The sequence below is a fragment of the Mytilus galloprovincialis genome, chromosome 5 (genome assembly GCF_965363235.1).
Source record: "Mytilus galloprovincialis chromosome 5, xbMytGall1.hap1.1, whole genome shotgun sequence".
In the NCBI taxonomy this organism is placed as follows: Eukaryota; Metazoa; Mollusca; class Bivalvia; order Mytilida; family Mytilidae; genus Mytilus; species Mytilus galloprovincialis.
This window is the reverse complement of record NC_134842.1, coordinates 85234166-85302980: the sequence shown is the minus strand read 5'-3', so window position 1 is coordinate 85302980 and position 68815 is coordinate 85234166. Positions and strand designations below refer to the sequence as shown.

The 68815-nt window shown below is 31.7% G+C and overlaps 1 protein-coding gene and 3 long non-coding RNA genes across 4 annotated transcripts; 3 read left to right on the top strand and 1 right to left on the bottom strand.

Moving 5' to 3' along the window:
• The first annotated feature begins 8158 nt into the window (after positions 1 to 8158).
• LOC143074794 (uncharacterized) lies at positions 8159 to 10480 on the top strand. The gene is made up of 3 exons (XR_012978090.1): positions 8159 to 8267; positions 9437 to 9517; positions 10291 to 10480. It is a non-coding gene; the product is annotated as an uncharacterized LOC143074794 (long non-coding RNA).
• Positions 10481 to 12170: 1690 nt separating this feature from the next.
• On the bottom strand, positions 12171 to 15269 carry LOC143076585 (uncharacterized). Its single transcript, XM_076252401.1, has 3 exons — positions 14857 to 15269; positions 13217 to 13327; positions 12171 to 12610 (listed from the first exon to the last, which is right to left on the bottom strand). The coding sequence occupies exons 1-3, from the start codon at positions 15215 to 15217 to the stop codon at positions 12201 to 12203; spliced, it is 882 nt and encodes a 293-aa protein (XP_076108516.1). The 5' UTR covers positions 15218 to 15269; the 3' UTR covers positions 12171 to 12200.
• A 1217-nt stretch (positions 15270 to 16486) lies between these two features.
• Positions 16487 to 17921, top strand: LOC143076584 (uncharacterized). Its single transcript, XR_012978709.1, has 2 exons — positions 16487 to 16565; positions 17028 to 17921. It is a non-coding gene; the product is annotated as an uncharacterized LOC143076584 (long non-coding RNA).
• Positions 17922 to 37116: 19195 nt separating this feature from the next.
• Positions 37117 to 40644, top strand: LOC143076583 (uncharacterized). The gene is made up of 2 exons (XR_012978708.1): positions 37117 to 37278; positions 39896 to 40644. It is a non-coding gene; the product is annotated as an uncharacterized LOC143076583 (long non-coding RNA).
• The last annotated feature ends 28171 nt before the right edge of the window (positions 40645 to 68815 follow it).

Sequence of the window (68815 nt, the reverse complement as noted above, 5' to 3'; positions counted from 1 at the left end):
AGGTCACCAGCAGGTCTTATTAAACATATGTATTTCGTCTCTAAATTACGTTTTCGTGTGATATTTTTTACCGGAAGTGACAAAATTCTGAATAAAACACCCTGAGGGTTTCAAAGAAATGATACATTATTTCAAACCATGAATACACAATAATATAGTCTACACAGTAAACTTTGGCTACCAGTTGTGAGAATTAAATAACCATTAATCAGTTATCAAATGCATGTCCGCCATTTTGATGATAAAACCGGAAGTGGATAAAATCAAGCTTGCCTCCATATCTTATTTTGTTTAGAATGGTTCAAACTATGTTTCTACAAAATTTTATGCTTTTAACACAAAGTTCACAATTATTCACCTATCTGCTGGACTAAAATGATTTATGTATAATAAGTAGTTATAGTAACGGTCATTGTACCCTAACAGGGTAACAAAAATATATGTAAATCTTTAATAATAACAATGACAAATACAATTATATAATTTGAATAAATATATTTATATAGACAATAACTGTTTATTGTCTTTAAATATCAGCTGTATTTGTAGGAGGCTAGGAAACAAGGTGTATGCGAGCTTTTAGCGAGATACTACACCAGGTTCAAACATTACTCAGTCCGGCAGTGGGCGGACCTTAAAGCGATATCTGTGTAGTATACAGATACAGCATAGCGATATCTGTAGGGCTGTATCGGTATAGTAGGACACCCAGTTGCAGGATAAATATATATACATATAGTGTTAACAAAGATACATACTTTTCACGCTTTCTCTGTTAGTCCCTTATGTACAAATATTTATCAGGTTTTTACATATACTTATACTGTGAATTCATTATTATTCATGGGATACCAATTTTCGTGGATTTCGTGGGTACAGTTGAACAACGAAATTAAATATCCAACGAATAACAAATTTCGTATAGGCTTGTATGCAGACTTCAGTAAAACCACGAAATACGATATCCACGAACATGTAAATTTTCCTTAATCCATGAAAATTGATACCCACGAAAATAAATGAATCCACAGTACTACAATTATATCAAATTGTTAGTCAAATCTATTTCATTCTACGTAATGCTGAGCTCCAACGTAAATAAAGGTCGGTTGAGACATACTTACACGGACACAACAGAACAAATAAGTTTTCTTAAAGCTGTCTGTTTCTTTCGCCGGTGAATATCAATACGTGACTACTGTAATGTATTTAGTCTTTTTTTTTAAATTCAGGAATAGATTACCTTAGTTAGTGGTAATGGCAAAACTTTTCAGAATTTTTTTTTGGTCCTCGTTACTCTTTCTGTGACTTAATTTGGCGTCTTTTTCTTCAAGCGTCACTGATAAGTCTTTTGTAGAAGAAAGGCGCGTCTTGGGAAAATACAGCATTTGAATTTTAGTATCTATGATGATATATTGTTATCCTAACCTGTCGGATAGACTCAGAACATTTCCATGAAACACCTAGTAATAGTTTGGTATCAATACCTAAAATCAACTTACCAATTCCTATATATTGAACGACTATGATTTCGCTTAAGGATTTCTTACTGACGGCAAACACGTTCAAAGGTTGGTTTGCTTGACTATAAAATCAAACAGTTCTGATAAGGGGGAAAAGTCGTTCTTTGATAGTGGTATTGGTTCAGAAAAAAGAGAGCGTTGTGGTGTTTTCATCTGAGCGTCACTGGAGAGTCTAATGTAGACGAAACGCGCGTCTGGCGTATCAAATTACAAGCCTTGTACCTTTGATATTTCATGTTCAAAGATATTCAATGGTAAAAATCATCAATCATAAATTATAAATTCTCAATTCAAAAACCAACAGTCACATTCCCGGAATCGTGTTTTAATTTTCTTGGAAAAAATGGGAGAAAAAGACGGGGGTAATTTGAAATAACCAAGACCTAATTCATAATAATTCAATGTATACTTTCTACACGTAATACACGATGGTATTGTTTAAAATTTGCAGGTGCTGAAGTGCATCTTTATTTTACTTCACAGTTTTTCCCTTTATTTGTCCTCGTACTATTTTTGTTATCTTGTGTATGAATTTTGACGTGACAGGGTTCCACTATCGTGTTTTTGTTGTTTTTTTTAAAGTGTACTAGTACCTAATGCAGGTGTGGTTTGACGTTCGATTCAGATGCAAGAGGTTTTTACAGTGTTGTTTCTATATGCGCCTTGTATGTTTTTTACGTAAGTTTTCTTTATCAAGAATGGAAGTACTCTATGCTGACTAAATTAAAATTATCGACCATTTTCATAATGGTTTTCAATCTTTATCATGAACAATGGCTATTAATATCGTTTAGTACAAATACCTTTATTGAGCATGCACACTGTCTCGAAACCTGATCAACGCAGTATATCCTTCCAGGAATATCATTTCAGACGTGTTACGTCTGGACTATTATGATATTATCGTATGCATATATAGTTATCAAAGGTACTAGGATTATAATTTTGTACGCCAGACGCGCGTGTCGTCTACATAAGACTCATCAGTGACGCTCTTATCGTCCCTCTCTTTCATATCCAAATATATATAAAGCCAAACAAGTACAAAGTTGAAAAGCATTGAAGATCCAAAATTCCAAAAAGTTGTGCCAAATACGGCTAAAGTAATCTATGCCTGGGATAAGAAAACCTTTAGTTTTTAGAAAAATTCAAAGTTTTGTAAACAGTAAATTTATAAAAATGACCACATTACTGATATTAATGTTAACACCGAAGTGTCGAAGTGTTGACTACTTGGCTGATGATACCCAAGGGGACAAAACGTTCACCAGCAATGGCATCGACCCATCGTCCCCAGCAGTGGCATCGACCCAGTGGTGTAAATAGTTATCAAAGGTACCAGGATTATAATTTAGTACGCCAGACAAGCGTTTCGTATACATAAGACTCATCAGTGACGCTCATATCAAAATATTTATAAAAAAACAAGTACAAAAATGAAGAGCATTGAGGATCCAAAATTCCAAAAAGTTGTGCCAAATACGGCTAAGGTAATCTATGCCTGGGATAAGAAAATCCCTAGTTTTCGAAAAATTCAAAGTTTTGTAAACAGAAAATTTATACAATTGACCACATTATTGATATTCATGTCAACACCGAGGTGTCGAAGTGTTGTCTACTGGGCTGGTGATACCCTCGTGTAAACTGTGTCCTGAATGTTTGTTTTAAATTTTGTTTCATGGTGTTTTCAAGGCTCTGCCAAAGTATGGACACAGAAAACGTGTAACCCTGAAATGTTAAACGTGAAGATAACCGTTATACTATTGTACTCGCTTCTCTCATTTGTATACATCAAAGATTTACGACGTCTTTACTGATGATTGATGTTAATCCATTAAAGGAATTTGACCTGACACAAGAGGACAGATTTTCAATATATTCGTCCTTCAAATGTATTTTGAATTAAACTGCAAAGATCAATTCTAAAAAAAGGGGGTCTACAAAATCTGAGAAACCTTAATTCTTGACTTTATCCAGTAACCGTCATATACCAGATTTATTCACTTTACATATTTCTCTATAAGGTTCTACTATATGAATATTTTGGTGGTATGACGTTTGACGTGATAGGTTATTAAAAATTTAGGCGTACCTGGTGCAGGTGGGTTCTAAAAGACGATTGGACGCAATTTTTTTTTTTTTTTTTTTTTTACAGTTTTCACTCTATTTGACCTCGGACTATCAATTATCTTTTGTTCGTATGACGTTAGACGTGACAGGGTTTATAAACATTTGGTCGTATCTGCAGGTGAAGATGATTCCGAAAGGACGATTCGGACGCAATATATTTTTTACACTCTTATTTCCATATTGTGTATCCTTCGTTTATATTGTACTGAAATTATTCTTTACAGAGAATTTGTATACTGTATATGGCAACTAGCTTGAAATAATTTGAAATTATTTAGAAAACAGGTTATATTCACTTTTATAAACAAAGGCTATCAATATCGTTCAGTGAAAATACCTTTATTGATAAGGCATTTATTACAAGGACATACGTTCTAATATTTTCATAAGAAGAAATGTTTTAGACATTTCAAGACAGAGATTTGCTAAAGAAATCGCATTTTAACATGGCTAAACTATAAAGTAAACAATTTTCGGAAAGAAATTGGACATTTTCGCATGTTCCAGAAAATACAATGATTCTGAATCAAAATTTCTTTAAGTGGACAAGATTGATATATTTTCAACACTATCAGATACTTAATGGACCAAAAACGTCTAATGCAAAATATGTAGTTTTCCTAAGTGAGTTTTATCATAATCATATATTACTAGGAATCAGCTTCCTAAACAAACATAAACAGACTTCAGAAGGTCAACAATAGATAGGTTGTCAACAGTATATAGGAACAATTTTAATATATAACGATAAAAATGGCACCAAGTAAAAACAAATTATGAACTAGAAAAATGACGTGCCTGAAAGGGTCCCACTTATATATTTTCAAGTGTCATACAAAAACAAAAAATCCACACTCATAAACGTACAGTAATTCAAGTTCATAATTTTTCAAAAATTAGATTCTAACTCTAGGAATTACTGTATCATTCTATTCTATTCACTACAAAATGAATTATTCAGGGTTCGATCTCTAACAATATAGAACGGCTTTGGAACCCTTATTTTAGATTTGTTGATATAAAGCACAAAATTCGTTTCTCAAAGATTGTGGATTTGAAAATAAGAGTTTTCACCAAATAATAATGTATTAACACAGGAAAATGAGGAGCCCATAGATTTGTATACTTTAGGTTATTCATCTTTAGCTGTACAATATTTAATCATATTCGACCGAAGACCCTGGTACACTCTGTTGAAGCAAACCTTTATAAATGTATGACGACGTGTTTCAATAATATCATAACCGCCTTTGAATGTATATAGATTTGCATACCTGTTAAAAGTACATCTTGATCAAAATGGCTTATGTACCTTTGAAGTGTACCGAACAAATATTTCTTTATGATATGTAGATCTCATTTATCTATTTACACTGTTATTTCCATATTGTGTATCCTTCGTTTATATTTTACTTACATTATTCTTTACAGAGAATTTGTATACTGTATATGGCAACTAGCTTGAAATAATTTGAAAATATTTTAACAATGGTTTATATTCACTATTATAAACAAAGGCTATCAATATCGTTCAGTGCAAATACCTTTATTGATAAGGCATTTATTACAAGGACATACATAAGAAGAAATGTTCAAAACATTTCCAGACAGATTTGCTAAAGAAATTGGACATTTTCGCATGTTTTAAATAAAACAATGATTCTGAGTCAAAATTTCTTTAAGTGGACACGAATATAACGATACAAAATAGCACCAAGTAAAACCAAATAATGAACTAGAAAAATTACATGTCTGAAAGGGTCACACTAAGTCTTGTACATTTTCCAGTGAAACGCAAAAACAAATAATCCACACTCATGAACGTAGAGTAATTCAAGTTCATGATTTAAAAAAAAATTAAATTCTAACTCTAGGAATTACTGTATCATTCTATTCTATTCACTACAAAATGAATTATTCAGGGTTCGATCTCTAACAATATAGAACGGCTTTGGTACCCTTATTTTAGATTTGTTGATATAAAGCACAAAATTCGTTTCTCAAAGATTGTGATTTAAAAATAAGAGTTTTCACCAAATAATAATGTATTGACACCGGAAAATGGAGCCCATAGAATTGTATTCTTTAAGTAATTCATCTTTAGCTGTAAAATATTTGATCATATACGATCGAAGACCCTGGTGCACTCTGTTGACGCAAACCTTTATAAATGTATGATGACATATTTCAATAATATCATAACCTCCTTTGAATGTATATAGATTTGCATACCTGTTAACAGTACATCTTGATCAAAATGGCTTATGTACCTTTGAAGTGTACCGAACAAATATTTCTTGATGATATGTAGATCTCATTTATCTATAGTGAATATATGTTAAGATACATAGATATAGGAAGATGTGATATGAGTGTCAATTAGACAACTCTCCATCCAAGTCACAATGAATTAAAGTAAACCGTTATAGGTCAAGGTACTTACGGTCTTCAAAACAGAGCATAGTTACGCTCACACCGAACAGCAAGCTGTAAAGGACCCAAACAATTACTTGTGTAAAACCATTCAAACGGTTAAAACCAACGGTCTCATCTAAATAAAAGACGAGAAACGAGAAACACTTATGAATAAAATTGAGAAAGGAAATGGGGAATGTGTCAAAGCGACAACAACCCGACCATAGAGCAGACAACAGCCGAAGGTCAACAATGGGTCTTCAATTTAGCGAGAATTCCCGCACCCGTAGGTGTCCTTCAGCTGGCCCTTAAAAAATATGTATACTAGAACAGTGATAATGGACGTCATACTAACTCCGTATTATACACAAGAAACTAAAATTAAAAAGCATACAAGACTAACAAAGGTCATAGGCTCCTGACCTGGGACAATCGCAAAATTGCGGCGGGGTTAAACATGTTTATGAGATCTCATACCTCCCCTATACCTCTAGTCAATATAGAAAAGTAAAAGCATAACAATACGCACATTAAAAGAGGAGTCCGAGTTCGATGTCAAAAGATGTAACAAAAGAAAATAAATAAAATGACAATAATGCATAAATAACAACACACTACTAGCAGTTAACTGACATGCCAGCTCCAGACCTCAATCAAACTGATTGAAAGATTTTGTCTTCATCATATGACTATCAAGCACAATCCCGCCCGTTAGGGGTTTAGTATCATACCTTCATAAAATATATGAGAAGAACATAACCCGTGTCATATATATGAACCATATAAACAGACGACAACCACTGAACAACAGATTCCTGATTTAGGACATGTGCAAACAAATGCAAAACCTTCTCCCTTTTCTGAAGTAATAGTATAACATCACAACATAGAAAGACACACTATCAAATATCAATTAGAATGGCTTAACTCAATCAAAAAACATATAGTAATCCAAATTAACACACAATAAACGAAAAAAATGATCTGTGATACAATGTAAATACAAATTTAATAAAAATAAGGGATGGATTATTAAAGTAAAAGTATAAAAACCGCTGTGAAATGTTAAACAATTTTAGAAAAACATCAACTTTAACAAAAAAATTACGTCATATTATACGAAAGTAAATGAAAATAATTTTCTTAATATTAAGTTTGACTATATTACTCGTTTTCTCTATCATGCATGTACCGTCCCAGCGGGCACATGACGTTGTTTCAACGTTGAAAAATTGTTGAATTTTGGTTGAGTTCGTCATCGACGTTGATTCAACGTTTATTTAACGTAATTATTTTCAACGTCGTATATTCGACCACAATTCAATGTTGATTCAACGTCTTAATTTCAACGTTGAAATTTCAACAGAAAATTGATGTTGATTCAACGTCTTATTTTCAACGTTGAAATTTCTACAGAAAGTTGATGTTGATTCAACGTCTTATTTTTCAACGTTGAAAGTTTAACAGAAAGTTGATGTTGATTCAACGTCACATTTTCAACGTTGAACCAATTTATATATATGAAATGTATGATATCATGCATTAATCAACTATTTAAATCTGTTTTTCTAATGAATTAAGTTTGGAAATTGAAGCAGGCCGTGTGATTAAGTGGGAGGGGGATTTGATGGGGTGAAATCCCCTCTTTTTTTACGATAAATGTATTTGACAATGGCGGATTCAGAAATTTTCCGGGGGCCGAACTGACTGCCTAAGAGGGGGCCCGCTCCGGTCAAGCTTCAGAGATTCCCTTTATTATCAACCAGATTTTTCCCAGAAAAAGGTCAAACCATCAGAACCGTACCCTCCCCCTCCCCCTCTCGATCCCTTTTTTGATCTGCCAAAGAACCTGGCATGTTTTCTGATAATCACTTTCTACAAAATAAAATATATTTCTTCCATACAAAGGGTTATAACAATATTCAAACCATTGTAACAATTTAAAATAAAATTAATTTACGGAGATATTTATACATATTTATTGAAGTATAATTTTAAACATTTCCCGCTCTTAAAACTTTGCTACTCGGAATATCACGGACATGCTTCCGAAAGTTCGCGCATGTCGATTAGCGCTTTACTCAAAGAAACAACATTGTTTACGGCCCGAGAAAAACAGAAGTAAAAACTATTCTACTATGTACGTTTACAGCGATGGGATAAGGTAGCATGAGACAAGAACACAGAAGTGAACAATCTGTACGTTATTTTATTGTTACAAATTATTAGGTACATAGGCAATTGTGTTTCTATCAACAGATCGTACATGAAATTTTAAACCCATGCAGTGGCAGTGCCCAAACACATCGTGTGAACACGTGGTTTAAACATAAACAAGTATTGATTCTGAGCACATAGAGTACCTATAGGCTATTTATCAATTGACAGGTGCATATAAAACAGTTGAAGGCCTGTCATTCACTTCCAGTGTCGTATCCATTTTTTGTATTTAAAAAAAGGGGGGGGGCTAGATATATAATTAATGAAAGCTGAAAGGCTAAATCCATTTACATTCCTGCCAAATTGGACTATTATCTGTCACTATTTGCAAGTTGGGATTTCCACTATTTGCGGGTCGGGATTTCCCCTACGGAGGCACTTGTGGTCCTTGGACTCAGAAAATTCACTCAAATTATCCGTTTTCTACACTTTTTTTTCGTCATGCTTGTAAATACTGATTTGATATTATATTTGGTATATAGTTTTATCATGACAAGTTTCAGACGAAGTTTGATTTTTTTTTGGTCTGATGATTTTTTGCAGAGCATTTTCAACAATTGTACTTGTATCATCCTGATTATACCCATTTTACATTTTCTTTAAAAAACTGAGTTAAGGAAACTATATGATTTTAAAACAGGTAACAAAAAGAAATTATGAGGGAAAGACTGCTATAGATATAGGAAGATGTGGTATGAGTGCCAATGAGATAACTCTCCATCCAAGTAACAATTTATAAAAGTAAACCATTATAGGTCAAGGTACGGCCTTCAACACGGAGCATTGGCTCACACCGAACAGCAAGCTATAAAGGGCCCCAAAAATTACTAGTGTAAAACCATTCAAACCGGAAAACCAACAGTCTAATCTATATAAAAATGAGAAACACCTATGCACTACATAAACAGACGACAACAACTGTACATCAGATCACAAGCCAAGAAAAGAGTTAACACTTAGTACAAATGCAAGAAAAGAACATGTAGAAATTGAAATTAACGAGCAAATTTTAACAGCAAAATCATCCAAGATGTCTGTTAAATTTTTTTTTTATAAACTTGATGCATTTTCATCTTGTAGACTGTAAAATTAAAAACATCTTAAATCTGAATGTGATTTATTTATTTAGATGCATATATTTTTTTCAGGGTCCTCCATAATTCTTTGATTCAGCGGGAAAAATGGCAAAATTTCATTTGGTGCCTCAAAGTTGTTCACAATAATTCTTGGTAAGTTACATTATTTTAAATTCTATATTAGCAAGTAACTTGAAAAATTCACTGGAAAACAAATTTGAAACCCTGTTCATCCTAACCAACCTCAAGACTACTTTTTACTTATCCACAGTAGCTGTATGAACTTTTTACGTAAAATAAATAATTGTTATACGCCCGTCAAAATTTTGACGGGACGTATTATGGTATACAAATGTCTGGCGTCCGTCTATCCATCTGTCCGGCGTAAACATGAAAATAAGATTAAAACTTTTTGAGTTACAGGACTCCGTAACTAAAACAGGGGTGTTTTTTTTTCACATGTCGCGCTGTATCTCAAAAACCATTTATGATTATTGTTTAAAACTTAACACACTTCTTAGTTATATTTTTCTAAAGATTTTTATACTTTTTGGTGATGATTCAAAATTTTATTTCATAGTTATTGAGTTTTTTTGTAAAATAAAAAGGAGGGGGGAGTTCACATGTCGCACCGTATCTCAAAAACTATTTATGAATATTGCTTCAAACTTTACACACTTCTTAGTTATATTAATCCAAAGATCTGTATACTTTTTGGTGATGATTAAAAATTTTATTTTAGAGATATTGAGTTTTTTTGTAAAAAAGGAAGGGTTTTCACATGTCGTGCCGTATCTCAGAAACTATTTATGATTATCGCATAAAACTTCACACACAAGAGTTAGACGACGGGGGTATCATGCGCTCGTGGCACAGCTGTTTGTTTACTTCTGTGATTTAATTGTTACTGTTTTTTTTACAAACAGCATGTGTCTCAGAGTCCTTTCCTGGGTTGGTTGACGCAACCGAAACCATGATGAAGAGTGAAATGTCCAGGTTCCTTTAAATATGCCCCTGAAAGACGCGAAGGTGGAGGGAGGAACGAAAAAAACAAGAGGCAGGATGAGGACATTTCAAATTCCATTCCAGATACTGAAAATAAATAAATGCTCTTTTCATCTTGTTTTTAATGACTCATATTGACTAAATAATTGTATGGCAGGTTAGTTCGATTCAAACCAAAGATTATAAAATTGGTATTTGCCGCTTTTCCACCAAACATATAGCATTTAAGAGTGGTTAGCCTCGAGTTAGAAAATATTGTCTGGGTAAGGTGACATGTGTGAACTGTTAGTGAGCTAGTACATTTATAACCCTGCTTAGCATGTCTGCTCTCATGTTTGTCCTGCATATGCATTTGACTTGTCACTGGATGTTAAACAACCAACTATCCATTCATCCTAATCAAATATTTTAATAAATGTCTTTCCATCTTCTTTTTCTCTAAAAAAGTGCGTGGAGCATCCAACAAAAATGTGTTGTATTAACATACGAAGAGCTGACCAACTTACACCAGAGGCGTTACAATGAACTGGTTGTTAGTCTACCAAATTGCTTTGAGCTTTTTAGATAATTCATATTTAACTGTTGAGAGTGGAGAAATATCCTATTACTTGAGTTAAAGTGTCCTTATCTGTGCTTTGAGCTCTTTAAATAATTAATATTTAACTGTTGAGAGTGGAGAAATATCATATTACTTGAGTTAGAGTGTCCTAATCTGTTTCTCAAATGATTTTTATACCCCACTTACGATAGAAGAGTGGCAATGTTTTCTGATCTGTGCGTCTGTCCGTTCATTCTTTTGTCCGTCCGTCTGTTCTTCAGGTTAGAGTTTTTGGACAATGTAGTTCTTGATGAAGTTGAAGTCCAATCAACTTGAAACTTAGTACACATATGTTCCCTATATATGATATGATCTTTATAATTTTAATGCAAAATTAGTGTTTAAACCCCGATTTCATGGTCCACTGAACATAGAAAATTATAATGTGAGTGGGGCATCCATGTACTATGGACTTATTTGTGTTATCATTCCTTTTAAGGTCATCAGGCATGGTCACCTTTTTTCATGTCGTCACACTAGGAAAATTCAGAAGAAACCAAGAAATTTTGAGGTATTGATCAATTTCATCCAATCATTTGCAGTGCAGAGAACAGATATTTCACTAAATATTTTTCTCACACTGATCAAGAAATGTGAAAATAGCACAAACATTATAAAGAAACTAATTATCAACATTCTCAACGTTGTATCAACTATGAGTTTTCAACGTTGAATCAACGTTGATATCTAAACGTTGATGCAACGTTGTATTTTCAACGTTGAAATGACCTTTCATTTTCAACCTATATTTCAACGTTGATTCAACGTTTCAGTATGACGTTGTTTCAACGTTGATTCAACGTTTCAGCATGACGTTGTTTCAACGTTGAAGCAACGTTGATGTGCCCGCTGGGGTAGTTATTGACATAAACAACGTCGTCCCAGGTAAAATAGCAAAAAACAGAGTATCATTGGTCATCTCAATTGGATTGCTCTTTTCACTTTCGCCGTCCCGGCTAAACCGAAAAATCTATCTCGTTGAAATGCATGACGATAATTTATAAGTCGTGTTTGAGTTTCCATATAAGTATTTGTATGAGGTTTAATCTCGCTTGATGATGCTTCTGCTTTCAGAATTTTTCTATTGATTGATTGTTTGCCTGACGTCCAGTGTCAAATAAAGGTTTGATATATACAAGGATGTTAATGCAAGGTAACTCTATTATATTATCTCCTTTACAAATAATGACAAAAAACCGTAAATAATTTTAAAGCATATTTATGTCTTTTTTCTCAAGGTGCAACCAGGAACCCAGAGAAGGATGTATACCAGAAGTCGATCACTGATCCATTATGAGAGTGTAAACTACCATGAGATCGGACCAGCACAGTATCGCCACTTTGGAGTGTCATCACAGCCATGTTACTGCCGGAGGAAAAGGCTTCTTTATCGTATGCATACGTAATTGCCATAGTTTGGAGGTTTTTAGATATTACTGTTTCAAGGTGTTTTCCAGGTTCGGCCAAAGTATGAACATAAAAAGCGTATAGTCCTGGAATTTCACAGGTGAAAATTCCCGTTTGACTGTTGTAATCATTCCCTTCGTTTGTATACACTATATCAAATCGGATCACCTGATCATCACCAAGATTAACGACGTCTTTACTTATGACTGACGTGAATCCTATTCTTGGCGTTTGACCTGCAACAAAAAAATAGTCATTTCAAAATGGTCACCTTGTTTCATGACGTCACAATTGAAATTTCAGAGGAAAGCAAGAGAATTTGACTTCCTTATCGAATTTTGATCAATGAAGGAATCAGATCAAACGCTTACAATTAAGATTGATTAATAAACTACGGATTGACACATACATCATTTAGAGGTGTTAAGTATGTTTACTTTTACATAATTTTTCCCTTACAAAGGACACTGGTATTACATATCACCATAAGAGAAAACTAAATAAATCAGATGAAAAGGGCTTAATTTATTTGATAGATACAAAGCATGACACACTCATATCAAACACACTAAAGATACAGTACAGATATGACAGAACACGTTGGTACTGAAAGCTAGTTAAAGTCCATAACAACTTAGCATTTGTCTTCGACTAAAATAGTTAAATAGAATATTGAAACTGTGTTTGAAGAATATGCAATATTTACGTGCATACGTTTGGAGTGAGTCTACGTCAGAACTATCTTTATCTTTAACTTTATAAATTGTTTCCATTCGAAATAGCTGAAGCTATCACTCATTTAGTTGGTTCAAATACGCTATATTATTATGCATAGGACTTACTAGTTTTGACTTGTGACTGGACAATTGCCATATTGGCCTTTAGATTCTGTACGTCTACTTGAACTTGATGCAATACATCTGTAGAATCCAGCAACCGTTTTTGGTTGTTTGCTGAAAGAATCTTTTGTTTTTTTAATAAATCATATACAAGACAACAACATTCTGTCCTCATAACTATACATCCAATAAGGGTATGTAGTAAGATTGCCAATGAGACAATTATCCACCAACGACCAAATGAAGAAGTTGATAGCAATTATATACATCACTATACGGAATTGAACAAAGACCCAAACATATACCGTAAAGTAAGTTATGCAAGTTGCCTTTATGGCAAAATGTTAAAAAAAAAGCAATCGAGGAAAACCATCCTCGTTATTTATGTACGAAACAACAACAAAACAAATATATAATATACAGCAATAATTTAATTTTGGATGTAACGCGTCTTCTGATTGGCTGACGTTATTTTGTTATCAGCTCATAGACATAATTTAGTCATGTGACCGTACGTCATCAACGTGTTTCATGGTTTTCTACGGTTTAAAATGGAATTGATAATTAGATTATAAGAAATGACTATAATATTTTTCTGTCTATTCGAAATAACATAAAAAATATGGTGCACACTGTTAAATGAGCCGCTACGCGCGTTATTCATGTGCACAAAATTGTTTAAGTTATTTGTTCATAGACAGAAAAAAATCTAGCAGTCATTCCTTAAATAAATGACGCCCGCTGAATTACAGCACCCATCAATATGTTTTATATTGATAAACAAGATAAAAATAAACCTACATTATAAGTGTCAAAATTACTCGTTTATAAAGCCCCGACACTTTTTGAACACATGATTTTTTTCTCCGTTTCATTGAAGGGTTTTATGAAGATATTCACATGAACTGTTTAGAGATTTTTGCGGATGTATTGTGATGTATGTAACATGTGTAAGAAACAACAAACAAAATATATAATAAACAGCAACAAATGACACCCGCTGAATTTCAGCTCCTATCAATATGATTTTAAAACTTAAGGAATAATTCGAAAATTGCATGTATAGTAAACATACGGTTATAAGTAAAGCATAGCGATGCAGATACATTGAAATGATAATAAACAATTAAAAAAAAAAACATGCATGATAAGTGTCAAGATTAATTGTTTATAAAGCCCCGACTGTTTTGGAGCACATGCATTAATCTCCGCTTTATGTAAGGGTTTTATGTTTATATCTACATGTTCTGTTCAGAGATTTTTGGTGGAAACTTGCATGTCTGACTGTATGTAGTTGTTCTTTGATTACCCACAAGGAATTTTTTTTAAAATTTGTTCGATCAACTCCAAGTTGTTTGATTGTGTTATATATAATGTTGTCATATAAACACAGGTCAAGTACCAATTTTCAGATTGAAAAAAAAGTTTAAATAACGAGATATTATAACGCTGTAATGCTTGATATTTTGGACCTTATCTAGTGTTCTAAAATCTCCTTCATTTCGAACTTTTATTTAATCCTGTGGCTAATCTGATTTAATTTTGCCATGCTCAATAGTCGTACAGATAATAAAATGAACGATTAAAACCACCCTGTTTAGAACTTCGGTAAAATGTTTTTTTTAGAATGGTTAAAAACTCACTTGTATGTATAACATCAAATAATCCTTTATTCCGTTCTACCAATTTCTTTGTCTCCATTAAATCTCTTTGTGTTCTAAATAGGTCCCGTCTGGTTTCAATCAGAGTTTCTGTCGATTTTTCCTCTTTCTTTTCCATAATTTCAAGGCGTACCCTTGTTTCTGCTAAAACATCCTTGGTACCTTCAAGTTCTTTCCTGGTATTAAATAGATCAAGTCTATTTTCCGTAAGGACAGCCTTCAGTTCATCGAGTTCTTTCCATAATTTCGCTACCTCACCATCAGTCTGACTGATTTCTGCATGTACACCTAGAAAACAAGTACAAAGTAAAGCAATTATTGCAAAATTAAAATTACTGTTCATATTGTCCTAGTTATATTTGACATTCGATTACAACAATAAAGTCTATTGATAGTCTCAGTGTAAAGTTAACTGATACGGCACGTACTTAACGGTCAAATGTCTGAAATCTGACAAAAGAGGTATTCAGAGCACTTTCATGTATTAGTTGTAACCTGTATTTATATTTAAAAAAAAACTTATCCGTTTATTCCACTGTAAAATGATGAATAAGATTGCATTTCAGATGGGTTTTATTCTCTATACTGTTTAAGATTATAGTGAAGATTAAATGAACTTTATTCCCCATTAACCAAAAATAACATAGTTATAAGGAATATGCATTTTCACAAGTAATTTAATTTTGGATGTAACGCGTCTTCTGATTGGCTGACGTTATTTTGTTATCAGACCATAGACTGAATTTAGTCATGTGACCGTGACGTGATCAACGTTTTTTCAAGGTTTTCTACGGCTTAAAATGGAATTTAATATTAAGTTATAAGAAATGTGGTGCACACTGTTAAATAACCGGGTACGCGCGTTATTCAGTGTGCACCAATTTTTTTTTTTGTTATTTCTTCATAGATAGAAAAAACATTTGATTCATTCCTTAATTAAATAAAATATCTAAACAAATATGAACAATATAGACATGAAGTAAGACCCATTGGTGGCCTTCGTCTGTTATCTGGTCTTTGGTCGGGTTGTTGTCTCTTTGACACATTCCCTATTTACATTTTCATTTACAATTTTATGAATTATTAGAGTTTAGACTAAACGAGAAAATGCGATCATCTGAGCCTATTAACGAAAATACCTTGCCTCGATCCTCCTGATTAGTATTCGATCAATGTAGGTCATTAGTTTACTGCAAGATCGAACAATATCTTCACACAGTAAATGCTTCCATACAAACATTTAGTAATTGAAAAAAGATCAAATAATGTATTACGTTTTAAGGAATTGTCAAATTAAAACATCGTTATCAATATTGTACACAAATCATCCCTGTATGTATTAATCATTTACTTTTGCATAATCGATAGCAAAGTTTGATATCATTGTAACGTAAACAAATGACATTCTTAATATTGAGGGATCAAAAGTCAACAACTCGAAATTGGTAATTTCCTGTGTTTAATACTGATTTTGATTTATGAAATCGAAACTTGATTGTATATCTTCCTCTCACTTTCTCTCTGTGTGTTTAGCTACTAAAAAATAAATTTTACACTTCCCTCATACACATAGGCCATTTCGATTCGGAAATAAGATACTACATAACGTAAGCTTCCTCCTAGTAAGAGTTTATAAATACTATTGATTTTATAAATTGGTTATGGTGTGTTAACGAAGGTGTAGGGATACGGTAACTATGATTTTTTTTAAATTTTGTATTTTGATTTAAACTATTAAAAATTAATAATCTAAAAGTTCGTGGACACTTTTGTACAATTCAAAAAATAAATCATTAGGCTTATTTTTGATATGATTAATAAACGTAATCAAAAGTCTACGAAAACCATAGAGCTCAGTTTTATTAATTTTGATCGGATATTTTATGTGATATCATTTTGCCTGCCGTCACCAAAAAATATCAATATATAATTATAAACTTAAAAAAAAGTTAGAACATATTCCAAACATATTGTTAACGAACAGATACTGAGAAAAATAACGCTCGAAAATACAAAGGAATATATCAAATGTAATATGAAATTTTAACATTTAATTAACAAAGATTCTTACACTTTGTATTGAAGAACAAAACAAAATAAAATAAAATAAATATATAAAATTTAATTGTTTTCTTTTAATATATATACAATAGACCAACTGAAGTTCCAGTCATGTCAGGAAGTCAGTGTGCAATATTTAAAAGAAGTACAGAGCACGTGTTTTGTTCTTCACATAAAAAAGAAACTACATTCCTATGCACAGATTGTAGGCAATTTATTTGCGATCGATGCGTGGAATCACTACATGCTAAACACAACTTAAAATCCATTCCAAGAACAAACAACGTTGTACATGTTAATGAAATGCTTAATAATCAAATTCAAGTTTATACGGAAGTATGGCAGGTTGAATTGAAAGAGCAGTTGAACGCGATTGATCATCATGCTGCAAAACTGGTAGAAACTATAAATAAATTGAGAGATTCATACAAAGAAGCGGTTCTCACGAATAATACAAAGAACAAGTCAATTCTAAAGGAGATCGAAGACGAATCTGACAACAATATACCATCTACATTATCGTTGATACAAACTAATTTTACGCCGTCAAAAATAGATATACTGGGAATAAAGCGAGAATTTGGTGAACTTTGTTCAAACGAAATAAACGTTAGTCTTCAGCCAGGATACAGCTGGCCTAGTCTATATAAAGTTAAAGAACAAGGTTATGTCTATCGTGGAATGTCATTTGATTAATTTCGAGGAAGATAAGGATCGTTGTGATTCAATTCTAGCTTTTGATTACTTTGGTAATAAGCAATATCTGAATTCTGAATTATCAAACGGAATATCGTTTTCAATGTATAAGCTGGTAAGACATGTGTTTAACATAGTAGCTTGTGAAGAGTTCTCAATAGATATTACATATTTATAAAGTTTATAGTCAATGCTGTCTCGTATTTGACAATATCTCTAGGTCTATACACTACAGAAAACTGTATCTAAACACAAAATTTCACAACTCATTAAAATTTTGTAAAGACTATGCGTTGGGCTTTGCTCATTGTTTATGGCCGGATGGTGAACTGTTTTTATTTGTTTATTTCTGTGTCATTTGGTCTCTTGTAGAGAGTTGTCTCATTGACTATAACACTACATGTCCTTTTCATACAAACTGTGCAAAAGTCTAGGAATATATTTTCATCATATAAACCAGCATATTACAACAACTGGTAACAAACAGTCCAGACTGCGTTATGTAAGTCACGTGTCTTGTCATGTACCTGTTAATAGGCAAAGAAAAACACGACGTTGCGAAGTCAAGAAGTTGAAGTATTTAAGTATTTTAATTCACTAAAAACCACTACTAGTAAAATTATTATATTTGATTTGCATTTGTCACATCTCATTCCAATGGTAATCATTTGGGAACGCCTCCCCAGCTATTATTTATTTACTTTGACACTTTGGCGGTACTTGTCTATCCCAAATTCATGTATTTGGTTTTGATGTTATATTTGTTATTCTCGTGGGATTTTGTCTGATGCTTGGTCCGTTTCTGTGTGTGTTACATTTTAGTGTTGTGTCGTTGTTCTCCTCTTATATTTAATGCGTTTCCCTCGGTTTTAGTTTGTTACCCCGATTTTGTTTTTTGTCCATGGATTTATGAGTTTTGAACAGCGGTATACTACTGTTGCCTTTATTTGGCGAAGTGTTAATGTATTGTTTTAGGATTAAGTGATTTAAGAGCACACCACCGGTCATATGTCGATGATATTTTTTATGCAGATGTTTTATCATTGACACATCCCAAAATTAAAATCAAAGGTGTGTTTATTTAGAGTTGGTGAAAATGCTTAAAATATACCTTGATGAAAATGAATAGAATTATGAATACATATTGAAAAAAATAATGTATGCAAAATTAACATCTCTACCAACCTTCTGACGATACAACATATGTAACTTTGGATTTTCTTTCTAAGAATATATATTTTTTTCTGAAAAACATGGTCATTCTAAGTTTGGTGTACTTTTATTTATCAAAAATAAGTAAACAGTGGAAAACTGTTAAGTCAATCAATGATCCATGTTGATTATGCGCGCTGCCATTAGATATGATAAACACAGTATCATCATTTGTTTTGAAGTATTTTTATCGCCGTGTTATTTCCGGCGGATTTGTTTTTTTTTATCGTATGCATCCGTGTTTACAATGTGCCAAGATTTTAAGAAGTGTTTTACATGTTTGATCTATGATGAGTTTGAGATTCTTGGTATTTAGGATATATAGTTTCTAACTTTTCTTTGCTTTTGTACATCCAGGGCTTTCAAATATTAACGCCTGTGCTTTCCTGAGGAAGGTTTTTACAAACATGAACATTTGACGATTGATATAAAATGAATAAAACACTTTTTTCAGATATGGTTTCAGTGCCAATTATCCCTCTCTCCGTCCAAGTCATAATCTGTAAACTTTAAGTAATTCATTATATATAGGTCAAAGTATTGTCTTATAATCTATAAAAAAGGAGAATCGAGCTACACTTAGGACAGATGCACAAAATCGTTTCAATAGATAACTTCGAAACATGACGTTTAAAGCCGACAAATGAGGTTATTTAGATAAATTTGTGTGTAGTTAAGTCAATACTAAAAAAGTTTATATATATATTTTATATAAAATGACAAAAAAAATGGAATGCAATATCTAAGCGATTTTTCCTTTTATTTCTGAGAAGAGGAAGAAAGTCCAAAATTCATTTGACCGAAATAGTGGGCGAATGGTAAAAAGTTTATCGTATCCTTAAAAAAATCACAATTCACAATAACCAATACGTCATGATGTTTTAATGAATTTCCAGGAAATTGTGAAATTAACTGATTGTGTAAAAAAAGTATTACTTTTCCTCAAAATTTTCATAGATTTTGTTACGCTGTCAAATTCATGTCCTCCGATTTGTCTCAACTTATTATATTTGATTTATAACCATGCATAAGTCTGAAATAAACAATTTACAGGGCATGGGCTCGATTATATGTAGCTTCGTTTCGTGTGTATTTTAGTCTTAACGCTATCTTATTAACAATCGAGGCGAACTCCGATCACCTCCAATGGTTATATAAGCGGTATAAACATTGATATATATATACAAATAGAAAGTGAAATTGTGCAATTGGATTTTTTTGTAGGTTTGTTTAATTTTAAATTATAGATTAAAAATATAAGTTAATCATCGTTTTTACCTGTAATAGATAGATTTTTTTGTGGATCGAATCAGTCAATCAAATGATTTATCTTTGTTTCACTTTCAATGTTGACATTCTTTTCCTTTAAAATACACGCACAATGCATGCATTATCCATCTCTAGCTAATGCGTTAAATTTGAGTTCAACTGAATTCGAATTCAATGAGGTATAGTTATTCTCATGTAAGTGAATAATTCATCATCAATGTTTCTTAACTGAATTTGTCAAAAATTAAACCAGACTTGTTGCTAAAAGGCAATTTTTTTTTCTCACTATTTCACTTTCATTAATGATTGAATAAAAATATCAAACTATAGATTTTTTGTATATATCTCGTAGCTAGTGCCTCTTTAAACACATCTTCGCTAGCAAAGGGCTACGATCCACTCCCGCTCGCTTTAAACACCGACAGCAAACTTTTTGAACACAAACATTTTGTTTTATGTAAGTTTAGATATGAAGCGTGTGACAGCAGAATAACATATTATATGACAGATTACAAATGTGTCGAGTTTTGTGATTGAATAACAACACAGAGATGGCAGCATATATATTCAGTAAACTACCGGGGTACTAGTATATAGAACGTCCCCCTATTCGAACCTCTAAAATGTCATCATAACACTTGTACTATCTGACGTAGTCAAAAACTATACCGAACTATTAGGAATGTCAGACTCACAGAGGTAAAAATAATGACATGCATTCGCCAATGAAGATTTGTTATACAAAATCCCGAAATTTACATAAGTTTGATGTTTTAAAGTGTTATTATAAATCATTACTTTAACGATAAAATTATTTTTACAGCAACTTACAAAATCCTTTACGTATGCGGAACATATTAAGTTGGGTTTTTCAATATATTTGTCACGTTTGTTGTAAAAAACCAAAACAACACATACACACATACAAACACAGAATATCACATCAAAAACTTTATTGAAAACATTTTCTTAACAAAAAAAAAGTTAAGATAAAAAAGTGCATTTAGATGGATTACTCAAAATATTAGGAAACAATAGACGTGTGAAGAATGTACATGCTGCATGTGAATGTTTAACAAATACCTGCACAGTCAAAAACATTAAGACAGGGGTAGCCCGTAATATATGTGTAATTCAGGTCTCAGAAAAGGTATAGTCCGTTTGATTTCTATACATCTTCAGAAATTATTTCTTAAAAATTTATTTTTACTAATAAATATTTTTTTTCTTCATGTGTGTTAATGAATGATATATACAAACTCTGACTGAATATCATAATTTTGAACCAATAATAAAAAAAAGTTACTCATTAGGTTTCTATGTTACTTCTAATTTAAAAAAAAAATATTTATCTTTAAAAATAAATTTTTAAGAATTAATTTCTGAAGATTTATAGAAGTCAAACGGACTATATATACTGTGAGATTTCCGGCTTATGGGTTATAATACACTTCGCATTTGTCTCAGAGGATTTAAACCCTAAGCTAGAAATATCACAATATATACACTGTCGGAGACCTAAATAACATATATTATTGCATAGCAATATAATTTTCCAACAGAAAGTAACCAAAAGTGTGCGTGAAATAAATTCTATTATTGCATAGCAATATAATATTTCCAACAGAAAGTAACCAAACGTTAGCGTGCAATAAATTCCAATATTGCACGAGTGCAATAAATCTTAAAAATTCATGACGTCATCAACGACAAAATCTTAGTTTAAACCAATTTTTACTTTCAAATATTATATTGCTATACAATAAAAGGGTCATTGCATGAATATTGGGAAATATTGTCTCTCGTAGAACATATATTGCACTCGCAAGTTCGTGCCACAGACCACAGAGCAGACAACAACCGAAGGCCACCAATGGGTTTCAATGCAGCGAGAATCTCGCATCCGGAGTCGTGCTTCAGCTGAACCTTAAACAAAATGTGTACAAGTTCAGAGATAATGGACGTTACACTAAACTCCATTATATACACAAGAAACTGGAATTATAAATTACATGCCAGAGGCTCCTTGCTTGGGACATGCACAAACATGCGACGGGGTTAAAAAACTTTCTCCCTATACCTCTAGCCAATGTAGAAACACACAACACACGCACAGTAAAACTCTGTTCAAAAGAAGTCCGAGTCCGATGTTTGATGTAAGAATAGGCAACAAAAGAAACTAAACAAAATGACAATGATACATAAATTAACAAAGGACTACTAGCCGTTACTGACATGCCATCTCCAGATCTCAATTAAACTGATTGAAATATTATGTCTCCATCATATGAATATCAAGAACAATCTCTCCCGTTAGGCTTACATGTAGTATTATACCATCATAACATATATGAGAAGAACACTACCCGTATTAGGTTTACGTTTGACAAATTGTGACTCATACCGTCTTCTATCTTCGTATATCTTTTAAACAATTCTGTAAATGGCAGTCTAATAAAAATTTAAACATTTCTTGATAACTTAAAACACAACCTCATGTTTACAGAAATAAAGAATTGCATACATTTATTGATACCCAAATCCTTTGAACAAATTTACACACACCATTTTGAAGCACACTTTACAAACAATGTCGATTAGCATTTTGATACATCCTCCTTTTTTTTTTAAAGATTTTAAGTTGGTCTGAATCTATGAGGTCTGGATGTATGATATTTAAGAAACCAGATTGAAAAAAAAAAAAAAAATCAGAATACAACAATGGTTATGATAATAAAAAAAACTCACATTTTATTATATTGGTAAGTAATTAGTGTACCGCTGGTCAATACTCATGCATCGAGTAATGGAAAACAAATTTGGGTCGCAAACCATAACCGAGTGAAAAAATAAAAAAATAAATAATTGTTTCCAAACCATTATTTTCACATGGAAAAATAATGTTCTATAATTTCACTCCTAATGTCAAAAACTTTAAATGTTGCCAAGATTGTCCAAGGGTTAAATGTCAACAACTTGTAATAGTTTATCCGTCTATCAATCTCTTTATTGATCTAATGTTGAAAGCCACTTGTAAGTTAAGTTTACACTTCCCTCTTCTATATAAGTTATTTCTATTCGGAAGTAGGATACCACATACAATAAGTTTTATTATCATAAAAGTTTACAAATACAAAACAAAACTACAAAATTAATAAATGTAAACCAAATAGGAACATATCCCATTGTATAAAGGCCATGTGTAAATTTCCAACTATCTATGGATTCCATGAATTATTTCGATTCTAATAGGACAAATACGGTCATTAAAAAACTAAAGCGAAAGTGGGTATGCTGTGTGTGTGGCTGTTCTGTTTTACTCCCCGTTAGATAAAGCTCAAGCATTCTAATAAATCTATCGCTTGCATGGATTATTACGTGAATAACCGCTAGAAAAAAATCTGTTTAGTTCTTTCAATGCTCCAACACAACATTTGCCATTTTTTATTTACATGTTTTTTCTCGTAAGCTTTGTCAAATCGAAAGTTGACATTTGGGGGCCGCTATGTTGACTTGCTGAAATCAGTAAATATGCGAATAATGCAATACAATAGAAAATTCAACAATACTTACCTCAAAAATCAATATAAATACAATATTATACGAATTTGGATGGCTCACATAACAGAAACCTTTTAACTCTAGCGTTTTCATTTGTATGACGTCATGTTTTGAAATGACTTAAATGCACCAAAATTAGTAATAGACTTTCGCGGAATTTTAATTTATTTTCATTTTGTTAATTTTTTCGAGCTCTTGTGCATTACTTCGTTTTATTATGCATTGGAATATGAATGCAAATTATTTTTCTATTTTTAATTGCAATTTTTAAAACAATGAATCGACAAAGGATATGCAAATAGGTTTCAATACATGTGGATTTACGTGGGCAGTATATTGGAATAGCCATTGTTATGTAAATCTATGAGTCTGCTCTAAGTATAGATATATCGAGAATTTTATCACGCTGTTGTTTACAAAGCGAAAGAAACACGTCATATTAGAACAAAATATATAAATCATGGGCTATTTATTTAAAGTGAGCGAAAGTGCTTAGAGAAGCCCCTGTCAAAATCAAAACATAGTTTAATTACTTCGAATATAATAAACACACAATATCTGATACTTATCGTTTATGATCGATATGAAGGAGAAACTTTGCATTTATATTTTGCATTTACACTTTTTCTTGGTTTGCTTTTATACATGAAAAATAAAGACGCTTTTTTCACCAATCAAGTATTTGATTTTTTTCAAATATTAGTATCTTTTGAACAAAGTACACAGTCATTTATTTTTTATTTCATCGATGAACGTTACTCACAATATAGCGCATTAATCCATCGGTACGAACTGTGACGTTCAACTCTGTTCAACAAGGGTAATTTGACAAAGTTGTGTGCAGTCAATATAAGTACTAAGAAATGTTTCGAATAAATGACACGTAAACAAATGCATCAAGGGTGCAAAGTTTTCTATAAGTTCTGAAAAGAGTAAAGAACGCCTAAATTTTCATTCAAAAGAAGGAGTGGGTGGACCGTGAAAGGTTAGTCGTGTCGTCATAAAAAAGGATAAACCATATAGCCAATACATCACAATATTTAATGGATTTCCTTGAAATTAACATTTTTAACAGATTGGGTAGAAAAATATAACCATATCATCAAATATACTTTTAGGCATAATATCGAGATGCAACTAATTATATACAAACTTTGAGTTTTCACTTAAAAATTCTGTAAATATGAAAAGTATTTAAGGTGGTACCTAAAACTACAGGGAGATAACTCTGTAAAGTCAGCTAAACGTTTTAATTACGTTGTGTTGTAAAGGGAATATCAAGCTTTTCAATGGTCAAAATTGGTGTTTGTCAAACTGCTATATAACCAGTGTAATTTTTCTGAGAAAACGGTTGGTTCAAAAATTTTTATATTTTTGTTAAAGGGTCAAAGTAAATACATAGTCAAAATTTTATGAAAATTAAACGAGCCAAATAAATTTTAGTGAAAGTGTTGGGTACCACCTTAAACAGAATATCAAATTGCCATTACACATTTGACACACTAAAATAAATAGAATTGAGTCTAAATAAAAATGTATTATTCTTAATAAAATCATGATAAACATAACTTTGGACCTCGTATAAAGACAAGATTATTCAGTTTCTTATTCGATATTTTTGAAATCATCTTCATTCTACTATTTGCCTACAACAATTAGTAAAGATATTTCGACATCAGAGTAGTCTTTAAGGACAATAACAATCAAAACCAAGGAGTAAACAAAGACTCACAAAACCAAAGGACATTTACATCAACAGTTATAAATAATAAGTAAAAAACAACACGAACTCCACTAAAAACCGGAATTGAAATCAGGTGCTACGGAAGGGTAAGCATTTCCTGCACCGTATACGGCACCCGTCGTGTTCTTTCTTTGTTCAGTTCGGTTATGATGAAAGATTATTATGACTGTGGAAGAATATCAGATATGATTTCTGACACACTTTTGTCATAATGGCCAATCAGCTCATGATGGCGACCGTGTAATTTCTTGAGTGATGACCTTAATTTAATTGATTCATAGCCCTGTCTTAGCAACTTTTGAGAGAGCAGTATTCCTCGTTCAACAAAATCAACGTACTTTGAGAAATGGAAAATTGACTATAGGAAAATTAAAAATCATCGCGTTTGTCATAAATTTTAATATTCAACCTACCATCGGTAGTTATTTCGAGAAAAAGGTCTAGATATGAAGCAGATTTATCTGAGTCGGTAGTATCTTTAATTTCAAGTTCACTTGGATATACTAAATGTAAGTGATCACTGAATCTATTATTATTAAGAGACAGTACATCATCAATATACCGAAAGGTGAAATTAAAAGACTGGGCTAATTTCTTTTCTCCTTTCTGTACAAGCCCTTGGATAAATTCTGCTTCATAGGAATATAAAAACAAATCTGCAAGTAGAGGAGCGCAATTGGTATCAATTGGAATTTCAATAGTCTGTTAGAAGACCAGACCTCCAAATTCAACAAATATGTTGTCAATTAAAAAGTCTAGCATAGCAATGATATCCTTGTCGGTACATTTTTTCCTTGACTCTGTATGATTTTTCACAAAGTAAGCTGAATTCCAGCCCAAAACTAGATATTTAAAACGTGTAGTGCCCTTTTTATTAAGCAACATAAGCTGACGAGTTCTTTCAGTCGGGCTTTTAGTTTAGTATGTCGAATAGTGGTAAAAAGAGTTGAAAAATCAAAGGTTTTAATGTTGGTACAATGTCTTAATGATTGAGATTGTAAATTCACCAATTACTCTTTTGAATTTTTCAGTATCCATATATGATTAACACCACTTCTTGAATATGCCGTTTCGGAATATTTCTGAAGTCCTTCTTTGACTGCAGTGATTATGGCAGTAAGCACGTTAGAAAGAGGTTTAGTGGAACACTTGGAAGAACCTGCAATATACCTTTCCTTATAAGGATTCTTGTGAAGCTTAGGAATCCAAGATAAGAATGGAAGATCCTGGTCTTCATCCTTTGGATTAACACCAAAGGAGATTAGAACCGATTTGTGGGTTCCCAGGATCTCCTGCTTCGTAAGCGTACTTAGTGTATATGTAGGATTTCCAAGTTATGTGTTATGTATCCCCAGTTCCTTAATCATGCAGTCAATGTAGTGTTTCTTGCAAACAAAAACAATATTGTTTGAGGCTTTGTCAGCTGGAACTGACCCTTTAAGCTAACTTACTCTTATCTGAATCAATGACCTCACTGATTTTACCCACTCCGAAAGAGTGTCAACCTCAACCTTTTCTCTTTTTGCCCAGTCTTTCATAACTGTCAATACAATCCATTAGAAGATAGATCCTTAAAGTAAGAATGAATGTTGCTTTTTACTCTTTTATGGTGAAGAATATTACTTATATTTATCGCATCAATACCCATGTTTGTGAACTTCAAATTGAAGAATGAACGTTTCTGCAGTTCCTCAGAATGTTCGAAAACGGGTTTGAATAATCTATGGTTAGCAATATCCATCACCATGGCAACTATTTTATATTTGTAGATCGACTATCTGTAGTGTGGCATTCTTCACACGCTTTCAATAGAGAGTTCAGTCTAAAAAGCGGAAGTGAGTACAGTTTAGAGCCAATGTGATGAATTCCGAGAGGTTTATTGATATGTTCGGCAAGGTCATCTATAGAAACCTCATGCATATCAGGTGGATTATAGCGACGATGTCCATGGCTCCTCGGCCGACAAAGAGACCTATTGAATAAATCCATCACATTCACTGTACTACAAATAGGGCTACTCAAGTTACCTACAAATTTGAAAGTGCTTTTTTTCCTTTTAGACCCTCATATAAAAATTAGGTTTAATCTTTTTTAATTGAAATATTGAAATGTTTTAATTTAAAAGAAACGTTTCCGTGAGGAATAAGTAAGCGTTTGATTTCAAAAAGGTTTAAATAATGTACCGAACTGACAAAGTTCATAATGAACGAAAATGGTTCAGTGGTCAAAACTGTAAGACATAAGATTTTTTAATAAGCAAACACCTACTGTGCTGGCAAACAAATAAAATAAATATATAGTATTTAATATGGTCCAAGAACAGTTACGAAAAATCAATATAATATGCGCTTGAAATCTAATATTTGTTTATAATCGATTGAAACTGACAATTTAGTTGCTTAATAACATTAACGGTACCAATTTTTCTGCACCAGATGCGCATTTCGACAAATAATGTCTCTTCAGTGATGCTCGTGGCCAAAATATGTAAAATCCAAAGCTGCTAGACAGTTTGACGATGGAAATTTTTGCAATCTTTTAACATGGAGCCGTCATAGAGCGAATATTGTTAAAGCCAATTTATAAATAAACTGCATTTACATTTTCTATCTTTATTAATCAAAAGGAAACATGTTTATGTGTAAAATTTAAAATATATAAAGGATGTGATAGCTAACATTTTTTTTAAATCTAACCATAGTGAAGACTGGTTTGAAGCGGCGAATCAGAGCAAATCCAATGATAACGTCGGAATAATCATACTACGTAGACTGACTGATTTTTGCTGCACGCTACTCTTAGTCCTAAAGTGTTATTCTGTTTAGTAGCGGTTGGGTCGGTAAAAATAGACAACCCTACTAATTAAGATTGGAGTCGAGCTCACCTTCCAAATTTAGGAATTTCAACTCCTAACCCCAGTATTGACAAGCTTGTGCTTTTGAAAGTGATTTAGATATTATCACAATGTTGGCTGCTGTTCCCTAATCTTACATTTTTACCTATTATGTCTGATTGTTTTGTTCACACATCGTTGTCAATATAATGGAATTTTATGCGATTGTCATACAAGTGAGAGGTTTATCTAGTTATATATCCAGGTTTAATCTACCATTTTCTACATAATTTGCATATAAAAAAATCGGTACGACGCAGAAACACAAATAAAATAAAGACAATAGACATACTGCGCCGAAATAAGAGTAACTTCAGTAACTGAAAGCTACTTCAAAGTCAATTACAAATTAAAGATAAATTATGATAACCTTAATAAAAGTATCAATCAGTAGATATCCAATGGAATGGAAGAAAAAAAGAAAAACATACGATCTAGTTTACAGTTACAGTGTCCGGTTCACTCTTATTGGAATTTATGCTTTCATGTTTATAAAATCAACATTTTAAACTCCGTATGTACACTGAAATCACCCAATACATGCACGTGTCAAACGTTTGCTTTCATTCCTAGTTTTTAATTTTTCTTTAGGTTTTAGCGTTCCTGATTACGGCAAATATAGAAAAGCGATTCGGACAAATGCCTTAGTTTAGTTAAAAAATCGAAAACAACACGTTTTATAGTTTCTTGCGTCCGAAGCGCTTTTCTGGATTTACCTTCATCGTTGAGCGCTCAAAGCCAAACAATTGTAATCCGAAGATGTATAAGTACCGAAAATCGTTGAGCAGCAATATGTCAAAAATGCCTAAAATGACTAGTCAAACTCATCTAAAGCCAACTTTGCCTGAAAAGTTGTTGAAACCTTAATTTCATAATAATTTCAAAATTTATAAACGTACAATTTAAGTAAAGTTTGTTAAATCATGTCAGTACCGAAGCACTGACTACTGAGCTGATGATACCCTCGGCGACTGATAATCCACCAGCAGAGGTATCGACCCAGTGACATAAAAAATTGAAAACAACACGTTTAATAATTTCTTGCGTTCGAAGCGCTTTTCTGGATTTACCTTCACCAGGAACACTCAAAGCCAAACCTTTAAAATCCGAAGATGTATAAGAACCGAAAATCGTTGAAAAGCTATGTAAAAAAAAACATAAAATAAATAGACAAATTCATCTAAAGCCAACTTTGCCTGAGGGAGTTGAAACCTTAATTTCATAATAATTTCAAAATTTATGAACGGACAATGTTAGTAAAGTTTGTTAAATCATGTCAGTACCGAAGCACTGACTACTGAGCTGATGATACCCTCGCCGACTGATAATCCACCAGCAGAGGTATCGACCCAGTGATGTAAAAAATAATATTGTGGTTTTCCATTGAATGAAAAGCTGATAACTTAATAAATCAGACGTTTTCACTCATCTAATAATTCTTATTTATATATTTAAAAACAGATTATTTAAAGTTATTAAATATGGTTTTAATCTATTCAAAAGAGTGTAAACCTGCAATGAATTAAAATATACCACACCCAATAACTACCTTTGACATATTTATTACGTGAACACTTGATATAGAGGTCAATGGTCAATTGTCAACTACTTGTGAATTTTCATTTCGCTACCAATATTTCATTGTTTATCAAACCGAAACTTGATTTAATATGTGTAGCGAATGATAAGTTAATTGTTCACTTCCCTCCTATTTTCCATCCGGAAGTAGGACAATACATACAATAAGTTTCCTTATCACATTTTATACGTAATATAGCAACATATTTCACATGTTTCATTGATTTACATGATTATACATGTTTTGTGAATTGAGACGTAGGAATATGGTAAATATGAATTATTACTCCTTTGTTTTCTTATTTTGTTCTCAATGCTCTTGATCATCGTACTTTATTTGACCATTTTAACTTTTTTCGAGCATCACTGATGAGTCTTTTGTAGATCAAACACACGTCTGGCACAAATATAAAATTTAAATCCTCTCACGGGTAAATTTATCTAAACAATTAATACGTACTACGATGACTCTTACCTATAATCATAATGTTTATAAAAGTTTAAGAAAAATAAATGATTAGCTATACTCATTTTGAATGCATTTATTTATGGTTTCGAATTTCCTTGCCGACCCAAAAGGTTTCAAAATAATAAAAACATCCATTTGTATTGTAGAAAAATGCATTGCTCACTAACACATAATCCATTAAAAACAACACGAAGTAAACGAGAAATGAAATTGTGAATGCATATTTTGATATATTTTTCCATCTTATCGATAAAACAGCACTCAAATCCCTTTCGCGTGCGATAAAAAAAAACGATGAAAAAGGAAAATAAAATCATCAATGTTAGTTATAATGTAGTCTGTTTTGTTATTTGTTCAATAGACCAACTGAAGTTCCAGCCATGTCAAAAAGACAATCTACAGTCTCAGAAAGAAGTACAGAGCACGTGTTTTGTACGTTACATAACAAAGAAACTACATTTCTATGCACGGAATGTAGGCAATTTATTTGTGATGAATGCGTGGAATCATTACACACAAGACACGCATTAAAGTCAATTTCAAGAAGAACTAACAATACACTTTTCATTGAAATGCTTCAGCAACAAATTAACTTATATAAGGAAGTATGGCAGGTTGAATTAGAGGAACAAATACAAGCTATATATCTCCGTACAGCAAAACTTGTAGAAATTATCAATAAAATTAGTGATTCATACAAAGAGGAGATCCTCCGAAAAGGTACACAGAACAAATCAATTCTAAAGGAGATCGGAGATGAGTCTGACAACAACAATCCACAGGCATTATCGTTGATACACACAACTTTTAAACCGTCAGCAATAGATTTACTGGGAATAAAGCGAGAGTTTGGTAAACTGTGTGCAAACGAAACAAATGTTAATATGCAGCCAGGATTCAGCTGGCCTAGTTTATTTCAAGTAATTAATCTGTCTGCAGAAGGCCAAAAAGGTTTTGTCTATCGTGGTATGTCGTCAGATTCTGAAGACGAATACGATCTTTGTGGTTCATAAAAAGAATTTGTTGTTTTGGTAACAAGTGAGATCTTAATTTGATTTCTAAATTATTTAAATGAATGTTGTTTTGAAATAACGAGTGTGTAGATAATTATTTTTAATTTTGTAACTTCTGAAAATTTATAAATACACTTATGTCTATATACTACACAATTAGAAAGTGTATAGTCAATTATGGCACTTATGTGACAAAATGTGTAAAAGTTTAGAGACTACATACAACAATACAATGTATTAATCATTAAAATTCAATGATAAGATATAAAGACTTTAGGTTGGAAATGATAGTTTTTCAACGTTTATTCCTTACATAACACATGTAAAATATGAATTGCTATTTTTCTTATTTAGATATTTATTACAAACACGTGGTTTGATTGCAAATGAGAAATCTAACCATCCAAGTTAAATCTCTTTTTTTTAAGTTTGATACAAGTCAAAGATTATTTAAATGAATATACTATAATTAACTAGCATACTAACAGTATTACTTGTTTCACACGCTTTTCCTACACCTGTCTATATTTGAAGACGACAGCTTTATTTTAATGTCAAAGTATCAATGTGTTGGTTTTTCTTTATTAGTTTATTGGTTTGGAATCATCTATTGATAATCAATGATATTTGGTATGCAGTTATATTTCCATTGTAATATTTTATTCACATGGATTTTTTTGGACTGCCACCTTAAGTCAGTATAACTAGACTTTATAACTGTTGGCTATTTTTAATGGATTAATTTGTGATTAGTCACATGAAGGGGAACTGTAAGTGGTATATCATTGATATTTTGTAAGCAGATGTATTAGCATTAGCACAACTCTTTTGATATATAAAAACCATCAGGCTGTTTTGTTTAGAGCTGGTATTAATGAATAGTAAAGACCTTATGGAATCAGGATCTTGTGTTGTAAGGAACGATTATCGGGTTGTCTGCAATTTGATATCGTGGAATATCAGTGGTGAGTCACAGTATGAAGCTTTTTGTAGAGTGAGCGTATCTAACGAGTTCAAAAAGGTTTTATACTATGTCGAGCAGCTGATATTTGACAATATTAATATACAATATAAATAAAGCTTAGAAACATTTTCAGTCAGTTCTGTTTCAATGGTACATGCATATACTGTGGATTCATTGTTATTCGTTGGATACCAATTTTCGTGGGTTTCGTTGGTATATGTGAACCACGAATTACAGTGTTCACCAAATTTTGAATTTCATTTAGGACAGTATACAGAGATTGGTAAACCACGTAATCAAATATCCATAAAGATGCAAGTTTTCCTCAATCCACAAAAATAAATGAATCCAACGTAACACGTGACTATTTAAGTCCCCTTTCTTAATTATTAAACATTGTATCAAAGGGGATTTCATAGTTATTGACGTAATCAATTGCCATTCGATTACGGACTCTCTGTTTTGAATTTTCCTCAGAGGTTTGGTAATTTTGTTACTTTACTTTTAACGTTTGCATTGTCTCTTACTCGAAATTGTTTCAGCTGTAACTTAAAACTGAAACTTAAATTGATTTTTAAGCAGCTAGGACATTTGACAGCATTTGAGACCAGTCACAGACAAAATGAAAACAGGAATGAATCTAAGACCAAATAATTCGAACCATTCAAATTATTTCACTGATTTAGCATGACACAGAACAATAATTCGTTGAAACGTTCAAACTGTTATCATAATTTACTGTTGATTAATTAAGAAATTATCATAAAATATATTGGGATTTTAATCGCGAAGGCAACGCTGACCTTAGAGGAGCTTTGGATTGAAGGTCATTTGTTCGTACAGTTCGAGACGTTTCTGTTTATCTTTGAATACTTGACTCTAAAGAGTTGGATAATTGAATTTGCTCTCGCTTGCTCTGATAGTAGTTCTGGCTATAACTTTCATTATGTCAACTGGACTAAAGAGACGAGTGAGCTTTTATCCTCACTTGGTGTCCGTTGTCGTCCGTAACATTTGCAAAAATATTCCTCACTGAAACTACTAGACCAAATTTAATCAAATTTTACAATAATCATCATTCAGGAAATATTTGAACAAATGTGTCCCACGACCCGACCTTAACATTGTTTTTAAAACCGTTATAAATAGAGAACATATTCATTATGTTGAGCTCTATCAATTATCTATATACGCCAAAACGACTTCTTCCAGGAGTCATTGCCCTTAAATGACAAAAAATGCACTTTTTTTCCATTTTTGCCTTTTATTTTAAAAACTTTAAATAGATAGAGATAAATCTTCAAATGCAAAAAAGAACAACTCGACAAGATATTCAATTAAGATTGTATTTGAATTATTGCCCGTTCATTACGAGTTTTATCATATTTTTGTCCAAACTATTTTAAATGCAATTGAAAACCATGCCATAACTATTTTTTATTATTCAATAATTTGTGGACTCTACTATTATAGCATAAGTCATACCAACATTTAACAATATTACTATGTATACACACACTTTACTCTTATAAAGGGATCAAAAGTTAACAACCCGTACTAGTTAAATGTCAAATTAAGGAAGTTGGCTTCTCAGTTTCAAAATATTTTGTTAACACTAGTATATATTGATAGAGTATAAGGGTATTTTTAAGGAGCTAAAAGAGCGAAAAATAAATATAGGTCAATGTGCTTGTTTTCGCGATTTTGAAATTTTGGCTAGAAAAAAATTCTCTCTTGAAATTCATAGCTTCATCAAGAGAAGTGAAAATGTTCTGAATGTAATTGAACATTTTCATGGTTTTATTTTCCAAAGGCATTTTTCACATTATTTGTTTGTAAATGTGTCCCTCATAGAAAAATAATCTTTTGTTTTATAAACTTACTAATTATGATTGAATATGGACGGCACGCAGGGTTATATTTACAGTACAATTCCAATCAAAATAAATATATAGATGTCAGAACGTCATTGTTTAAATAGTCTATAACAATAACAATAGTTCATATTTACTAATTCCTACATCTCCTTCACACAGCATGTTTAGATACGAAAACCATCGTTATTCACGTTGTTATTTTGTTATGTACATTCATGATGAGGAAACTTATATATGGTATTGACCTACATCCGAATTGATATCGCCTATATAGTAAGAGGAAAGTGTCAAATTGACTTTAAAATGGGTAAACATAAACAGAGAGAGGAAGTTATTGAATCATGTTCCAGTTTTATAAATGAATGAAGAGATTGCTACTGAAGGAAGTGGGCTTGTCATGTTTAACCCCGATTTTTCTCTTTATAAATCTTTTACATTCATAATTTTAAGCCATCTGTAAAAGTCTTATAAAATCTTTATCATTTTGATATCCATTCGGATGTAGGTCAATACCATATATAGGTTTCCTCCTCATGAATGTACATATATAACATTGATTTTCTGATCTAAACATGCTACGAGAACGGAAATATAGGAATATTGTAGATATGAACTATTGTAATGGTTATAAACTATGAAAACAATGACGATCAGCTATATTTATTTTTATTGGAATTTTACTGTAAATGTAACCCTGCATGCCGTCGATATTCAATCATAATTGTTAGTTAATAAAACAAAAGATGTTTTTTTATTAGAGACACATTTACAAACAAATAATGTGAAAAATGACTTTTGAAAATAAAACGATGAAAATGGTCAACTAAATAAAGAATTTGTTTTCTCTTGATAAACATAGTGTGTAAAGTATGGAAGTCGCAAAACCAACCCGAAACATATACTAATATCAAACCAGGGTACAGCTGGCCTAGTTTATGTAAAGTATCCGTCAACAGAACACTATAAAGATTTTGTCGTGTTATTTCATATGATTGTGTAGACAGAAATGATTATTATGATCTATATGAAAGCATTTAGTTATATTACTGTTTTTTTTAGTAAAAAGTGATATCTAATTTGATTTTTAAATTATCAAATTGAACATCGTTTTATAATTTAAAGTAAGTAAGAAATTGTTAAGTATATCCATCTCTAAACACGCCTTAATAAATAGACATTACAATCTTTTTTTAAAATCATTTATAGCTAATAATCAAATATGCAGATTAAGTAGTATGTAAATAATTGTATCGTTGATATATCACTCAACGGCTTATGTGACATTCACGAACTATACATTTTGCAATTTTTCTTTCTTTTTTAGCGTGATTCAAACCATATTAGTTTATATGAATATATTTATTTTCCTTTATTATTATGATTATAAAGCAGCGTATTCCTTTTTATTAGTGGAAGAGGAAAGAAGAACTAAACATAATATGTATTTTAATAAATGAGTGGGTAGACGGCAACAAGTCAATCGCGTCCTCCTTCACAAAGACAAAAGCATTATAAAATAACCAACACGTCATGATGTGTAATGAATATCCACAAAGTTGACATAGTAAAACATATACGAAATATGTTAAAAAAAATAAAATTATCCATCAAGTGTATTTATCGCCTTTGTTTAATATCGAAATGCAACTCTTTACAAACATGCAGTTTAAGTTCGGCAAATACATAAAGTATTACAAAAGAATATTAAATTACAATTCAACATCAAATGCAATAAAATAGAACAGAATAGAGACTAGAATAAAAATGACTCAGTCCTATATAAATCAAAAGAAACATGATAACTTTTCGAACTTAAATACAATAAGATTTCTTAGTACTTTATTCCTTGAAAAGTTTAGTTGTTACGTGTTTTTTCATTTAAATATTTGCATTTAACATAACAGTTAAAATATGTGTAAGACTGTTAAGGTCAAAATTTGAAACAAACTGAAATTTATTAACCAGAGTAAATGCTAACATTTAAATTAAATAATTGATCCAAAAAAGCCAAAACGGAGTGCCTAAAGTAACTAATGGTACCCGTTCGTATTACAACTATAGCGAAATCCATACGTACAGTGTGTGTTGTAATTTAACCAGACAGCAGCACTTGTGACAAAGCTATGAGAAACAGGATATCAATATTGTATATATGAAACAGTCGGTATGAAACAATCTTTTAGGATTATTCGATGCCTTTTTTAAACCTTAAGATAATAAAGACAGATACTAATGATGGATGATGGATGATGAACGGCTATTACCACATGAACAGGACAATCATATAACATGATAAAGTGATAGGAAAAAGAGTATGATATGTAAAGGCTCAACAGTCCTTTTACCGTGCTCGTGCACAGGGGGACAGTCTGCATCACACAATTAAACATTATTCTCACTTCGAGCCAACAAGTGTATACTCTTCATCCTGAATAACATGTAATTTGCTAAGAAGCAGTAAATATCAGTTTTGAATTTCTTAGGTTTTATCGATCCAGTCGGGTTTAAGATTAAAACATCCGCACTCGACTCGAGGAGTGTCTGCAATCATGAGACAAACAAAGCAGTTCTGATTACTAATTATAACCAAAAAACACTGAACTTTGTTAGATGATGGTGTTCAAAAAATATTGTACCAAAAGTGATCGAAATTGAAACTAAAACAATACAAATTATTATAAGCAAATATCATTACTTTAATCCAAAACGGCATCTTTTAAAATGCATCAAAAACGCACCCATCGTCAAAAATTAACCAACATCACGTTTATTACATAATCGTCAACATCTTATTATTACTACATATACACATGACTAGGGGCCAAGAGTCAACAACTCGTGATTGTAACTTCCCATCGTAACATCAATCTCTTTATTGATTTATAAACCGAAACTCGATTTAATATATTCCTCCCTGTTAGTGTAATTCTATTTACCACAGTTATTTCAATTCGGAAGTAGAACAATACATAGAATAAGTTTCCGCATCATAATAATTATAAATAACTATACATATAAATGATTTTCTCTACTGGAGACGTTGTGTGAACGACGGCGTAATGAAATGGTAACTATGATCTATCATTAGTTCGTATTTTAATCAAAGTAGTTATTACTCATTGTTTTCAATCGACATTTTTTACAATTAAAATAGTTCAGTCTTGCTATACTGATTATATTGTTATAAAACGTTTTTTTACAGGCTATGAAAAAAATAGCAATCTTAATTTTATTGGGATTTTTTTTGTTGTTTCCTCTGTGTCTTCCGTCCATAAAAGTATCGTTTAAAGTGATGAAAAGTTAAAAAGAATTATCATTTTATATAAGTTATACATTGCATATGATCTTTTTACAAACACACTATATGCAAAATTGCACTCGAATGTAAAACAATATACAAAATTAATGTAAAAAAAGAAAGCTAGTTTTCAATTATTGAAAAAGTGTGTCACCCTACCTTACACAAGAGCACCACACTCTAACGTACAATTAATAGCACACACACACAGCTCAAATTTGTTAAAGTCTTTTGTTTAACTTACCATTTTATACCGTCCATTTCGTACCCTGGCACATATCAATTCGTTTCCTAGCTATTTCTAAGCAAACATCAATGTCGTACTTTATGGTAGATTTATATGTACATATATGTCATTTCGTACCTTTTTGAAGATTGATATCAATGCCATTGTGTTCCTTATTGAAAATTAATATCAATGCCACTTCTCGTTTCTTTTAATAGATATATATAAGATGGACAATCATCTTGCAAAAAAGGTTGTTTGTATTGTATCAAACTAACAAAACTAAAGAGAGTTTTATAATTGATTACATCATGTAGATAAGGTTTATTTTTTGAAAACAGTTACTGTAATTGTACTTTTTTTCGCGGGTACTTATTTTTGCAAATTGTGTATTTCAAACAAGTTCGCGGGTATTTATCGTCGCGATTTTTGTCTCAAAAATAAAAAAAAAAGAATTGTTTTATAGTTCTAATTATTGCCTCGTGTGTAAATCTGAACTGTATTTAAAGTACACGCTTGGCATGCATTTCAGACTGTAAAAGATGACAGTTTGAAAAGAGGTTTGGTTACGACCGGTATTGCAAGTAAATGACAAACTGTTGTAACTTTGGTTATTTGTAAATAATCTTCGGGTGTATTTGTTTGTGCTTTTTTCGTTTTCATAAAATCTATTTATAATAAAAAGTTTAATAAAGAAGATCTGGTATGTTTGCCAATGAGACAACTGTCCAAAAGAGACCAATATCATTAACAACTATAGGTCACCGTACGGCCTTCAATAATGAGCAAAGCCCATATCGCATAGTAAGCTATAAAAGGCCCCGATAAGACAATGTTAAAGAATTCAAACGAGAAAACTAAAAGCCTTATTTACATATAAAAAATTAACGAAAAACAAATATAAAACACATAACAAACGACAACCACTGAATTACATGTTTGTTAGTTTTCAAATGATTACAGTAAAGCTTTCAAAAAATTGTCTGCTACTATACACACATGTTTGTAAATCAATCTATAACAACAACAATAGAAAGTTAAATATGTTCAAGGTAATCTCGAGTCAATATTGTTTCTTTGATCATTTATTGGTTTTTACTTGTCATCCGTTGATGTTAGTCTAGTTTGTTAATTAATCGGATTAACAGGGTTGTAAACATGTCATGTCATCGATGTAAGGTCAAGTTTACATACATAAATGAATATTAAGTTTTCAGTTAAAAAGTTGGATTTAGATTCGCGTGAATTTATTTTCACGATAACAAACCAAACGCGAAAATCGTGAAAACAAATACATCGCGAAAATCATTACAATTACATTATTCATTACAGTTGCAGATAATTACTGTTGCTTTATTAAACTCATTTAAGTATCAAAATATCAATTCAGTATATTTCCAGAACACAAATAAAGGTTATTTAAAACTATTATGTGTCCATGCACTGCTAGATTAAAAGTCAGCAATAATCCTAACCCCAACCAAATAGTAAAGCATAAAACTCAAACACATCAAACGAATGTATAACAAGTGTAATATTGTTGGCTTGGTACAGGGATTTCTAATGTAGAACATTGTTGATTAAACCTGGTTTTATAATTAACTGAACCTCTCATTTGTTTGGCAGTCGCATAAAGTTGACAACAATGTGTAAACATAATTAAACTTATTATAGGTCTTTATCAAATGTCTACTGCTGGGGGTATTGTTTGCATAACTTTGTTACAATATGTTATTTTAAGAATTATCTCAAAATGTTTATGCTTACTCCAAAAGGCTTATATATGCTTACCTAGAAATGAAATAAATAAAAACCGAAACATTTAAACACTATTAGTTATGCACTTTGTAGAATCTTTTAAATAATAAAAGTAATATCACAAAAATACTGACCTCAGAGGAAATTCAAAACGGAAAGTCCCTCATAAAAGTTCAAACCTATGTTATACAGAATATCAAATACCGTTGCTGGTACATATTTTCAACTGTGTGCAAATATATTATACTTAATAGTGAAAATGTTTTAAACCATATGGACGTCTCAATAAGAATAAATGGAAAATGTTTCGAAAAATTCGTTTTTTAGTTACGAAATGGCAAAGGTACGTACTGGATAAAGTATGAAATTACTTAATTATGTGATTTTTTATTTGTTCAATAGACCAGCTGAAATTCGAGTCATGTCAGGAAGGCAGTATACAGTCTCAGAAAGAAATACAGAGCACGTGTTTTGTTCTCCACATCACAAAGAAACTACATTTCTATGCACAGAATGTAGTCAATTCATTTGTGATCAATGTGTTGAATCAGTACATGCTAGGCATGCCTTAAAATCCATTCCAAGAACAAACAACGTTATACTTAGTAATGAAATACTCGAACAACATATTCAAATATATTCAGAAGTATGGAAGGTACAATTGGAGGAACAGTTGAACGCAGTGGATCTTCATGCATCAAAACTTGTAGAAGTTATAAATAAAGTGAAAGATGCCTACAAGGATGAAATTCTTCTGAAAAATGCAAAAAACAAGTCAATTATCAAGCAGATCGAAGAAGAGTCTGACAACAACAATCCATCTATATTATCATTGGCACAAACAACTTTTACACCATCAAAAATAGATTTTCTCCGTATAAAGCGACAATTCGGAGAACTAAGTGCAGTTGAAAAAACTGTTAGTCTTCAGCCTGGTTTATTGAACAGTTGGCCCCGTTTACATACAGTTAAACATCTGACAACAGGAAGCCAACAAAGTTTTGTCTATCGTGGTATGTCATCTGATATCGAGGACGAATATGATCATTGTGATGTATAACATAATTGTGATTTATTTGAAAAACAAGTGAAGTCAAAAAATGAATTGTAAGAATATCAAACAAAATATCGTTTCGGAATGATAAACACGCTATTTGGTTCATTTTTTTTAAAACAAACTTAATAAAATGAACTCATTATAGATACCAGGATTGAAATTTTGCACTTGCGCCAGACGCACGGTTCGTCTACAAAAGACTCACCAGTGACGCTTTTGAAAACTGGTGATGCAAACATTTTACGTTACATTTCGAATACTATAAATTTATAGTGCTAGCAAGGCATTCGCATTGTCCTATGAAAATTATAATTGATGTTTTATTTACAAGTTTTCCACAGGGAAAATCAGGTTATTTAAATAGTTTGGCACAGAGGACAATTGGCGGCGAACGCTGCCAAAACATGCAGTGCAACAAATAAAGAACGTTTTGAGCAATGCTTTTTAAATTTTGATAAAATGATACTGCTGAAAAAAGGAGGTCAATTTTGATATTGACGATTTTGACGTTTTAGTCCTTGATAAAATAGAAAATTTCACTATATGACGTTTCAATGCCATTAGTAAGACGGACACAGTCGAATATCTATATAGATTATCAATGGTTTTTCAAACGAGTAAGCGTTTCTCACCTACAATCATACTAAATTACGACAACACTTACTTGAGAAGACAAGAAAATTCCTCAAAATTTTAGGAACAACTTTATAGCTTTTCCCAAGAAGAGATTAATGTCGAAAAGCTTATGACGTCATGTATACTCTTTCGAATAGAATCAATAAATTCTATATCATGTAAAGTTGAGTAATATGGAAATTTTGTTTCTAAAAAGATGCAAAATTAAGAAAAAGAAACAATAAAATGAAACCATTTGACGATGTTGAAGCAGAAATACACTATCCTTAAAAACAATAGCGTATCTTTATGTATGAACAAATCAGAATAAAAACAATATATTCTCTTAACCATTAACATCACAATCATAAGTAAACTAATAATAAATATTATTAACTGAAAAAAATCAGAACAGATCTTGTGCGGATAAACCAGCTGTACTGATACAATACTGATAGCTTCGCCTTCTAGATGTTTAAACAAGTTTTTTGTCAATCCCATGGCCTATGCATGAAATTCACCTCCGATTGTTTTATTTTTTAAGCCCAAAAAAAAATTAAGGTTGTGTTATGCTGTATTCAATATGTATTTCTTTTATTTCAAAATTCTTAAAAAAACACAAATTGATCAAAATATGTTCCGCGTTTATTTACATTTTTTAACGGAAATATTACAAAGCTTTCCCCGAGTTGAACTTGAGATTAAGATCTCTTTTGTTTCATTTCCGTCGATCAATTACCAGATCGTAAATGATATATATTGACCCTGATATAGATTCTCGATGAGCTGTATTAGCCCTCGACTCTTTTTTATTGTAATGACTAATTCGGGTAGGGTTTGTTTAGTCACACGTGTCTGGCTTTCGCGGCTGGATCTCAATTATGGTCACATTGACCTATTAAACAAAAATACTATGTGGAATGATTGTCAATGAAAAATCGATCCACAACAAACCAAAATGGCACAGAAAGTTTAAATTATTGGTCACTTTACGGCCTCCAACAATGAGAAAAACCCAACACTGCATAGTCGGCTATGAAAGGTCACTTAATGACATATGCATAACAATTCACAGGATAAAACTTCCGGCCTGATTTATGCACACAACAATAAAGTTGATTACATCCGCGTGTTTTGATCGTAATTCATATAACCTGCAAACATACCATTTTCACTAATATATTTCAAAACTTTTAAATGTATTTGTCTATAGATCTTGAATTGAAATAAAACAATGATATTTTATCTTATCCCTTGAGGATATCAAATATCAAGATAACTGGTTTATTGTGTTCTTTGGATTAAATGTATAAGCTGGCAGTATATAACAACGTATTCATATTTAATAAGAAACAGATTTCTTAAAATTTCTCCTATTGTATTTTCTATTAAATCTTAATAGTTTAAGCTATCGTTTACAATATGTATTCCCTCTAGAACGTTTTATTAATTCATGTTTTGATACAATATTAATGTTTAATCACATATGAAGCCACGCTGCCTGATTTTCTTCCCTTTGTTTAAACTAATTATACACAATGTTCGTTCTATTTATTGACGTTTGACTTACCATGTTGATTATTTTTGTCGTTTATCCGTTCATTTGTTATGTTTGAAGTATATATATAAATTAATATGATACTCGATATCATATACTATTTGGTAGGAACAATCGTCATTTGATACACATTTTAATTACTTATGAAGCCAGGTTGCACATATCTTTCATTTGTTTAAAATTATTCATACACATAATATTTATCTCTAACAGTTTGATAAAGGCAACAGTAGTATACCGCTGTTTAATAGTAATAAATCAATTTCGTGAAAACAAATCCGAGTCACAAACCAAAGACTAGAGTAACATATAAACGATAAGAGGAAAAGAACAACATAATAGAAATACTGAACTGCTAGATAACAAACACTGACACTTATAGAAACGGATAAAAACAGCCACACTTCTGATTTTGAAAAAGGCATTTCAAATAATACGAATCGTCCTGTTTTCGTTCTGTTTGTTCCCATGTAAAAAACGAATTTTATAATTATAACGTATTTCCATAAAATAGTAATCTAAAAATTAATATACGAATATATATGAGCCAGTCCATGCGAAAAGGTACAAAAAGTCCTTTTGGTAAACTTTACAGGACACGTTATCAAAGTTTGTTATAGTATTTTTGATAAACGATTTTATCCGAAAAAAAATTACATTAATGTAAACATTCATAAGATTGTCAATTCTATCCCGAATTTGTCAACTAAAACAGAACAAGACGTAGAAATATGTGAATGTTTGCTATTTGAGCAAGTGTAAAATCATTTGTTCCCCGGACTAATGCTATACCGACCAGAAACTATAAAAGTTTATGACACTACAGAGACAAAAGTCAAGAATTTCCGTCAGTTCTACAGGTTTATAGAAAGTAAGACAACATTAAAACATGAGGGAAAATACAAAAACTATGACATTTTGTGTTTTAGAAATTGAAATTTAAGTTAAGTTAAGTTATTTAATATTAAGTTAAGTTATTTAATATTATATGAATCAACCTTAGTTGCACGGGATTCGAACCGTTGCCCGGTTTGATTGCATTGATATCCTCATCGTAAGCGAGAGCCTTATCCCCACTGCTTCCGGGGTTAACATTATCAATTGGCAAATCAAGCCATTTAAACTGTACTTTGAAAATGACTGAAATATATGAAATAATTCACTAGAAATCTTGATAAAACTAAGGGGGGGGGGGGTCTCAACATTCGCAGGTGCGTGTAGCTCACAGCTTGATGATATGAGGGAAAGTAAATGTGTTTTATAAATCACAAGTCTACTACCAATAATTATGCACACTTTTTAGAATTTCGTAAATTTTTCGTTTTTGTACCTTTTCGCATGGACTGGCTCATATAGGTGATATCGGCGAAAGTACCAAGCAAAGCCTATGTATAGTAAAAGAGTGATTTCGCCCTATATTTTAAAAAAATCAACATATTTTAGATGTGTTTTTTGCAAACTAGATGTTTTGATAGATGCCGAATCCATTTGAAACATCAAATCGTTGCTAAAATATTTGGAATATGGACTTTTTGCTGATTGGTGTATGGTTGCTAAGGGAGAATTTTAGTTGCTAGGGATAATTATATGTCAATATTTGCATTAAATTATAACGTTGAATATGAAGTATTATAAGTATTTCGATATTTCATTGCTTTTTGGCAATTTCGATTTTTTTTTGTTTTTTTGTGATTTTGAAAATGATATGAGCCAGTCCATGCGAAAAAGGTACAAAAAGTCCTTTTGGTAAACTTTACAGGACACGTTATCAAAGTTTGTTATAGTATTTTTGAAAAACGATTTTATCCGAAAAAAATTTACATTAATGTAAACATTCATAAGATTGTCAATTCTATCCCGAATTTGTCAACTAAAACAGAAAAAGACGTAGAAATATGTGAATGTTTGCTATTTGAGCAAGTGTAAAATCATTTGTTCCCCGGACTAATGCTATACCGACCAGAAACTATAAAAGTTTATGACACTACAGAGACAAAAGTCAAGAATTTCCGTCAGTTCTACAGGTTTATAGAAAGTAAGACATCATTAAAACATGAGGGAAAATACAAAAACTATGACATTTTGTGTTTTAGAAATTGAAATTTAAGTTAAGTTAAGTTAAGTTATTTAATATTAAGTTAAGCATGTTAAGTTATCTAATATTATATGAATCAACCTTTAAGTTAAGTTAAATTATTTAATATTAAGTTAAGTTATTTAATATTATATGAATCAACCTTAGTTGCACGGGATTCGAACTGTTGCCCGGTTTGATTGCATTGATATCCGCATCGTAAGCGAGAGCCTTATCCCCACTGCTACCGGGGTTAACATTATCAATTGGCAAATCAAGCCATTTAAACTGTACTTTGAAAATGATTGAAATTTATGAAATAATTCACTAAAAATCTTGATAAAACTAAAGGGGGGGGGGGTCTCAACACTCGCAGGTGCGTGTAGCTCACAGCTTGATGATATGAGGGAAAGTAAATGTGTTTTATAAATCACAAGTCTACTACCAATAATTATGCACACTTTTTAGAATTTCGTAAATTTTTCGTTTTTGTACCTTTTCGCATGGACTGGCTCATATATGGTTGGCTTAGTATCGTTTTACTAAGTAACTTAATATGTTTGTATTTCGTAAAGGATTTACTGATACAGTTATCTAATAGAATTCACGTACATTAATGAATTATCGAAACAGTAAAAACAGTAAACAGACGATTCAAACGGCAGGAACTCTTTCTATAGAAACAATTGATTTCATGATTTTATATAGAGAATTTATGTGATTCAAGAATAAAAATAGATTAAAGTTTTTATTTCTTGATCGTAGATATTTCAATAAACTAACTAAGCATTAAAATTCATTAATAGTCATCAAATATTAACAAAATCTTGTTTGTTTTCATTGTTTTTTCTGAAATGAATATAACAATATGAATAAATAGTATAATTGTCAATGAGAAAACTGACGACAGAAAGACCATAGAAAATCGATTTTAATAAATACAGAGAACCGTTCCACCTTCATCAATCAGTAGAACACATGTTCTTATGTAAAAAATGACTGAAAAATACCTACTAAATACGATGATACAGTACCAAGTAGTTTGTAATAATTGAAAAATGATAAAAAGTGATATTTTTAAAATTTTAACCAATATAAAGTAAAAGTGTGATACAAGTTCCATGACATCTGTTATTATTTTTTTCATTTATAAGAAGGCAGTAGATATTAATGCATACCTATTAAATAATAAACAGATTTTTTTCTCAATCTATCCTGCTGTACTCTTTATTCAAACCTATCACAAACAATGAAATTTCCTCTTTCGTACATGATACATAGTTATTTTTCATTAACCCGTTCGTCGTTTGTCGTTATCTATACATTTCCGGATCTTTATTAGTTACATGGTGTATTAGAAACCTAAAACGATATTTATGGGGTTAGTAAAATCCATAAGGGGTGAGAGCGACGCACATCGTGTAACGAATTTATCGTACCGACTATAGTATTTTGACGAGCAGCCTATCAAAGTGATCAAGTCTTCAATACTTAGTATTAAGATTCTACTTCCCTTTCTCTTTACAGAAAACAAATGCCAACAATAACAACTCTTTAGCTTTAGATTAATTTTTTTTGAATTTCTTTCAATCGTTCATTACATGCATCAATTTCTTCGTCTGTTGAATCCTTTCAGATTTCTGTTTTTGTTTTGAAAGGGAAGTAACTCCTTACTAACCCGATATGGTTACTAACCCTATATCAAATATACAGTCATCACGTGTCGCCCTTTAACCAACCATATCGCTATAATAATAAATCTATAGGAGGTAAGATTAATCATATCCTATCACTTTATATATATTGGTAGAGATCGTTGATGAATACATTTATACAAATTGTCAGGTCATACATACAAATATATTGCGTCATGTCTTATAAAAATAATTAAGTTTTATTCCAAACATTCTACATTATGCGAGTCGAACAAATTTAACTCTTTTTCTCCAAATGAACATTTCGTTTTGAGAAATCTTAAAAATACATGCACCATGTGAAAGTTTTTTTTTCTCTTTTATTTTGTAACGGGCCAGCGTTTAGTTTATCTCCACATGGACTTTGTGTTTAAGAATATTTGCAATTATAAACCTATGATGTTATTTTGCTCAATATCATGCAATCAAGTGCATAGATTTATTTATATTTCTCCAAGGTATTGATAAGTACAAACGTACACTTATAAATAATTTATCGCAATATGTAAAAAAAACAAAATTGTCAATACAAGACACTTTTACAAGTTATTCCATTTCATGTTTTATATGCAATGAATATATATTTAATTTATATATATTAACTTTAAGCAAAAACAGCGGAAATTTTGAAATTTTGTAAAATAACGATATTACAAAATTATTAATATTATTATAAACTGTCGTTCCGGATAAATTAATCGAATATAAATGCATAATCCATGGTTTAATGAAAACAAATCAACGGTTTCCGAGAATTATGTCTATGTTCGATGAACATTAATGGAAACATGTGTCCCCTTATGAATTGTAATGACTGTCGCGTCAAAACTAATGTCTATGTTTCCTGTTTTTTAATGAAGTTTTAATACATTTAAGATAATAATATATATATAATATATCTAAATGGAATATATGTGTGGAATTCTACATGTTAACCATGAATAAATAAAATGTGTTTAAATGTCCTTAGTAATTATTTAATCTATAGAATGATAAAAAAAACTCTATCATGTAGATATGTTTTTTAAAAATACAGTTAAAAAATATAGTTAACATGATGCGACTGTTTCGTCTTTTTAAAAATAAAATGCAGATCTCAAAAGGGTTGAAGAGGGTACAAAACACCTAAGGAATTCAACCTCCCTAAATGTCAATTGAGCGTTTTTATATATAGCTTCCACCAATTTCTACATAAAGAAATGACTGTAACAAGTCGGTAATATAACAGTTATTCACCCGTACCCACGAAAACCACTAAATGGTATCCAACGATAAATAATGAATTCACAGTATTTAGGAAATAGCAATGTATTTTTATATATCTATATCGAATATTTTGTTTTCCCTGTTAGATTTCATTTCTCTGGTATTTATTTTCAGACTTTTACTTTGTTTCAATGTCATGGTATTGCTAGGATGAACCTTGGATATCTTTTGAATAGTGTGTAGTTTTTTAAAATCCTCTCTGTTTGCATTTTTCTCATACAAGTCATTAAATTTTCCGGCAATAACAGCTATTGGCATTGCGAGAAGTAACAGACCGGAAACTGCGCACAATGATCCAACAGTACGCCCAAGAGCAGACTTAGGTACCTCATCACCATATCCTACTGTAGTCATAGTTACGACTGACCACCAAAGACCTATCACCATATCTGGAAAGGTCGTTGGATCCCGCAATTCGGCGAAATATATGAGGTTAGCAAACAATAAGACAAAAATCAGAAAAGTAATACTGAGCAAACCCAGTTCTTTTATACTAGCTCTCACCGACATCAATAAGATTCTAAGCGCACTGTACTGTTTCGTAATTCTAAAGAATCTAAGAAGTCGGAAAACTACGAGACAATAACACACAGAATAAAAAATTAACAGTTCGTAATTTTCAAGTAACTTTTCACCAAACGATTGATCAATAATGAAAATAGTCCACATAGCGAAGAACAGTATTATATCAAGAACATTCAACCAGTCTTTAAAGAACTCCTTCTTTCTTGGACAGGATGCAAATCTTAAAATTTGTTCACAAGAAAAGAACATCGTTATGAAGAGGTCCAAATCCTTTAGCCACTTGGGCTGTACAGTTGTTACAAACATGACTTCCTTTGGATTTTCTTTATCTATCCATAGATTTAGTCCATTCAGAGTTACCCAGTAAATCAGTATATCGAGATCGACATGTTTCTGTCGCACATCCGGGTGTGTAGCCAGCATCGGTGTGATGGCAGACAACAGTACTATAAACAGGTAGAAGATGCTAAATATCTGAAAAACAATGCAAATAAACTCATCATACATACCAAGATTGAAATTTTATGTTGACGCCAAACGCGCGTTTCGTCAACAAAAGACTCATCAGTGACGCTCGAATCAAATAATGTTAAAAGGCCGAAGTTGAAGATCATTGAGGACCAAAAATTCCTTAAAGTTTTGCCCAATTTATATTTCCATCTTCACTACATGCCATGATTTTATACGACTAAAAGAATTTGAATATGTAATAGTTGATTAAAGTTTCATTTCGGGAAAACTAAAAATGTAAGGATGATAAAAATTTTGTGACATCTGATGTTTAAAAGATGAACGGAAGATACCAAAGGGACAGTCAAACTCATAAATCGAAAATAAACTGACAACGCCATGACTAAAAATGAAAAAGACAAACAGACAAACAATATTACACATGACACAACATAGAAAACTACAGAATAAACATCACGAACCCCACTAAAAACTAGGAGTGATCTCAGGTGCTCCGGAAGGGTGAGCAGATCCTGCTCCACATGTGGCACCCGTCGTGTTGCTTATGTGATAAAACATCCGGTAAATAGTATAATTCGGTAGGTCACATTCATGAAAGGGAAGGGGATTGTAGTTACGACGTAAGGAACATATCCGATATCATTTGTTAAACGGTTATTCCATAACGGTCAACCAACTCGTGATGGCGTCCGTAAAATTTACGAAGAGATGATTTCAACTTCACCATTTAGAATTGTTGATTAATAGCTTCATTGTGAACAGCAGCTCTCTGTCAAGAAAATCATGATAGGAAATGCAAGCACGGGAATATCGTATCAAGTCGAAGATATATACCCCGCATAATTCCATTTGTTTCTTACTTTAAAAAAAAAATTATATATCAAAATGAATTTGAGTCCAATTTAGATTTACTTAGCATTGACTGAGCATTCTCAGTTATTTAAAGCTAGTTCAAAGTCAGTTAGATAAGTAAGTAGATAATGTTCTCATCAGACTAAAGTATCAACCAGTACACAGACACCATGCAAATGTCAGGAACCGGTACTCCAGTAGTTAGTTTCTTGTCTGTTATATTTGTTAACTGTTTAATTATAGAATAGGACGTTAGTTTTTTCGTTTAAATTATTTGACATTTTCATGTCGTGGACTTTTCGAATGACTGGACTGTAAGGTCGTTATGATTTTTGAAGGCCGTACGGTTGCCTATGACTTTTCACCACTTTATTCAAACATTATTTCATTTTATTTTTCGTGGATTGTTCAAGCTTAAAAAAAAAAAAAAAAAGCTGACAACGCCATGGATAAAAAATTAAAAGACAAATAGATAAATAATAGTACAGAAAACAACATAGAAAACTAAAGACTAAGTAACACGAACCCCACCAAAACTGGGGTGATCTCATGTGATCCAGAAGGGTAAGTAGATTCTGCTCCACATGTTCTTAAATAACTCACCTTTGCAGCAATCGAAGATGTTGGTTCCTCCAGGAAAAGCCAAATTCTTTGTTTAATACCTGCTAAACACGATACTTTATGAGTTTGATATTCTGCCGTGCGCACAATGAAAGCATTTTTTATATAATTAACAAGATTCTGATCTTTTTCGTATTTGATGTATTTTGGGTAACAACATTCGGATATGTCTGTAACGGGAATTCTCCAGAATTCAAGTTCCTGTTTCCAATTCCACCCACAAATATGGGTAGGAAAGTGAATTACTCCATTTCTGTAAAAGTCTAAAATGGTGTTGAACAATTCTGGATTTCTGTCAAAGAAAAACTGTTTCTTAACATTATTGTAATATTCTGATGTCGTTGTTAGTGATCCCAATAAAGTATCACAATGTCTTTGCAATGTTGACCATTTTGTTTCAAAGAGAGTACCACCAACGTTTATATGAATTTCATCAGACATTTTCAGACGGATAAAGCTTAAAAAGATATTACCGGCGGTTTTCCAATATGAAGTCAGTCTTCAACGGAAAGATGTTTGCCCATCCGAGGAAATCATTCTTCAAATGAGCGATCTTTGAAACTGTTATCACTTAGATTTTACTTAGCAATCAGGTTTACAAATGTAATTTCAGGAAATCGATTTCAATGTAAGGCTTTAATTATCATTTACCTAAACTGTAGGTAATAAATAAACAGACGTTGGCATGCTTGCTAATAAAACAACATAATATTAAAGCAAATGATTTCATATCAATTTTATGTGTTTTAATGTTTAAAAAAGACTAAATTAAATAACGTTTATCGATGAAGAGAAGTGATTAAAAATGAATATATTAATGTACCGATAACATAAAAAAACTGAGTCTGATTAAATTTAGTATTTGAAATATAAGTACAGTAGCATTATCTCCTTCTGTTCAAATTGGTTAAAAACCTCTTATATTTGAAAATTACAATAGTATATATATTGTAACGTTTTCGCTCAGTGTTGCTATAGCGTTTTCGTTACCCTGAAGTTAAACTCTGACCCACTGACACAACTAGACAATCCGCCAGACAAACTAATACTCGGCAATAAATACTGTTTCAAATGACTGCTCCCTAGGGTTTACTCAACCCTGTAATCCAATAGGTATATTAAAAGATGCGTTGATTCAGAAGACAGAAACAAATAATTCGTTGAAAGTTAATGATTAAATGAAGTGTTAATATGGTCAGTTATAGATATGAAACTCAGACAATTTCAATATTGTATCTCTTTTTACATCAGATCAACACAATAAATAACACTTAAATAGAATGTAATCTAGTGAGTACTCTGGTCAAGTTCTATATACACATGTATTAAATAAAACAATCTTATTAAGAAGTAATTATAGAAATCTCTATAATTATATTAGTTATGTCAACTTCTCACATGTATAAGTTGCGACTCTGGGTTTTACTGTACTTTTTGTGAATATTCGACTTCGTAATATATATGTAATGAATCGTTAATATGAACAGTTGCTACACTATTGGTATATCAAGTAAATAATACAAGAATAACTTTAACTTTTACTTTCTCTGAAGAAAAACTATATTTGAATAGCGACTTTAAAACTCGAGACTGCGTCGGTGAGTCTCTGTATAAAATATGGAATATTTTATATTTCTGACTTTTCTGTATTTTTCAGTATATAACTTTTTGTACGTCTAATGATATCTAATCTTTAGAGTCTCTTATAATATAAAATTATAAATCTAGGTTTTACATAAAATAAAACTCTGACAAAATATTTCCTAACCTTTTTAGAAGTGCAAGACTCAAACTGTAAGTTACAGTGAATAAAGGATTTATTATTAGGCTTGTGATTCATGTGATTGTAAGCAATCTTTTGCTACGGTAGTCCGATTACGACTAAAGCGCTCAATGGTAGTGCAATATATATACAACAAAAATATTGTTTGTTACATAACAAAGAAACTACATTTCTATGCACAGAATGTAGGCAATGTATTTGTGATCGTTGTGTGGAATCAGTACACGCAAGGCATGCATTAAAGTCAATCTCAAAAAGAAATAACAATATTCTTTACCATGAAATACTTCAGCAACAATTTAACTTATATTGAGACGTATGGCAGGTTGACTTAGAGGAGCAAATACAAGCTATAGATCTTCATGCAGCAAAACTTGTAGAAATAATCAATTAATTAAGAGATCATACAAAGAAGAGATCCTTCGGAAAAATACACAGAACAAATCAAGCCTTAAGGAGATCGAAAACGAGTCTGACAACAACAATTCACAGACATTATAGTTGATACAAACAAATTTCACACCGTCTGCAATAGATTTACTGGGAATAAAGCGAGAGTTTGGTAAACTGTGTGTAAACGAAACAAATGCAAATCTGCAGCCAGGATTCAGCTGGCCAAGTTTATTTCAAGTAAAAATTCTGTTTACAAGACATTTCTTAATTTGATTTGTAAATTGTCAAACCGAGATGTTTTAGAATAAAACAATAATTTAACCTATGTTTATTAAAAAGAGTATGTGGTATGATTGCCAATCTGAAAACTCTCCACAAGAGACAAAAAAGACACAGAAATTAACATCTATAGGTCACCGTATAGTATAGTAATTTCTAAACATGTCTTACTTAATATGCATGATATAAATACTACGCAAAGTTTATAGTAAATAATGGCACTTGTGTGACAATATAAGTTAGTACCTACACTTTCACATAATGAATGCAACGATACGATTTCTCAAATAATTAAATTCGATGATCAAACATTTAGACTTAGTATGTATACCAAATTGGAACCACGAATCCAATTGTTCAACAAATTTAAAATTTCATATAGGATTTGTATACAGAGATTACTAAACCACGAAATCAAATATCCATAAAGATGCAAGTTTTCCTCAATCCATGAAAATTGATACATACGAAAATAGATGAATCCACTGTAACACGTTAAGATAGCCATGAAACTTTTCAAGTCCCCATTCGTTATTGTTATACATCGTATCAAAGCGGATCACATAGTTATTGTCGTGATCAATTGCCTTTTTTATTATAGACTTTCCCTTTTCAATTTTCCTCACAGTTTTTTTTTTGTTTTTTTTTACTATTTACGTTTTCATTTTTTCTTTTGCTATGTAAAATAACAACCAGACTCGACCGGCTTTTCATCGTGGAAGTGCACAAGGGAACAGTCTACATACATGTAACACCATTAAACATTATTCTGACTTCGAGCCGACAGGTATATAGTCTTAATCCTGGAAGCCATTTACTGAGCTACGATGCAGTATATATCAGTTTTCAATTTCTTGGTTTAAACCAGTTAGGTATCAAATTATTACATCCGAACTCGAGTCGAGGACTGTTTGCCACCACGAGACAACCGCACAAATTCTGACCACTCAATGTTACTATATATAAACATTGATAATCTTAAAAAGAGGGACGACAGATGCCAGAGGGAGAGTCAAACTCATAGATAGAAAATAAACTGACAACGCCATGGCTAAAAATAAAAAGACAAACAGACAAATAACAGTACAGAAGACACAACAGAAAACTTAAGACTAAACAAGACGAACCCCACCAAAAACTTGGGTGATATCAGGTGCTTCGCAAGGGAAAGCAGATCCTGCTCCACATGTGGCACCCGTCGTGTTGCTTATGATATTACAAATCCGGTAAATAGTCTAATTCGGTATGTCACATTCGTGAAAAGAGATAGGGTATTGTAGTTACGACATAAGGAACATATCCGATATCATCTGTGAAACGGTTATTCCATAACGGTCAATCATCTCGTGATTGCGTCCGTATAATTTACGAATGGATGATTTCAACTTCACTATTTGGAACTCTTAATTTAATAGCTTCCTTGTGAGTAGCAATCCTCTATCAAGGAAATCATGATAAGAAATACAAGCCCGGGAATATCGTATCAATTGGGAGATATAGGCGCTGCAGGAATGTTGCTACATAGAAATGGAAAGTTCACAATTGGGAAGCTTAAATCATCTCTTTCTTGTCGTGAAGTTTTAATGGGATAGATTCGTTCAATATTGTAAGTAAGAAGTATCGAAGTTAGAACAAAAAAAATCCAATGATCAAAAAAGATCATTACTATCATGCAAAACGGCAATTTGTTTTAAGTGCATTCAATAGTTCATACAGCGTCACAAAATTAAATGAAACCATATGAGACAACTAAAGCAGTTCTGATTACTAATTATAATCAAAATAAAAAGCAAAACACACTGAACATTGTTTGATGATTGTGTTCAAGAAATATTGTAATTAAAAAGGATCAAAGTTAGAACAAAACAATGTCAATAATTATAAAAAATATCATTACTACCATGCAAAACGGCATCTTTTTAAATGAATTAAAACACGCACCCAAAGTAAAAAAATGAACCCTCATCACGTTTATTGCATAATCGGCAACATATATTTACATTATTACTACATATAAACGTGACTTGAATAATATACAGGGGTCAAGAGTCAACAATTTGTGATGGTTACTTCCCACCATGATATCAATCTCGTTATTGATTTATAAACCGAAACTAGATTTAGATCATCCTCTCTGTATGTGTAGCTCTATTTTTATCGAAGTTATTTCGATTCGGAAGTAGAACAATGCATGAAATAAGTTTCCGTATCATAAGACTTTATATATAACTATACGTATAACTGATTTTCTGTACTGGAGGTGCTGTGTGAACAAAAACGTATGAAATGGTAACTATGACCTATTATTATTTTGTATTTTAATCAATGTTGTTATTGCTCATTGTTTTTAATCGAGATTTTTTACAATTTTAATTTTTAAGTTTTCTCATAGACAAGCTCTAAAAATAGTTCAGTCTTGCTATACTGATTATATTGTTACAAAACATTGTTTTACAGGCTGCGAATAAAATAGTGATATAAAGTATGTAGGGATTTTTTTTTTGTTGTTTCCTCTATGTCGTCCGTCCATAGAAATATCTCTTAAAGTGATGAAAAGTTAAAAAGAATTATCATTTTATATAAGTTACACATTGCATATGATCTTTTTACAAACACACTATATGAAAAATTGCACTCGAATGTAAAACAAGCAACAAGATTAATGTAATAATGAAATGCTAGTTTTCAATTATTTGAAAAAGTGTACCACGCTACCTTACACAAGAGCATCACACTCTAACGTACAATTAATAGCACACACACTGCTCTAATATAAAGTCTTTTGTTTAACTTACCATTTCATACCGTCCATTTCGTACCCTGGCACATATCAATTCGTTTCCTAGCTATTTCTAAGCAAACATCAATGTCGTACTTTATGGTAGATTGATATGTACATATATGTCATTTCGTACCTTTTTAAAGATTGATAGCAATGCCATTGTGTTCCTTATTGAAAATTAATATCAATGCCACTTCTCGTTTTTTTTAATAGATATATATAAGATGGACAATCATCTTGCAAAAAAGGTTGTTTGTATTGTATCAAACTAACAAAACTAAAGAGAGTTTTATAATTGATTACATCATGCAGATAAGGTTTATTTTTTGAAAACAGTTACTGTAATTGTACTTTTTTTCGCGGGTACTTATTTTTGCAAATCGTGTATTTCAAACAAGTTCAAGGGTATTTATCGTCGCGATTTTTGTCTCAAAAATAAAAAAAAAAGAATTGTTTTATAGTTCTAATTATTGCCTCGTGTGTAAATCTGAACTGTATTTAAAGTACACGCTTGGCGGTTAGTGCATGCATTTCAGAATGTAAAAGATGACAGTTTGGAAAGAGGTTTGGTTAAGACCGGTATTGCAAGTAAATGACAAACTGTTGTAACTTTGGTTATTTGTAAATAATCTTCTTTTGTATTTGTTTGTGCTTTTTTGTTTTCATAAAATCTATTTATAATAAAATGTTTAATAAAAAAGATGTGGTATGTTTGCCAATGAGACAACTGTCCAAAAGAGACCAAAATGACATAGACATTAACAACTGTAGGTTACCGTACGGCCTTCAATAATGAGCAAAGCCCATACCGCATAGTTAGCTATAAAAGGCCTCGATAAGACAATGTTAAACAATTCAAACGAGAAAACTAAAAGCCTTATTTACATAAAAAAAAAATGAACGAAAAACAAATATGTAACACATAACAAACGACAACCACTGAATAACATGTTTGTTAGTTTTCAAATGATTACAGTAAAGCTTTCAAAAAATTGTCTGCTACTATACACATATGTTTGTAAATCAATCTATAACAACAACAATAGAAAGTTAAATATGTTCAAGGTAATCTCGAGTCAATATTGTTTCTTTGATCATTTATTGGTTTACTTGTCATCCGTTGATGTTAGTCTAGTTTGTTAATTTATCGGATTAACAGGGTTGTAAACATGTCATGTCATCGATGTAAGGTCAAGTTTACATGCATAAATGAACAGTAAGTTTTCAGTTAAAAAAATTGATTTAGATTCGCGTGAATTTATTTTCGCGATAACAAACCAAACGCGAAAATCGTGAAAACAAATACATCGCGAAAATCATTACAATTACATTATTCATAACAGTTGCAGATAATTACTGTTGCTTTATTAAACTCATTTAAGTATAATTAAAATATCAATTCAGTAAATTTCCCGAACACAAACAAAGCTTATTTAAACTATTATGTGTCCATGCACTGCTAGATTAAAAGTCAGCAATAATCCTAACCCCAATCAAACGAATGGATAACAAGTGTAATATTGTTGGCTTGGTACAGGGGTTTCTAATGTAGAACATTGTTGATTAAACCTGGTTTTATAATTAACCAAACCTCTCATTTGTTTGGCAGTCGCATAAATTTGACAACAATGTGTAAACATAATTAAACCAATTATAGGTCTTTATCAAATTTATACTGCTGGGGGTATTGTTTGCATAACTTTGTTACAATATGTTATTTTAAGAATTATCTCAAAATGTTTATGCTTACTCCAAAAAGCTTATATATGCTTACCTAGAAATGAAATAAATAAAAACCAAAACATTTAAACACTATTAGTTATGCACTTTATAGAATCTTTTAAATAATAAAAGTAATATCACAAAAATACTGACCTCAGAGGAAATTCAAAACGGAAAGTCCCTCATAAAAGTTCAAACCTATGTTATACAGAATATCAAATACCGTTGCTGGTACATATTTTCAAATGTGTGCAAATATATTATACTTAATAGTGAAAATATTTTAAACCATATGGACGTCTTAATAAGTATAAATGGAAAATGTTTCGAAAAACTCGATTTTTAGTTACGAAATTGCAAAGGGTACGTATTGGATAAGTTATGAAATTACTTAATTATGTGATTTTTTATTTGTTCAATAGACCAGCTGAAATTCGAGCCATGTCAGGAAGTCAGTTTGCAGTCTCAGAAAGAAATACAAAGCACGTGTTTTGTTCTTCACATCACAAAGAAACTACATTTCTATGCACAGAATGTAGTCAATTCATTTGTGATCAATGTGTTGAATCAGTACATGCAAAGCATGCCTTAAAATCCATTCCAAGAACAAACAACGTTATACTTAGTAATGAAATACTCGAACAACATATTCAAATATATTCAGAAGTATGGGGGGTACAATTGGAGGAACAGTTGAACGCAGTGGATATTCACGCAGCAAAACTTGTAGAAATTATAAACAAAGTAAAAGATGCCTACAAGGAGGAAATCCTACTAAAAAATGCAACAAACAAATCAATTCTCAAGCAGATCGAAGAAGAGTCTGATAACAACAATCCATCTATATTATCAATGAAACAAACAACTTTTACACCGTCAAAAATAGATTTTCTCCGAATAAAGAGACACTTCGGAGAATTAAGTGCAGTTGAAAAAACTGTTAGTCTTCAGCCTTGTTTATTAAACAGTTGGCCCGGTTTACATACAGTTAAACATCTGACAACAGGAAGCCAACAAGGTTTTGTCTATCGTGGTATGTCATCTGATATCGAGGACGAATATGATCATTGTGATGTATAACATAATTGTGATTTATTTGAAAAACAAGTGAAGTCAAAAAATGAGTTGTAAGAATATCAAACAAAATATCGTTTGGAAATGATAAACACGTTATTTGGTTCATTTTTTTTAAAACAAACTTAATAAAATGAACTCATTATAGATACCAGGATTGAAATTTTGCACTTGCGCCAGACGCACGGTTCGTCTACAAAAGACTCACCAGTGACGCTTTTGAAAACCGGTGATGCAAACATTTTACGTCACATTTCGAATACTATAAATTTATAGTGCTAGTAAGGCATTCGCATTGTCCTATGAAAATTATAATTGATGTATTATTTACAAGTTTTCCACAGGGAAAATCAGGTTATTTAAATAGTTTGGCACAGAGGACAATTGGCGGCGAGGACTGCCAATACATGCAGTGCAACAAATAAAGAACGTTTTGAGCAATGCTTTTTAAATTTTGATAAAATGATACTGCTGAAAAAAGGATGTCAATTTTGATATTGACGATTTTGACGTTTTAGTCCTTGATAAAATAGAAAATTGCACTATATGACGTTTCAATGCCATTATTAAGACGGACACAGTCGAATATTTATATAGATTATCGATGGTTTTTCAAACGAGTAAGCGTTTCTCACCTACAATCATACTAAATTACGACAACACTTACTTGAGAAGACAAGAAAACACCTCAAAATTTTAAGAACAACTTTATAGCTTTTCCCAAGAAGAGATTAATGTCGAAAAGCTTATGACGTCATGTATACTCTTTCGAATAAAATCAATAAATTCTATATCACGTAAAGTTGAGTAATATGGAAATTTTGTTTCTAAAAAGATGCAAAATTAAGAAAAAGAAACAATAAAATGAAACCAGTTGACGATGTTGAAGCAGAAAAACACTTTATCCTTAAAAAAACAATAGCTTATCTTTAGGTATGAACAAATCAGAATAAAAACAATATATTCCTTAAACCATAAACACCACAGTCATAAGTAAAATCAAAATAAACATTATTAACTGAAAAATTCAGAACAGATCGTTTGCGGATAAACCAGCTGTACTGATACAATACTGATAGCCTCGCCTTCTAGATGTTTAAACAAGTTTTCCGTCAATGCCATGGCCTATGCATGACATTCACCTCAGGTTGTTTTATTTGTTTAGCCCCCACAAAATGGGTTGTGTTATGTTGTATTTAATACGTATTTCTTATGTTTCAAAATTCGTAAAAAAACACAAGTTCATCAAAATATGTTCCGCGTTTATTTACATTTCTTAACGGAAATATTAAAAAGCTTTCCCCGAATTGAACTTGAGATTAAAATCATTTTTGTTTCATTTCCGTCGATCAATTACCAGATTGCGAACGATATATATTGAACCTGATATAGATTATCGATGAGCTGTATTAGCCCTAGACTCTTGTTTTGTAATGACTTATTCATGTAGCATTTGTTTAATCACATGTGTCCATCTTTGGCTTCTGGATCTTAATGGTCACATTAACCTTTTAAAAGAAAATATATGTGGCATGATTGTCAATGAGAAAACCTTCCACAAGAAACAAAAATGGCTCAGAAATTTAGACTTATTTGTCACTTTACGACTTTCAACAATAAAAAAAAACCCACCGCATAGTCTGCTATGAATGGTCCCTAAATGAAAAATGTATAACAATTCACACGATAAAACTTATGGTCTGATTTATTCACACAATAATGAACGTTAAAAATTATATATAGCAATAATCGAAAACCACTGAATAACATGCTTTTGACCAGGGACAGGCAAATACAAAATGTGGCGGGTTTAAACTATGTCTGTTTTGTGTTGCTCACCAAAAAATAACAGAACGTTAAACAACTATAGTTCAAGTGGTAGGTTAAGCTAGCTAGATATACAAACATGTTTTATAAAGCCACCACGTTTTTTTTTCGCCGGAAAATGATTTTACCAAGCCAGAATTATTGTATTTGCTTTTCACTTGTTCTGTTGATTTATACCTTTAAATTTGACATTGCATTTGGTAATTTTATCGTATTATTTGTATATACCAGGGCGAGTACAGAAACCACTAGTCAATAACACTATGCATTGGTTTTCAGCTTGTCATATTCACATTTCTCAGCTGTAGCATACCCCTTGATCAATAGTCTGGCGTTTAGATTTTTCAATAGTTAATACATATTTGTGCATGGTTAAAGAGAAATGCCGCATCTGAAGGGAAATACTCCTTACACAAGTATCAGAGTGACGAGGAAGAACAATTATATTGACACAACATAACATATAGGTCACCTGCTCAATTTGTTTGACTGATATGATTTGTCTCTATCTGAAATTCACTATTCAGTATTTACACTTTCGTAGATTTTAGATGCCAGTATAAACACCTGATCAATGATTTGCCTAAGTTTAATTAATCCCTGAATTTTAAAAATGTTTGGATTAGCATAGCAGGAGACGAGTACCATGAGAACACATTTGGTCTAGCTCTTTATAGTGTCAATTCGATTTTCTAAGCTTTCCTTTATTAACTTGATATGGTGTCTTAACCAATTCATCAATATGAACATGGGAAGACTACTATTGTCGTAATGTGTCGATCTAACTGTCAATTAAACTTGCATTTGTACTCTCCAGATTTGCTTAATCTATTATCACAGTCTGAAAAAATATTAACAATCTTCATTTATTCCATGCTTTTTTTTAAAAGTTTATTACTGTTACACCTTTTTATAATTTTGATTATAATTACTGAAAACAACAAACGAAAGATACCAGAGGGACAGTCAAACTCATAAATCGAAAATGAACTAATAACGCCATGGCTAGAAATGAAAAAGACAAACAGACAAACAATAGTATACATGACACAACTTAGAAAACTGAAGAATAAGCAACACGAACATAGACAAGCTATAGTTATATAACAGAAATGATTTAAAAATCAAAAACAATAAACAAAAACAAAATAAATGACGCAACCAATTCTGCAATTGAAGATACAATACAAATAGTTTTAGAACCATTTTGCCAGACAATATTAAATTCATATGAGTCGATAAATATATTAATGGAAGATTCAATAATTGTTTTTTGAGTTACAAATTTCCTACGTCTTCATTTAAAAATATCAACATAAAAAGAAAAAAAAAAACAACGGAATACTACATGTATCCCGAAAGTGGTAATCACCGTATGAATTTTATCATCTGAGAAGGAAAGTATTATAGCAATTTTCGTATAATATGACAAAACAGTTTGAACAAAAGTCATTAGTGCATGTTAGATATAAATAAACAACAATAAAAGGCATTTGGAAAAAAAAATACAACAACTCATGTTGCAATAAAAACTACGAAAGATATGTTTGTGCATTGTGTAAAAATAATTGACGGATTGTCGGGATTTTCGAATTAGTACAAATAAATACAAACAATTCTGGGAAATAATTTGTCAAAGCCTTTTAACGCCTCATTTGTCGTGAAAAAGTCATTATTTACAAAAGCATTTCTTTCTTTTTCTGGTTTGTAATCTGATGTGTTGTAGATAAGTTACTGTTTTATAAAAAATTTCCATCGTTTTATATTTCAATATTTTTCTCAAACACAAGGATGCATATTGGCTTACAGATGGTAATTTTGTATAAGTATCTGGCCGATTTCTAGTTTTGACCAAATAGAAATTGCACCGACCATGAAGGCAAACAAATATCTTTAGTGCATATTAAATTTGAAGTCGGAGACGAATTATAAACATAAGCAATGAGTGTTTTCTGTTGGGAAGCAGGAATTATTTTCGAAGGCTGTCAATAAATAAACTCATCATAGATACCAGGATTGAAATTTTATATTGACGCCAGACTATCCTAAATCATCTAAATGACAAATGGAGAGAAAACTCGGGATTCTCTTAAATACAGAAATTTCACTTCCTTGTAAAAATTAACAGAATGCAGCATAGACAAACATAATATACGTAGGTATTTCAAAACTGTAGGCATAAATTGCTGCAGGGGGTCTGGTCGCTTGAGGCCCCTAGCAAGTGGGAGTGAACACTCCCGCTAGAAATCGTTTTTCAGCATTTATAGTTGCAAGATCTTGTGCCAAGAAGCATACCAAAATATACCTACCCTTGCAGAAAAAACCCGAATATTCTGACATCCTGCTTAATCCAACATTTTTTCCTGACCCCTCAGTGTGTGGGATAACACAGGTTACAATGCAATATTTACTGGTAATTGTATTATGATAATATACATGAACAAAAAAATCGATGGAATATAAATAATTTAACAATATCATCTGAATGATGAATTAAAGCAGTGCAGCGTATTTTTTTTCTTTATTTACAAAGTGCATTTTCCAGTTCAGCATATTAAGATCAACGTAACCATTAAATTTCAGCAGTACATCCCGTTAGTGTTATCATATATGTTTCTGATTTGAAATAGTGTACTATATAAACGACAATTAGCATTACATATTGACTACCGTTTATTTAAAAAAAAACATGCACGTACACACTGAGACTTCTATATCATAATAATCCTTTAGCTAAGGGCTAGGCATCAGCCATTCCTCTTTTGATTCACGACCCCTAGACCATCGACAGCATACACACATACACACATACATAGTAGATGCCTAAAGCATAAGCTCGTTTCTGTTTATACTATCTAATAAAATTAAAGAATATATCTGATTAGGAATTTGAATAATTAGGACATTACACGTAGATTTGAGAGTTTTCGTATTAATTGGAAACTAGTTGATTGATTGCTTTATGTCTAGTGGCAAATAGTTCATGCACGTTCAGGGCAACTTCAAATTTGCAATAAATACAACAGGTACGTCTGTAATGGGGGTCGTTCAGGATGTAGATCTAGAAAATTTGAAATGTAATTTAAAAATGAGGGTGTATTGGATAGAGAAAAAACATTTCGTCTTTAATAGAACCCCTTAAAGACTTGTTACAAGTGCTGTTAACATGCAGATAGCATGGCATACTCTCTACACTAAACATCGGATTTAACGTCCCCATTCTGCAGGCGTTTTTAGGTTGGAAGCAAATAAACTGCTACATGTACCATTGCAAACTCGTGCACAGTCAAGTCGTAGCAACGTTATTTCGCACCACGACAAAGTCGTACCATTGCGAACTCTGACCACTGCAAACTAGTAACCATGAACAATATTTGCATTGACTTTGAAAATCTTTACAAACCTTTTAAAAAAATTTGACATTTCCAAGGGACATAACACTTTTAGAAATTGTCGATCGGTCATTATTATAAAGTTTGTCCGATATATTTCTGATATCAACCTATAGTTTAAATTTTATAACATCTGGCAAAAATTGTAGACCTGAGATCGCAAACAAGACCAGACGCACGCACGCATGGCCGGAAAAACGGACGGACAGAGGGTATTTCCATGTCGCTCGTTACGTATTACGCGAGGGACAAAAACTCGTATTTTTTTTAAGGCAACCGCAACTACCCATAAGTGTCCTGCGCGTTAGGAATAATAATGAGCTGAATATTGTGTATACATAAACTTCAAACTTTCTAAATGTTGGTCATACACACAATTTTTAACTTAAAAAAAGATACATAATTTATCTCAATAGATAAATTTCCCACTAAATTTCTTAAACTTGTGTGCTATAATGAACCCTACCCCTCATTAATATCAGATATTTATTTGAGGTTGCTTCAAGATTTGATCGATCTGAGGTGCCGCCGGGGTTCTGTCACCCCACCTTTTTCATATAGTTTGGAGTTTAAAATGTATAACTTTTATATGTGCGTAGGTAATAATGTTACCTTTTCACATTTTGGTTCGGCTAGAATCACATACTGGCACATTTAAGAATACAATCATGATTCTTTACGATTCTAATTTCAGTGACACTTTCGGCTGTGCAAACATTACAGGACTTTCGTATTGGGCAATTTGTTGACCTTATATTTGCCCCAACAATTAAGCTGAAAAATATGACCTATTGTGGTGGCACATTCTACCTTAACAGCACCTGCTCAACTCCCCCGAGGTTAAACAACCTCCGTCGGCAGCTAACAAAGATACGCAAAATGCAATTCCATTTTCTTCTTTTTAGTTTGTTTATCTTTAAATAAGTATGTACCTAATATTCCATAAAAAAATCATATTTGAGTAGCAAGAAGAGATTCACATAACGGTCGTCCGTACTTTTATGTCAGGGAAATATAAATAAATACTAGAACACACCCAGGAAATCGCGGGCATTCAGAGCGTGGTTGAAAGTATGTAAAGTGTTGTAGGAAGAATTTTGTAAAAGATTTAATGACTGGATACATTTAGGAAAAGTATCAAAAGTCGTAGGTACTTATAGGGACAGATTTTTTTTTATCTCTCATCCTTTATTTCCAAAATTCCCAATTTTTTGTTTTATATTAATTTCAAAATGAACATACATTTAGTATATTATGAACATTCAAGTCAGTAACCTGAAGTCTGTTGTTGACGTTTTATTATGTGTTACATATTTTTTTTTCGTTCATGTTTGCATAAATAAGGCCGTTAGTTTTCTCGTTTGAATTGATTTACATTGTCATTTGGGGTTCTTTTACAGCTGACTATGCGGTATGGGTTTTGCTCATTGTTGACGACCGTACAGTGACCTATAGTTGTTAATTTTTTGTGTCATATTGGTCTCTTTTGAAGAGCTGTCTCATTGGCAATCATACCACACTCTTCTTATTTTGTAGTTAATGATTTTTTGTAAAAGATTTAATGACTTGAAAATTTCAGAATAGGTATCAACAGTTATAGGTACTTTGGGACAGGACAATTGTTTTTCTATCCCGGCTCCTCGTTTTCGCCCGAAATTCCCATTTCTTTTATTTTTTTCTAATAGTTTTAATAACACATGAATAGTTTTATTGTCATATGTATAAAATGAAGATTCATTATTATAAATAAAGTGTAATCGCTCTTTACTTTCAATTCTTAGTTTACTATAATAAACGATCCACAGCGGTCATTGATATATTATACAGACCCTTTCTATTTAATAAACTCTGTGACCGCCGTAGATAGTAAACTTGAAAAACTAATCAGATAGAAAATACACTTTTTCGTAGTATATGTATCAAGGCGTACAAAAAACGCAAACCGGAAGGCTAACCTGACTTAAAATTTTGTCCAATGACAGACACTATATCCGGACACCTTTTTTCTCGTTTTTCTCCCAACAAAACTCAATCTGAATATTCATATGAATGGATGACAAATGCGACTATGCACTGTATCTGTAGGAAAAAGAGGCATGGTGATTAATTTATTGTGGAAAGAAGAGAAGCGACACACAAAATGAGGTCTTCTCGTTTAATAGTATAAATATGAAAATCGATGCGGTAAAACTGCTTCCGACTTCCAAATTTCTTTTGTAATGTGTCACAAACATGCGTAAGGCAATACCAGTACCAACAGGAAATAATTATTATAAAAAAATTATTATAAAAAATAATAACATTAATTATATAATTTATTATTTCTTGGTACACATATTTCGTCACAGAATCTATCGTACCTTGGAAATGACAGCGTCGAATTCGGATTCGTTCGTAAGCAAACGTTGAATTTGATTACGTTGGCTTCGACCACCATTTCACAGATATATTCAATATTGAAATATCAATTATTAATACGTGTTTAATTGCTTTCTTACTCTGCAATTTGCTTAACAATGTTCATATACAATGTTTACACAATTGCCTTATCTGTATTTTATAATTTTTTGACAATATAGGCACACCTCCAGACAGGAACACCCCAAGAGTCATGTCTAAATTCAAAATTGTTTTAATTTTCATCCAGAGATTTTTTGTTTAAAGTATGGGTGTTTAACATACACTCTTAAAGTACATCCATTTTATATTAATCAATATCTTAAGATATCACATTTCCAATACTAATTTAACAACCACATGCACACAAATAACCTTAAATTTGTGTAGAGCGAAGCAGTCCATAGGTTTTTAAAAAGCTAAAACTTGTTTTACTTTTGTGTAGTTTAATCATTAATTCAAATAGCTTGCTAATTATTGATATTATCAAGGGCATGATAAAAAGTTTATGAGTATAAAGGTCACCGGATGCCTGTCCAACTATTGTTTCCAAACATTAAATTGAATATACGGAAACATATTGATTATTGTATCATATATCATTTGATTTAAGAGCAGCATTGGTAAGTATATATGTGTAAAATTCATTTGAAATGTTAAGTTTTGCGAAAATCTAAATATTTTGTTTAGTTTATAGTTTATGTGTCACTGACCATCGCTACTGCTAAGAGAAGCCCTTATTGATTAATCTCTAGTACATAGATCTGAGATTTTAAAGTCAATGCGATAGCCACATAAAAGGAGCAAGATATCTTTGTGATATATATTTAGAAATTGTTGTAAAAAAGCTATATATGTATCCCTTACTGATCCTACAGTATACTAACCAAACAGATAATCATATCATAAGTGCATGAATAAAAAATAAACGTGTTACAGCTTGTCTCACAACTTGTTTGTATGAATCCCAAAAATGTATAATTAGTTGGCAAAGGTACTAGGCTTTTAAATTGGTACACCAGACACGCGTTTCGTCTACATATGACTGATAAGTGACGATCAGAGCAAAATAGTTAGAAAACCAAACAAATGTAAAGTCAAAGATCATTGAACATACAAGTTCCTTATTCATATCCACAACTAAAACTCGTTAGTAACACTGTACAGTGGTTTTTTTTATTGAAACGGTATCCTGCATATTATCAATATTTTGTCTATTAATCTAGGCTGCTAGTCTTTGATTTTGTGTTTTTATGTTTTTGGACTGAATCCAAAATCCATATTATGACTGAGCTAATCATCCACTGGATCTTCATGTTTAGTTTAATTGGAGGTAAATTTATATAAATCTATTTAGAATCAACGCGCGCACATATAAATGTTCTAAAATTAAGAGAACTAACTATCATAAATATATCCGTTTTTTCTATATTTTTTTGGAAATATTCTATACAACTGCAATATATGGACATGATGTGAACATAATCAAAATTATATGAAGTGTTATTTCCATATTTTACAACTTTGGTTCGATACATGTACCGCTGCTGCTGTACTACCAGTTCCCGAAGATTTCAGTAGCTCAGTAGTTAGTATGAACTGACATAATTTATTACAAACCTTCCTAAAACTGTTTATTTATCCCTTAAACATAATCAGGAACAAAAGTTTAACTCCTTTAGGCAAAGTGTCACCATGTATGGATTTGACTATTCATGTGAGGTATGGTTGTGTTGTATAGCTATTTAGCTATTTAGTTTCTTATACATCATTTGCATTACTAAAAATGTGCACTTAGAAAAACGCTTCGGATGCATACAATTTAAAAATGATTGTTTTAATTTCTCTGTAGAATATAAAAAGATTAAGAATATTCTGGCAAACCAAAAAAAGATGCTTCATAAAAGTTGCATGAATATATTTCAAATATAGGTTACTCAATCTGTTATTTAGTACAGTTGGCAAGGTTTTATCGTTTTAAAACAGGAAATGTAACCTCCATTATTTCAGGATATAATACAGTGGATTTGATGTATGTCAAACAAGGATCAAATGTTGTTTTCAAATGTCCGTATAAACCTGTGAAGTTCTGGAGCGATCCGGCAACTAAGGAAACATTTGCTTTTGGTTTGGATATCAACCCACATATGGACATTTCCAAACGATTAAACATTACTGCGGATTTTGATTTGATAATCCACAACTTTACATCAACTGATGTAAGAACCTACCGGTGTACTCGTCAACAAGGAAAACAACCCCCAAAAACTTTTAATTTCAAGCCTATCCTGCCACGTAAATATGATTAAAATTATTCTTAAAACAGACAAACTAATTTTTATCAACTAAATGTCAAATGAATAAAAGAGAAGACATCGCTCCTAGTCGGCCATATAAAATACGGTTTAAAAACACCGAAATTAAAGGTGACAAATAGTGAGACACAATTAGATTAAAACAGAGCATGAATTTATTTCAAAATTATTATTTGTTGTCTGATATATTTACTTAATTGACCCATGGTACAAGTATACATATATATTCAGTTAGACTGAATGATGTCAGTTTGTTCAAAGGATAAGGTAAAATAAGGACCATTTTCCCCCTCTTGAAATGGATTAAATTTTATAATTTCAAAAGACTAGGTATAGAAGCGTTCAAAATTACAATGATCTTTTGGTACATTTTTTTGGATTGCCTTGCAGATGTGAAACCTGCTAGTGATATGCCATTTCAAACCTTATTTCCTTATTAATTTAACGAACTTTCAGCAATTCAAAATCAGGTTTCTGCTTAACTATATATAAGATAAAATAATTATTTTAAAGAATACACTCACTGAATTGTTACTGAATTGTTTCTATTCCTTAGTATTTAACCATTTTGCGTTGCGACTGACAAGTTAACCCAAAAGTGTGTGTATATTGTAGTATGCTTATC

Coding starts and splice junctions, on each gene's coding strand:
- LOC143076585 (XM_076252401.1), bottom strand. CDS start 15,217: ATGAACAGTAATTTTAATTTTGCAATAATTGCTTTACTTTGTACTTGT. Junction 13,328..14,856: donor ATTTGATGTTATACATACAA/GTGAGTTTTTAA, acceptor AGATTCTTTCAG/CAAACAACCAAAAACGGTTG. Junction 12,611..13,216: donor CCAGTCACAAGTCAAAACTA/GTAAGTCCTATG, acceptor TTTTTGTTGCAG/GTCAAACGCCAAGAATAGGA.